Source organism: Glycine soja, chromosome 5 (assembly GCF_004193775.1).
Source record: "Glycine soja cultivar W05 chromosome 5, ASM419377v2, whole genome shotgun sequence".
Classification (NCBI taxonomy): domain Eukaryota; kingdom Viridiplantae; phylum Streptophyta; class Magnoliopsida; order Fabales; family Fabaceae; genus Glycine; species Glycine soja.
This window is the reverse complement of record NC_041006.1, coordinates 3,550,283-3,613,825: the sequence shown is the minus strand read 5'-3', so window position 1 is coordinate 3,613,825 and position 63,543 is coordinate 3,550,283. Positions and strand designations below refer to the sequence as shown.

General features: G+C 29.8%; 3 protein-coding genes across 5 annotated transcripts; 2 read left to right on the top strand and 1 right to left on the bottom strand.

Moving 5' to 3' along the window:
- The first annotated feature begins 21,889 nt into the window (after positions 1–21,889).
- LOC114411989 (histone deacetylase 6-like) lies at positions 21,890–26,113 on the top strand. The gene is made up of 6 exons (XM_028375749.1): positions 21,890–22,598; positions 23,976–24,416; positions 24,508–24,650; positions 25,115–25,205; positions 25,282–25,403; positions 25,677–26,113. The coding sequence occupies exons 1-6, from the start codon at positions 22,026–22,028 to the stop codon at positions 25,735–25,737; spliced, it is 1,431 nt and encodes a 476-aa protein (XP_028231550.1). The 5' UTR covers positions 21,890–22,025; the 3' UTR covers positions 25,738–26,113.
- A 14,992-nt stretch (positions 26,114–41,105) lies between these two features.
- Positions 41,106–43,593, top strand: LOC114411988 (protein LATERAL ORGAN BOUNDARIES-like). 2 transcript variants are annotated; one of them, XM_028375747.1, is made up of 2 exons: positions 41,106–41,597; positions 42,635–43,593. In XM_028375747.1, exon 2 carries the CDS (start codon positions 42,646–42,648, stop codon positions 43,210–43,212), a length of 567 nt encoding a protein of 188 aa, XP_028231548.1. In that variant the 5' UTR covers positions 41,106–41,597; positions 42,635–42,645; the 3' UTR covers positions 43,213–43,593. The 2 variants fall into 2 exon arrangements, with proteins under 2 accessions (XP_028231548.1, XP_028231547.1); XM_028375746.1 differs by having other exon boundaries at positions 41,107–41,597; positions 42,640–43,593.
- Positions 43,594–51,911: 8,318 nt separating this feature from the next.
- LOC114411987 (tryptophan aminotransferase-related protein 2-like) lies at positions 51,912–59,055 on the bottom strand. 2 transcript variants are annotated; one of them, XM_028375744.1, is made up of 6 exons: positions 58,365–59,055; positions 57,925–58,236; positions 54,604–54,907; positions 53,160–53,440; positions 52,315–52,616; positions 51,914–52,220 (listed from the first exon to the last, which is right to left on the bottom strand). In XM_028375744.1, exons 2-6 carry the CDS (start codon positions 58,203–58,205, stop codon positions 52,030–52,032), a joined length of 1,359 nt encoding a protein of 452 aa, XP_028231545.1. In that variant the 5' UTR covers positions 58,206–58,236; positions 58,365–59,055; the 3' UTR covers positions 51,914–52,029. The 2 variants fall into 2 exon arrangements, with proteins under 2 accessions (XP_028231546.1, XP_028231545.1); XM_028375745.1 differs by lacking the exon at positions 58,365–59,055 and having other exon boundaries at positions 51,912–52,220; positions 57,925–58,273.
- Positions 59,056–63,543: the final 4,488 nt, after the last annotated feature.

The window sequence follows — 63,543 nt, the reverse complement described above, 5'->3', positions numbered from 1 at the left end:
AGCTTATAATTGATCTTAGTTTTTCCCTTTGACAATAGTGCCTATATGTCATTTAAGAAGGTTGCGTCTTAGTATGATTAAAATTAATTAAAGACGCAAGGAGGTTTCAGGTACTTATGTATAGTGTGGGACAAGTTCAGAGTGACAGAGATGTCATGTAGATAAATGTTACCTGTAATTTCTTTTTAACTAGGGATAGTTCTTGTCTTTATTTAGTTTTACTTTATTATTAAAATTTGACCTTTCAAATTATTATTATTATTATTATTAGTGTGTACTAACATGTTTAAAACTTTATTTTTACAATAAATCAAAATTATTTTTCTATAAAAAATACTCAAAATAGTAACACGATAAAAAAAATTACAAAAATCTAGTTATTTTCTGTTCCATTTCATTTCTACTTTATTTTCTCTATATCTATTTCCTCTCTTTTTATCACAATATTACTTATTATATCTATATCAATTTTTTATTTTCTTTTTTCTTTCTATTTCTCTTATCTTTCCACACCAATTCACCCCATTTTTTTGTACTTTAATAAATACTTTAAAGTTTAAACAAATGACAGAATTGTGCTTCGCTTGCCAGCTACTTTTACGCAGGGCAAATTGCAATAAATTTAAGTTTTTTTATATGTGAAAAATAATGAAAACAAAATATCTTATGCTTGTAGTAGTTTTTAATTTCTTCATATTTGTTGGCCATATCTGCTTTTAGTTCTGTGAATGTTAAGAATACTATAAAATCAACCGACAGTGGTTCATGGAAAGATGTGTGGGCTCCAAGGATATCTTGACTCAAAATTAAAAGAAACTCAAATGGTACTTTCTTAATTTGAGAGTCCAATAAAAACAGCAAACCTAGCTATGCAATTTCAACCAACATTTCTCCCCTTCCTCTGGAATTCTCGGTCCCAATATCTTTCTATCTTGCCACTTAAACCATTTTCTGCAATTGCCATGCTAACTTCTTTCTCAGCAAGTTTGGCCAATCGTGGCAATTATATTTATAGATAAGTTCTTCTCGAAGCAATAATAGATCATGGATGACAATGCTGCCTAGCAAAAAGTTTTTGTATAATATGCATTTTCCTGATTATGTTAGCTTATAATACAAGTTGTTGATCATTCAATTTTTAAATAAAGGCTCTTCATCTTGTAGAGAAGATCGATTTTTGTCGCTATGCATGGAACAAACCTTAAGCAATGAATTGAACATTTTTTCCTCTGAATATTAGCCTTGACAATTGACATAGATAATAGGAAAAGATTCTTGTCAATGTCAAAATGTCTCATGCATGTTGAACGTTTAACTAGTATTATACAAAAAAATCATTTATTAATAGATAAAAGAATGTTAATCATTAAAAAATTGTTAATATAATTTTTCTTTAACAAATTAAAATATTAATATAAAGATTATAAGTTTATACGCTTATAGTTTAAGTATTATATATTTATAGTATATACATAGGCCTCTAACCATTTTTATTATAAGAAACAAATTATTAATTCATCAACATCAATAAAAAAATAGTTAAATTAGTTAATTTTAATAAATAATATTATAAATTTAAATTTTATTTTAATAATATTTATAGACTTAAATGGTTAAGTGTTGCATCTTATATATCTAATGACACTAACTTGATGTCTTCTAATTTTAAGACATGGTTTGTTTTCTCACCAATGACTAATCTTCATGTAAAAAATTAATTGATCCAAAATAACTAGTCGTTTCATATAAGGTTGAATATATATAAAGAATATGTGAGTGAGTGCCTCGTTAACATGGACCACACAATAAAATAAAGATATAAAAGAAATTTAATAATTAATAATTTAATATATAAAAAAATATGCTTATATTTCTTATAATAATTAGAACTGAAAAATATATTCATTATTTTTTTTTATAAAAGAGGACCAATGGAAGTTTTTTTTTACTAATACGATTATCTGTTCATATAATAATCATATTAATTATTTGTATAGACTCACAATATTTATACTAATGGTTTAGTTTTTTTTTTAATGTGATTTCATGTGTGTACCGGACCATGCCATCCACATTTCCTAATTTTAGCAGTGACCCTTTCTTTAGAGAAGAGAAGCTAACTCTAATAACTTCAAAACATAAACAGGAACTTGGTAATTGGAAGAATAATAACATAATTACAAGATATTGATATATACTGAGTAATGAGATGCATACGAACTTTTTTTCTCTCATATGTTTAAAAACTTAATCTCCAACAAATATATATATATATATATATATATATATATATATATATATATATATATATATATATATATATATATATATATATATATATATATATCCTGTTTGATTTACGTTTCATTTTTTTTGTTAAAATATCAGTTGAATTAGTATTTTGGTCTTTTAATTTATTATTTAGGTTCAATTTAATCTTTTAATTTTTTTTTGTTTAATTTGGTCATCTAATTTTTTAAATCATTTCAATTTGTTTCAGTCTAAATGGTATAAAATCATATTTTTTTTTATAGTTTTCACTAAATAATTTTAAATCGTCCCAAAATGTATATTTTTTTAAAAAAAAGAATTAATTTTAAAAGTTAGATAACTAAATTGAACCAAAAAAAAAATTAGAGAACCAAATTAAACCTAAATAATAAATTAGAGGACTAAAATACTAGTTTAACCTAAAATATCAAACACAATATGTTCTCAAGGGCAGAAGAAAAAGAAGCTAAAACTTCAAAAAGATAAAAAAAAAAAAAAAAAAAGCATTAACAGCAAGGAAGGTTAAGGAGTGATGCCAACTTAAATAACTTATTTCACCAGTCAAACGAGTTTTTTATTTTGTAGTTTTGAGAACTAAAATCAGTTTTTAAAAATTGTAATTAAACACACCCTTAATCTCCACTTTTTATTTTGCTTTTATCTTTTACTTTTCTTTTAAAAATGGTAATTAAACACACCCTTAAGCTCACATAGATGGCTGACTTGAGAAAGGATTATTAATTAAATGGAAAAAAGAAAAAAAATCTACCACTATATTGCTTATTGAATAAACATATTTCGCTCTACTTGCATTGTTTTACAGCCCTGCTTTGATTTCTTTTATTCTTCTTTTTTTCCTACAAATATCCTCCTTCAGAAGTAAACCTAATCGAAATACATTCCAATATTAAATATGGACACATCTTTTGGCCAGGATTTGCAGCAATACAAAGTGAATAATTTATTAATAGTGAAAATACACTAGCAAAATTTTGCAACGAGCCTTCCATGCTTTACCTTACATCTGCAAGTTTTGCAAAGTCAACCCAACGAGATTAGTAGAACGTGGTCGGGAAATTAAACTCAACTCAAATCCCCGTATTGTTGATCATAGTATTGATTAGTATTTAACAATGTAGTTAAAATATGATGAAACAATTAATTGGTGAATCTTCTTATTCATACTCGAGTATTCAACTAATTTAACTGTTTAAGCTGATTAGTCGAATGAATGAAGTTATAATACGATATTATAAACTTTTTTGTGGAGTTCATTAAAATAATAGAAATGGCTTAGTTAATTCAACTTAATTTTAATTATTCTAATCGGTTTAAAGATGCCTTTCAATTATAATTAGACAATGTTCTGTAATCAATGAAGGATTGTTAAGCTATACTTATTACAATCCAATCATCCAATCCGATTCATTCGAAGCAAGACAACACCGATACTCAAGCAATAGCAAGAGGTCTAATAAAAGATCGTATTAAATGATATATTGTACTTATTTAATCATCCTTACAATTATGTGTTTGACGTAAACATCATATAGTTAGTGTGAATAAATGTGATTTTAAGAGTGTGTTTGGTTTGTTAAAAAGATAAGATAAACGGAATAATATTGAACAAGTAATTGAATTATAGATAATTTTTTGTATGTAGGTAGATTGTTTGGTGATCGATACATAGTACAAATAATTTTGTATTGTATTTTTTTATATATATTTATGTACGAGATAAAATAATATAAATTTTACTATATCACCCTTTGTTATAGAATAAGATTTTGAAATTTTTTTAATTTTTTTATTATTTAACATAAATTTTATTATCATGCTTTATTAATATTTATAATTTATTAATATTGTGATAAATTTTAAAGCATTATTTTAGATTTATTGTTATAAAAAAATTATAATTTATTAATTATGTTGATTTATTCAAACTAGGTCCGCCTCTCTTGCCCATTTCAATTCTTCTTTTTATTCATTTTTTTTCTAGGGTTGGAACTGGATAAGAACAACGTAGCCTAACTCACAAGTAAAGAAATGGGTTGGAAAATCCTAGGTGCACTAGCAACACATTTTGATGACGCAACAAATGAGAGACACCTCCAAGGAGGAGGTGCAACCCCTGATGCCATAGCGCGCAGGGCCTGACGGTGTGAGGCCGCCACAAGGTCACGGCGGCGTGACGTGGCCTTGTCGGAGTTGGCCAAAAGAAAAAAATATAGCCAGAAGGAAGAAGATGACAATGAGAACATTTAAATAAATTAACAATAAAAAAAATAATGAACAAAAAAGGAATAACAGCACTCCATATGGCCCTTGCCGATGGGAAGGAAGAATGAAGAGAGCAACACACATCATGAGTAATGGCAAAAAGTAATAAACAATGACAAAAAGTATATGAAAAAAGAAAAAAGGTGTGAGATAATGAAAAGTCATAAAATATGAATAATATTGTATTTTTATTTTTGTTGGACACTGACTAAAAAGTTATACTTGAATTTAATGAATTACAAGTTTTTGAATATTTATCTCATCTTTTATTCTTTATTTTTTACTATCCTTCAAGTTATTTTTTTAAATTAAACGTTGAAGAAATATTTTTGTATTATTTAATCCTTTTTTTTTTAACAAATCAAACATACCTAAAGCTCACTAATTTTTAATTATAAGAAAGTTATTATGAATTTTCCATCACAAGTAATATATATGGAATCGCGAACCCATTGACCAATATACTATATTAATAATTAAGTCACTTTCTACAGATTTGAAACATATTGAAGAATGTCAATTCATGGAAAGGAACTACTAATTTTTTTCCTATATATATTTAACTAAATTTTAACATTTAGGCGTGCAATACGTGACTTTAAATTTACATTTCTTGCAATTTTGAAGATAAATAATAAATCTATACTTATATATTATTCAGAAGGAACTTTTATATTTCAGTTATCCAAATTTACCCTTAACTCTATTATTATTATTATTATTTTAAAATCAACTGTATATAAATGGTGTGTAAATTTTAATTTACAATTATCATTTTTTTAATGTTTGGATTGAAGATAGAGAATGAAACAAAATAAATCCAAATATAATAAAGTGGGACGAAATGGAATGAAAAGAATTAAAAATGCCATTCTATATTATTTGGATATTTTATAATAAATAAAATAAAAATTCCATACCATCAGTTGAGAAGAAAAAAACACGAACAGAATGAGTTATAGCTTCTTAATTCTCACATTATCCTTACTATAAGAATATTTTATAATTTATTTATTTTATGTTTATGCATTATTTTATTAGAACCATAAAATTAAATAAAAATATAAATAGAAAATGACTTAATAAAATACTTGTATCATGTTTTAATTTCTTTTTATATTTTTATAGTAATCTACTCCTAAACAAATTTTATTTTAATATATCATATATATCTCTAATAAAATAATTTACTTTTTTATTTTATTTCCTTTTCAATATATATTTTTTATTAATTATCTTTTTATTATTTATTCTTTGTTCTATTTTCCTTTTTCTTTTTAATTTTTTCAAACCAAAAAAATATAAACTATACGCTAAAATAAAATTGCATGCCATTTGGACGGATTCAAGCACCAATAGGAGCAACTCCCATCAATTTATGGGGTTGCTTTACCCCGTAGTTTTGTAGTGTAGGTTTTTTGTAATCTTCCTTTTGATCGAAAAAAAAAAAGTAGTTGCTAATTTCAAGTTTTTGAGAAACCTTGTGAGTATTTATTATCATTTCTATGTGTAATCGCACTGTTATTTAAGAAACTTTTGTTTAAAAAAATTATTGTCAATCTGATTGATAAATTTTTTATAAAAACCATTTAAATGAAAATGACGGCAAGCATGTTAAAATAACAGTATCTAATCCTAATTAGAACAAGTTAAGAGTCCGGCTTTACTTCATTCCATTTTGTTTGAGAACATCTTTTGGCAATAGATTTCATTTTAAAATCTTAAATTATTATTGTGTACCTTCCACGGTGTCATATATTATTTAAAATTTCTCTCATTCTTTATTGATAAATCTCATTTTGGATCATTATGTTACTTTTTTAAGTCTAATAATATACCCTACTTTTTAAATTTTTATTTTAAAATAAATTCTAGTAATTAATTATATAAATTTTAATTATGAAACAATTAATATTAAAAAATAAAAAAATGTTAAATAATTTAAATTTTTATTTATTACCAAAAGTTAAACTAACAATTAATATATAACATTGACTGGTAAAAAAATACGAACATTGATATTAAGAAATAAAAATTAAAATAAAGTTACAACATTAGACTAATTAAAATAAAATTACAAAATTGGACGAATTACCTAATTTATTTCTAATCTACAATCTATCCATAATAATAAATAAAAAAATTTCAATAGAAATGTTTATACATGACATTATTAAGAATTTTAAGCAATAAATTCATTTGTTATTTTTTAAAAACAATTCATTTTACATTATATAATAACTATAATGTAATTATAATAATTGATTGCAATCATATTTTTTATAATTATAATTATAATAATGAAAATGATTTATGATATACGTATTATACTTCTTTACTGCATACGTATTATTGTTTATATTATTATTATAATAATTAAATTAATTGTTTATTAACAGATGTAAGTAATAAAAAAATTGCAGAGTAATGAATATGAAATTGCTAAAAACATTTTATGTACAATTTTGAATAAACTTTAACGCAAGTTTGGTTTTCTTATTTTGCTTAATTTGTATTTTTGTTCTTTTCAGTTAAAAATACAGGCATTTGATCCCTTTATTATTTACAAAATCATCATTTTAGTGTCAATATTTTAAAATAGAGACATTTGATTTTTCTGTTTTAAAAAATTCACAATTTTGACCCTCATAATTTTAAAAATATGCAATTTTTGTTCAATCTTCAATTTTATCTACATTTTATTTCTCACATTATAACTAATTAAATCATTTTTTGATGATACCTTAAATGAATATGTTAGATATAAAGTTTAAGTGTATCAAAATAAAAGAAATAAACCTTAAGAAAAATTGAGGATTTGACTAAACTTATAAATTTTATAAAATAAGAGGATCAAATGTCTCTATTTTAAAATAGAGGACTAAAATCATGGATTTTTTAAAACATAGGGACCAAATGTCTCTATTTTAAAATGGAGAAACTCAAATTGCAAATTGAGCAAAATAGAAAAACCAAAATTATATTTAAGCCTTTTGAATAAATATCTTTATCAATTCTTTGGTGTCTTTCACTATTTTTTTCTTATGTGTTAGTCTCATACTTATTTATACACATAATAATTTATGCAAAACTATATCATACATAATAATTTTAAGACAATTATACATTCAAAAATAAAAAATTTAATCTTTATACTATCTTCTAATTGAGAACAATTTCACAATGGATATACCTAATCATAGAAACTACTAGTATATAATATTTCTATTTTTAATTCAAACAGGAGAATAAAAAGGCAGGAAACAAAAAATGGAATAAGAATGTATTTTTAAAGATAATTTAATATGGGGTAATTATATTTATCAACAATTAAATAAGTTGATATGCAAATTGTGTAAAAAAAAAAGTTGATATTTATAGAAGAAATTTTAAAATTTAGAAACAAATAGAAATATTTTTTATTTGCATAATAAATTAATAAAAAAATTTAATTTTGATTTCATTGATTTATATGTTAAAATACATAATTCTATTTTTTTTTATGGAGAAACACATAATTGTATTAAATGCGGTAAAATATCCATTTATATTTTTTCTTGGATCGGTAATCACACGGTGTGCCCCAACTAATTGTAATTTAGTAAATAAAAAAATATTTAAAATATAAAATAAAAATATTCACCATGAGATACTCAATCATTTTTTAAATATTTAATTTAAAATAATTATGAGTAATATATATATATATATATATATATATATATATATATATATATTAATTCAGATTAATTAATAACATTATCATATTTTGATTCAAAATTACAACATATTCAACTTAAGATAAAAATATAAATAATTTATTGAGTGACCATAAATTTAATTCCTTTTTTTTATTATTTCTATGTTTTTTTAAAGATAGAATAAATAATTAGATTTTCAATTGACTATTTACATTACACGATAATAATTAATAACTTAAAAATTGCTATACTTATGATGCATTATTGATATCTAGCACAAAAATATTAATTTTGGTTTATAATTTCTAATTCAAAATTTTAAAAATTCTTATATGTTAAAATTTTAAATTGTTTTATATCATTTTTCAGAAATCAACATATATGTTATGAATGAAACATGTCTCATGAATTTAAGTTTTAATTTAAAAATACATAATTAAAAATTTTATTTTATAGGCATTTTATTTTAATTTTTTATTATAGCCAGTAACTTTAAGTTTGGATTGTCTGTAATATTATTTTTCAACAATTATATAAATTAGTAACCTACTTAACATATAATTAATTATTATTTCTTTGACTGTATTTTTGTAAGTCTACTGTATATATAACAACCATTAATAATAGACCACAATAACTAATAACTAAATGGATAGAGTAAAAAAGTAAAAATTATAAGTAAATCTTACTAGAAAAGTTGAAAATATATATTTAAAATTTATTTTAAAAAAATATTTAGAAAAAACATTTTATCCTTGCATGATAGGAGTCACAACACTCTAGTATAATTACAATATAATTTATGGTCTCGATATTGACTCTTAGACATGATAGATGCGTATTTCCTTAGGATGTCATAGAACATCACCATATTTTCATTCTCTTTTGCCTGTATTATTTTTTTAATAAACAACATATTTTTCCTTTATAGCATTTTTCATGACAAACAAATTGATATTGCTAGAAGACGCTGCAAGATTTTTTTTCCTTGCTATTCAATTGACGAGGGTGTGAACTAAATTGACGAGAATCCATTTAGCAAGAAAGCAATAAAAGTACACTTGAATTGGAATTCGAAAATGAGAATGAGAAATCGTGTAAAAAATGTGATGATCAATGAGACAATTTGTAAGATTTTCTTTGATAATTTTTTATTATATTTTAATATCACAAAAATTCAGATCAGTTGACAAATGGAATCTCACATGTACTTTACTAAAATAAAAAAAGGATCCCTAAAATCATACTTTATAAGAAAGGCTAGCTTCTCAAACCTACAAGCAATGACACTTCCACTTCCTCTTGAACTTTGTTTTTTTTTTTTTCCTTTAATTCTATATGGAGCCTCCATTTTCTTTCATTTTTTTATTTCAATTTTCCCACAATTTCATGTTCCTGTCCCCAATTCCTGTCGTTGGGAATTTTTTTCCCTGTTCCCATCCTCGTGGGATCCCGAAATTTTAAAATATTTTTAAATTCTAATACAAGTAAATTTAAAAAAAGCTTTAAAAAATCTCATCAACATAATATTCAAACTCAAATAATCCATATATTGTTAAACACAAAAAAACAAACACGGACAACCTTTAATATTTTAATATTTAAAATATAAAATAACAATTAATATAAGGATAATTATAAAATTTTCTCGAAACAAGGACCCCGTGGGGCAAGGGGTGTGATCCCTGTCCCCTGTCCCTACCATGCCCACGGGGGAATATTTATCCTTGTCCCCATCCCCGAGGGAAAAAAATCCTCGTCTACGGGACCCCACACAGGGGCAGTCCCTGCGAGGATCCTCGTTTGCGGGTCCAAATTGACACCCCGACTAATTCCCTGCATTTCCATTTCCTTATTTTTTTCCCCAATTCCCAATTCCCAATTCCTACACGAAAACCCAAATCGAGACCATCCTTCTATGTTGGACCTTCGTTGTCGTCTATCCTCCTTCTTGACTTCCCCTCTCTTCTCCTTCCTTGGCTTCCCCATCTTTACCTGCCTCACCCTCCTCCAGGCCTCTCCACCCCACTCTACTCTTAGCCTTGTTGCACGACCTCCGTGCCTACCCTTCACCTTTGTGGCCCCCCTTCCTCTCCGTCTCACTCTTCTTTGGCCCACCATCATCTCACCTCCATTAATAAGGATCCCGCAAATCTGGTTGATCTTCAACTAGGAGCACATTATCTAGGCTCCATGGTTGTCGTTCTCGCAAAAATCGAACAAATCAAATATCTTCATGCTCAAACTTGAATCCCTTTTCTTGTTGTTTGAAGATTGTCGATCCACTTGTGTATTTTTTATTCATTATTTTTGTTGATGTTGTTTTTGGTTTGATTTGTCTGGTGTTGTGTTTTTACTTTCTTCCTTCCCTTCTTCATCTTCATTGGTTCCCTCACAAAGTTGTTATGGAAGGAGATTTTAAAAATAAATTTGAAAACGTTGCAAATCTTGAGGGTTCTTGAAAAAACCATTCCTATATGTTGAAAATCTGGGTTGTGTCTCTACTGTTGGATCTTGAAAAAAAAACATTTCTTGAGCTTAAGATCCCTTTGAAATATCCTACATTAAAGATGCTCTTAGGACCTAACACTCATCTCTTTGCGTGATCCAACAATCATCTCTTGTGGGCAAGAAAAAGTGCTTTTAAATAGTGGAAAAAACACTAGAGATTGAAGTTTACTCAATCCATTCACCACTATGAGGGAGTAGGTGGTTTTTCATTTTTGACAAAAATGGGAAAACCTTCTTCTCTCAGTCCGTTTTCATCATAGGAGAAAAAAATTAAGAAAATAAGTCAATACATTACATGATATAAAGTTGATCTAATTATTATTTTCCTCTAATTTATCTTTTAGGTTCAATTTAATCTTTTTATTATTTTTTATGACCATAGTATTAGTATTGAGTATTCATCGATACAAATCGTTACCACTTGTGTCAATCAACACTAATATCCTCTTATTATTTAAACGGTCAATTGGATCCTATATTTTTTAAGAAATGGTTCAATTAGATCTTTTACTTTTAAAATATTCAATTATGTCATTTAATTTTTAAAATTAAAACGTGTTCAATTTAGACATAGCTTTCTTCCATTTTCATAAAAAAAACTTTAAAAATAAGTCTAAAATTGATTTTGAATGGGGCCAAATAGAACTCATTTTAAGAAATAAGGAACCTAATTGAAACTTTTAAATGTAAAGGACCTAATTAAACTATTTTTAAAAATTGCTGGACCTAATTGAACCTTTAAATAGTATGAGGACCAAATTAAATCTAAAAGATAAAGTTGAAGACCAAAATAGTAATTAAACCTATAAATTTTAAATTTTCTCTTACTTTGTTGTATAATCAAATGGATGAATTCATCAATTTCTTTTGGCTTAAATATGAAGACTGTTATTGTAAGTTGGCCCTTTTTTATTTATAATCCTTGTAAGTTTGTTTTTCTAGTTTTAATTCTTGTAAGTTCATGAATTTTTCATTTTTAATTCCTATCATCAATCATCATTACAAAAAATATGTTAATGGTGACACAAGATTGACATCATTTGTGTGTCATATCAACAAAAAATGACATCATGATGATATAATCACATGCCACATCAACTATAGTGTCACATTAGTAGTAACATCATAGGAACTAAAAATAAATAAATAAACTTACATAGACTAAAAATGAAAAAAAATACAAGAATGGAAAGTAAAAACAAAAAATTCGAACTAAAAGAAAGAAAAAAAGGTGTTATATTTGTAGACACAAACAAATATTTTATCCTTAAAGTCGTGCATAATCTCCATAGTAGTTTCAAACATCATTTAAAGGATTGTCAATGTTTAGTTTGATTTTTGGATTGACTTGTTATTGGCCTAATTAGCAATAGGGTGTCGTATGTGTATATTTGTGATTCCCAGCTCAAGGTGGTTGACCTTTGTCCAAATGGAGGTTAAATATTGACTAGTATATGTTCCCTTACTCACCCATATCAAAGATCTCATTCTTAGCCTTAATGTCTCCCATAGTTAATATCTCTTATCTCTTCACCTAACCTTTTTCCAACCCCTTGCCTTGACCTAGTGGGCATGGAGGTGGAAATACAACAATATTTTTGAAACCCAACCTAGGTTCATTAGTCATGTTTATCATATGAGCTATCTATCTACAACAAAATTATGCTTATTACATGCACAAATATGCATATAATATTCTAGAAATTATAGTGCTAGTGAGAAGTAGTTGGACTTTGACACTTGTATGTATGGTACGTGATTCTAATCGTGAGACGAATACACTTTGACTAATTAGGATTCGCGTTCAAGTATTTTGGAGAAAAGATGGAATCCTCTTCTTGACGCCCATCACAAAGAGACTTATGGAAGGCTCTCTCATGGTGTCTTAGGCTTTCTTGCTCCTTGCTTTTTGTATTTATACTTCACCAAAAAAAAACCATAAAATTTAATTTGCTAGATTTTTTATGACATCATATTTTGCATTAGTTGTTTTTAATATGACACTTATCATATTATTTTTTTTGTAACACATAAATATATGAAAACAAGAACAAGCATAACTTTAAGGATATTTTATCCTAAGTAAATTTTAATTAACTCCTTATTTTTTTATTTTATATTAAATTTATACATGATATTAAAGGCTTAAATATTTGTTTGGGTTTACAAATATGTCACTTTTTTCTTTTAGTCTATGTTTTTATGTGGCACTGTAAAAGAAAATTCATTTTTAATTTTTGTAAATTTTTTTCATTTTTGGTTCCTATGACATCATTATTGACATGACACTCATGATGTGATATTGATGATATAGCAATTTATTTACATGACATGTAATAACATTTTCTTTTATGGATGTGACACACAATGATATCAATATAATGTTATAATGACACCATTAACATTTTTATAGCAATACATGATGAAAAGACTAAAAAAAACAAATACTTTCATGGAGTAAAATTTAAAAAAGAATACAAAAGATCAAAAATGAAAAAGTACAAACTTACATGATCATTTTTCTAATTAAGTGATTAAACATAAATAATTAATATGCTAAAATTAATATTAAATTGTTTGAATAGTATTTGAATTTGATATTTGACGGACATGATTATTGGTTTAACTTTACTTATTTCTTAGTTAAACTCTGGATTAATTAAGATCCTTATTCCTTGATGAACCGAAAGGTTAAAACAAAAAAATATATAATCATTTTTGTATTTAAGTCATTTTTTTATTTTCGCTTGATTCTCCACCAAAACAATTAAAGCATAAATGAACTCTCTCATGTGAATTTCAATGATTATTAGATTTGGAGGCTGTTTACAAGACATTTCCATCCACCACCATGACCGACATCTATGTTTGTGTGAAAAATATGATTGATTTAGATAATTAGGTATTAAAAAATTGGAATAACTCCTTCGATCTTATGAGAAAAAAATTATTTTAATTTTTAAATATAACATTAATTATTTTTTCTAATTATATTTCTTATATATTAATCATAAACTATAAAGTTCATAAATAAATTAATAATATAAGATTAATTTTGTAAAATTATTACTCTCTTATTTATTTATTATTATTATTTTATTTATATAAAATAATTTAAAATGACTATTATTCTTAGAAGGTGGTAGTAAAAAAATGCAATAATAATCGACAATTGATGCCTATATTGCATAAATGCCTCCTTCCGAAAAATGGACATCCTTCATTTGAAAAAATATATCACTTTTCAGCATATTAAATGATAGTCTATTTCACTAATTGATAAAAAAATCCAATAATAAATTAGTAAGGTCTCTTCTTAATAATTACAAATTTTATGAGTAATTTTTTCTCCTCAAAATTATTAACCTTACGGTGTTTCTCTCATTTTTTAAAAATTGGTAAGCTTTTTCTCCATGTATTAACACAACTACTTATTTAAAACTTTGAATTCAAGATTTTTGCTTATGTTGAAATAACCTCGCATCAATTGATTCACAATTTAATGGTAAAAAATAATATGATTTAATTAACTTTAGTTATTATATGAGATTCTTTTACTATTTGTCCTAATTAGATTTATTTTTCTTTATTTTTGTCCTGGTAATATATTTTAGAGCAAATTACACGTAAATAATAAGTAATGATTCAATTATTATCATTTTAGTTATTGACTGGAATGTCACATGTACATTATGTGCTGCAATGTATGTTTTGGATTGTCACTTATATCATTTACATGTGAAACAATAATAACCACTTAGGTAGATAGATTGTCATATAGGCATGGAAGTTAACTTCAATAAAAGTCTTTTAAAAGTAGGATTAAAGCCATTGATAAATTGTAATTTCAGATTTTTTTTTAAATTTTAATACTTTCATCAGCCTAAATAACATTACATTACATTTTTAAAGACCAAAATGATTATTTATTTTTAAAAATTAATCATTTTTTATTTTGTATGTTAAAACTGTTTAAAAGATAACTTCCATTAAAAAAACTAGAATACTTATTTCACAGTCAACAAGAATTTTAAGTAATTTTTTTTTTATCTTTTATCAATACTTAAAAAAACTAAAATAATTAAGTATAAAAGGTAATGTACTTTAAAATTTATATAAAAATATTTGAAGGATAAAGAGATTTTTTTAATTTATTAATTTTTTTTATCATAATTTACTCTTATATTATAAATTAGAATACATAATTTTTATTCAAATTTTCTTTAAGACATTTTCGATATATATATATTTTTCTTTTCTGAAGTTGCATTTCACATACTATCTTTACAATGGATCAAGAAAAAATATTGTAATTTTAGCTTTATCCGTATTTGATATTCTCAGCCAATTATTCTTTTTAATTTATCCTTTTTTAAAGCATAACTTATCGTCTTTTTATTTATTTTTAAATTAAATTTCAATAGTATTTTTAAATGTTAATAGTAAAAATAACCTTATATTATAGTTTATATTGTTCATTGCAAATCCAAATATAATTTATATATTTAAAAAATAATAATTTTAATTATTTAAAATAAAAAATTTATTTTGCATATTGCCTAGATTAAAATACTAGTTTAAAATAACATAAAAAGTTGTGTTAATAGTATTAGAAAAGAATAAATTTAAGCTTTTTTGCCGCTAAGAATTTTATTATTATTATTTTAATATATTATAAATAAGTTAAAAGTGACATGATTAACACCAAATAAGGATAAATTATTATATTTTTTAATTTAAATTTTATAATTTAAAATTAAATTAAAATTGAAAAGAAAAATAATGATAAAGAGAGATAAAAATTTTATACTTTCAATAATTATGAGTGAGAAAGACACTTAAAAAGAGAAGAAAAAAAATACATAATTTCCCAATGCCTTAAATAACAATTTTAATCCTTATAAAATATCTTATTTTTTTTATAATCCTTGTTTATTTTTTGTTATAGGTTCATATTATTAAGTAATAACATTAATTGATAACATAACAATGATATCAACAATTAATTGATTTGTCATGTCATAAAGAAATATAACAGAATAATCATGTGTATCTTTTTTTTTTTGATAAATTATATATTTTAATCCTCATTCATTTAAAATAGTTGATACTTGATTACATTTAACCAGTTAATGAGGAATTAAAACTCAAATTATAAAAAAATATACATGGTTATGAAGGTAAACCCCTTGATAACGTAATAAGTAAGAACTAAAATAAATAAAAAATTAAAATTTACGGGAATTAAAACTAAAAAAACTTTAAAAGACCAAAAACCAAAAATAAAATATTTTACAGGATCAAATTATTATTTGTTGTTAACAAAAAAGGACCAAATTGCTATTTAATCCTTTACTAATTGAAAAAGTGAAGAAAAAAAATGTTACTCTCAACCTGGATATATTCTAATTTATATATAACTGATAGATGTTCCATTCTGAAAGTTAACATAGAACATAAACTGCCCATTAAGTTTCTTAATTATCGTTATATAATATGAAATAACCTTTGAATAATTTTGACTAAAAAATACATGATAAATATCTTTTAAAATTAATATAATTTTGAGGATTAAATTTCCATATATAAATTCAAGACCATTTTAGCCATTAACTAAAAAAAAACATTTCTCACACTTTTCCATGGACATAAGATAGACATGAAAATAAAATAAAATAAAAATAATGAATGATGTAATTAAAAATATAAAAAGGTATAAAATAATTAATTATATTTGTAACTTGTAAAATACATGTGTAATTCAAATTATTTATAAAAATTAAATATGATATGGAATGTTGTTCAACAATTTAGACAGGAATATGTAAAAAAAAAATTGTAAATATAAATTTATACAAATGGCACATTTCTTTTAATACTGTATATATGTATCAATTGTGTATTGGCACTGGAGCTTGTATGTTAGATAACATGAGTATTGAAATTTTACATGACTTTTCCTTGAGCTTGGGACATCTTTGATTGAGAAGTAAAGACTGATTTTTTGAAGTATTAATATTATTTTAAAAAAACCAACCTTTTCTTAATAGATGCTATTTTACATATACTGATATGAGGATTAAAATCTTGACTATTATATATTTAAGAGACATCATTATTTGTCAATTATACTATATCGATCGTGTTAATAAATTTTACATGACTTTATTATAATGAAATAATTATTTTTACCATTCATAAATATTAGATAATATCAAAATTTATGAATATTTATAAAATTCAGAAAAAGGGTTAGGTAAGACAATTGAATAGAGGAATAATGGAAGAGGCATCAACGTGTTTAAAAAACATTGCCCTTTCATCCACATATTTCTCCTACATTCATGATTCTTTAAATTGATGGTAATTTCAGTGATGCAAGATTGGATCAAGTTCACTTTCATTCTAAATACGAATGCTATTCATCACGCTCCAAGGGGATTGAAACACGAGATTTTTAATTAGGGTATTTAAATGCGTGCCCAATGCTCCAAACTAGGGAACAAATAAATCAATTTGTGTATTAAATCCAAATTAAGATATTGATTAATGATTAGTGATTTAAACATCCTCTCTAGGTGGTTTAGGTAAAGTATTTCATCATATATAATTAGGAGGAGTTATTTTTTTTTTTTAATATCAACCCCCAACCTCTCCTTATTTCCTTTATTTCCCGTCTAATAAACCAATTTAGTGACTTTAGTCCCTTCTTTATATTATATATTTCTTCCATAATTTTCCTTGCTGGCTCTGGTAACCCATTCTTTTGTAAGTGCTACTTTTGCAAGTGGTGCCAATAAGTCCTCGTTAGGCAACATCAGCACAATGTACCTTGGCATAGACTTTCGTCCCCCTTATCCCTTGTCTTTCAGTGTTAACAAAAGTAGACAATAAGAAGACGACGCAAAATTTCCTTAACTCCATTTAGATACCATTTTCCATTCTTTTTTCAAAAGCAAAAGAAACAAGGACAAGTACAATAACAATGGGGCATTCTTTCTCTCGAGAAGTTGACTATTCCATATTAATTTCGTTTACTTCTAGCTGTACTATTTAGTTGATTTAAAGTGTTTATAAATGAGAAAATGACAACGCTGCCATGGCAGTACATTTCAATGTATCTATCAACAATATCCAGCCTGCATTTTTGACAATCAAATCCAGAGACATGTATGTGATTTAACACCATCTCGTTTGTCCTAATGAACGATGCGACACTATGTAGGACATATTGATGAACTTTTATGTTTATTGATCATAACTTTGCTAAAATGTGAAAACAAATTAAATTCATGTACATATGAACCGACGTGTCTTTCATGTACTCCTTGCATGTTATCAAATACTTTAACTAATTAAATGATAAAATTGCGTTCATGTGACTAGGTTGATTCACAAAACGCCCTTCTCTTTGTATAAAATGACATGTATTTATAGTGAGATTTGTTAACATATACATACGTATTTTTTTTATAGTATAACAAGTAACACCAGTAATATACATACATATATATGGACATGTCACAGTGATAGTACCCTAAAACAAAAGTATGAGGGGTCGATGAGGATTGGAATTAAATTCCTATAAAAGCATTGTCATTTTCAAACAGTCCCAAGCAAGACCAACTATAAAGCTTCCTTTTCAAGTGATGATGATCACAAAATGATAGTGAAAGTAAAGGGTTGGAAAACCATATTTCTTTCCCTTCATCCTTCCCCCAAATGATTAGGCCCTTTGCCTGACCTTTAAACTTTTGCCCCTCTTCATTTAAATACAACAGGGTAACAAAGAAAAGCTGGACTATAATATATTTTTTGTCATTCCTAAAATGACCATCAAGGACACATTAGTTCGCCAAAATTGAATTCCCGTGGTGCTGTGTGTCAATGAATTTTGGACACAAATATAGGTTGTCAAATCCAACTCAAACTTTAAAATGTACACTATATGTCTAAAAAAATTCACTTCTTCTCGATGAAAAGGTAATAAATAAAAGATTAAATTACTCTATCCATCATTATATTATTTAAATTTTTTTAATGTTGTTCCTTAAAATATTCAATGTTATCCTACCGTCTAAATTGACACTAAGTACATTAATGAAATTAGACCAAAGGACACATTGGATTTTTTTAAAAAAAATAGAAATTTAAACCGAACATTTTAAAAATAGAGGAATTCAATTAAATAATATAAATAAAAAAGAGACCAAAGAGTTATTTAACTTTAGATTTTTGTTTAAATATTTGCTCTAGTGTGATTGAAATGTCTATATGTGATCTATGAGGTGCTAAATAATAATCAAATCCAGTTTTTAATTGCACATATCCAGTTTTTTTTTTTTTAAAAGAAACATATCCAGTTTCTAAAACCACCTTAGTACGAGTTCACTAATAATTAATTTCCAACTGAAAGAAAATGGGTAAGATGGCAGACTTGGCAGTAATATGAAAAAAAAAAAAAAAACTAAAAACTGGCAACTCCATTTAGGGTCCACTTTATCTCCTCTCATGTACTGGATCTAAAACTTGGGCTAAAGTGCATATAGCCTTTGGGTTTGGGTTAAGCATGATTAAAGTCTCGCTAAACCTTCCTATGCTGCTTAGACCAAAAACCAACAAGGACACTCAAACCCACCACCTCCAGGTTTCCAATTAAAGAGATAAAATGGTAGATTCTCAAATAGTTAAACCTAGTTAACCAATGTATGTTGGAGTGAACTCAATTCCATTGTTGCTATTAGGAGTGTTTGTGAAATTTGCTATATTCTTCTGATTGTAAATTTTGAGTGGGTCAATTTTTAGACTCAAAGAGAAAATCCAATTATATACTTGATTAAATTAAGGTGTAATTAGACGAGTGTAAATTAGTCTAAATTAAGGAACTTAGTTAATAAGATAATAAACCTGGTTGTTTCACTTAAGTTTTAAAAGACTTAAATATGTTTATTATTTTTTTTAAATATCATGATTTTTTTTCATTTAATCCCCTATTTATAATATAAAATGTTATGATTTAGTTGTCAATTTTTTCCTTTTCCATACACTCTCCTTGTTAGTTTTTCATTTATTTAGTCCTTTAAGTGTATACATGTCTCTTAAACGTATGATACGAATTTCATAAATTTTATTACAATTAAGTATTTGTAAATTCTGTAATACAAATTTAATCACTTAAATAATCAATTTCAAAATTATTGTATAAATTAGAGCTTAATTTATATCTCCATTGATAATATTTGATGATAGTAAAAAATAAACTCACAAATACTAACAATATAATTATGCTTACGAAAAAAAAAATATAGTTATGATATCAACAACGAATTAAAATAAGTATTTTTCTTAAAAAAGAAAGAAGAATAAAAGTATTGAATCATTTGAATAATATCAAGTTCAATCTTTTATAAAAATAATTATTAATTAAATTCTATTTATTTTTTAGTCGAACTCTGTATTAGTCAGAATCATTTCTCCCAAATCAACTTAAGGTTACTTCCTTTAAAATATATATAACAACTTATATATCAAACTTGACTTCCGCGTCTTTCATTATCGTCATTATATCTCCTGTTAAGATTTTGAGAACATGAAAGGTGCGCAGTCGGAACTTGCAATCTTGCATCAGTTAAAAATGGATGCCTAAGGGAGTCTTAAACTAGTTAAAAGAAATAAGCTCATTTACATCATTATAAGATTAAAAATAAAACTGATAAATTTGAGATTTTATAGAATGTGCAAGTCAAATTCAGTTGGTAAAGTTGGTTTATAAAATTGTAATGATCAATGATCAAATGTCATTTTCACATATCAAATTATCTATAAAAAAACACCTGAAATTTAACAATTTTAAATAAAACATCTAAAATAAACGAACAAAATTAATACAATGGAGCATAATGATAACGCCTTTCCTCTCAATATATATATATATATATATATATATATATATATATATATAACGCCTTTATAAATTTTGGATTTTACTTAACATCCAACGAGATTTTCAGTTTTAAATTAATACATGAAAATGATATTCAACAACCATGTATCGAATAGTAATTATCGCCAAAAGCTTATGTTATTCTTTATGGAATTATTACTATAAAGATTAACATGTTACCTAGCTTTTGGTCAAAACAAAATTTAATATGTTACCTACCCGTATATCTCTTTTATGTTTAATGTTTATGGTATTTTCTCATGCTTTTGTAGTGTTTTAGTTTCTTCTTTCTGGGCTGTTTCTTTAATTTGAGGTTGTCCATGTGTTAAAAAAGGATTTAACTTGTTGGTCAATTCATTAAATTATTTATTTAGTGGATAAGTTAAAGTTTCTAATCTATCTATTTTTTAAGGTATTTATAACCCATCTTGTCCAATTGATCAAGTCGATTCAAAAAAACTTTTGAGTATTAATAGTTTGAATTTAAGAAAATTAGATCTAGTACATATTAGAAATTCGAGTTATATTTTAAGTAGACTCAACCTATTTTAAAAGTATAATTTTTTAAAGTTCAATTTTTATAATTTAATTATTACTATATTTTTAAGTGATATGGAGGTGGGATTGACTTAAGAATGTATATTTATATTTCCAAACCCATCCCCTTAATCAAGAAAAACTTAACCTCACCCTCAAATTTTACTGAATTAACTTTTATTTTTTAAAGTCACAACTCACTCACAGTCAGAAGAGACAATTTTCCACAGGTGTTACATTTACATGTATTCTTTAGTATTACTTTTCCAATTAAAATCATCGTTTGTTTTTAACAGCGTGTGCATTAAAAACTCACATTAAAAAACAGCATGGATCATCAAAATAAAATTCTAATTTTACTCAACAACGGCAAAAAAAAAACATTTATTATTTTGTTCTAATAGTTATCCTTAAAAACCCTTTTCTTAGTACTGCTCACGAAACGAGTAGTAAGTAAATCCTAGTGAAATTATTATATTAAAAATGTGCATATGAAATGAAATCCTTGAATAATGAATGCATCAAATCTAGACAAAAAAACTAGCAACACATAAATATGTAAAATATTATTATTTTTTGATTCCTATAATATATATTGTTTCTAAGTATGAAATAACATATTGCAGGTTCATATAACATTTTAAAGTAGATAAGCCTTCCCCGCCCACTAGAAATAGAGAGAAGGTAAGGAGGGTTTGGTTTTGGGTACTTTACAAATTACAATAATTAGCGAAAGAGAGAAGACATAGCACATAGAGTCATAGAGACATCATCATCGTATGGGAATGGAAGAGGAGAGTAGCAACAACAGCAGCATCATAGAAGGTGGTGCTTCGCTGCCATCAACGGGTTCAGACGCCAAGAAGCGAAGAGTGACGTACTTCTACGAGCCCACGATCGGCGATTACTACTACGGTCAGGGGCACCCAATGAAGCCGCACCGAATCCGCATGGCGCACAACCTCATCGTCCACTACTCCCTCCACCGCCGCATGGAGATCAACCGTCCCTTCCCGGCCTCCCCCGCCGACATCCGCCGCTTCCACTCCGACGACTACGTCGACTTTCTCTCCTCCGTCTCCCCCGAGACCCTCGCCGATTCCGCCTTCTCCCGCCACCTCAAGCGCTTCAACGTCGGCGAGGACTGCCCCGTCTTCGACGGCCTCTTCCCCTTCTGCCAGGCCTCCGCCGGCGGCTCCCTCGGCGCCGCCGTCAAACTCAACCGCGCCGACGCCGACATCGCCATCAATTGGGCCGGCGGCCTCCACCACGCCAAGAAGTCCGAGGCCTCTGGATTCTGCTACGTCAACGACATTGTCCTCGGTATCCTCGAACTCCTCAAAGTTCACAGGGTAACACTTTTCTTCGCGTATTTCTTCATCCCTTTTTTTGTTGTGTGTTAATTTGTTCCTTTTTAAAATAGGCAAATGCAAGCCTTGGGTCATTGGTTAAGGAAAAGAAAGTTTTTTATTGGGATGCACAAAATTCATTGTCCGTGACTTTTTTGATGCTCTTCTATGATCTTCATCATAAATATTTTTTTCCTTTTAGTTCCTTGAGCATGCCTTGAAGGCCACCCTTTAAAATTTAGTAAACATAGAGTACGACTTATATGTGCTGTCTTATCCTAATACATCTTCCAGAAGTTATCTAAAAAAACTATGTGAGAATAACATTTTGTTTTGTGCCTTTGTCATGTGGGAATGGTGATTGATTGCTATGTTTGTAGTGTGTTTCTTTTTTCATACTCTTGGTCTTGGACAGTGTTGGCCAAAATAGCCTTGGCGCTCCCCAAACGTGATTCCGTTTTTGGTTTCATATGCCAACAGAACAAACAGGAATTCAATGGAATTTCATTTCATTCCCAATCAAACAGTAGAATTTATGTTTTCATTCTGATTTTGATTCCACAGCTACTGTGCCAAGTGCCACCAGTGCATAATACACAAAAATTCAGATGGCTTAATTTATTGTTAAGCTGCAATCTCATGCCTGTTAGACATGTTAAGAGTTAAGAGTGGATTGTTCCTTGTTTCAAGTTCTTCAACAGTGCACGTCTTTACAATTTTTAATGGTTCTTCTTTGTGTAAAAATCAAATATATGTTTTTTCTTGTACCTGCAAAAATCTGTGGTACTCTTCCGCTGAGGTGCGGTGGTGTGTATGGTGTTGTCCCTCCTGCTCTGGTTGCTCAATTAAAATCTGGTGGCGGGGTGGTACTTGTAGTGAAACTTTGACACTCAAGTCAGCAGGGAAAGTTAGGGTTTTAGATTAGGAATTGAATTAGGTTTTACTTGTGCAGTGTACCCCTTTATATAATGTATATTGTCATTAATTGCTATTTAAATCCCATTAATAGCTTAATTGCATTGGTTGCGTTATTTGGGACGAGGTACAAGTACATGCTCGGCCAAACCAATTATATCCTTGGCTGTTTTTATGATCTTGTGTATTTACCTCGTTTATTAAGCTTGGGTTGTGCTGACCTTAATTTCTCAGATAGTACAGTACTTATACAGAAACTCTATTGCTTGTAATATAAGTTACTGTTTTATGTTTCTTCATAGCCAGTCCTAAGCCTGGGTTAAGGTGGAGGGTTGTGTTAGACCTTCGGTAGCCAACATAAAACTCGCTGTTATACCAAACATGGATAGAACTTGCTGAATTTATTGATAGTTTCTTCCTTTGCTGAATTGATTTTCTCACTATCTGTTGTATGTTACTGGGCAGCGCGTGCTGTATGTTGACATTGATGTTCACCACGGTGATGGTGTTGAGGAGGCCTTTTACACCACTGATAGAGTGATGACAGTGTCTTTCCATAAGTTTGGGGACTTTTTCCCTGGCACAGGACACGTCAAGGACATTGGGGTGGGATCAGGAAAGAATTATGCAGTCAATGTCCCATTAAATGACGGAATGGATGATGAGAGTTTCCGTAGTCTGTTTCGAACCATCATTCAAAAAGTCATGGAGGTCTATCAACCAGAGGCAGTTGTTCTACAATGTGGAGCTGATTCATTGTCTGGGGACAGGTTGGGTTGCTTCAACTTGTCTGTGAGAGGTCATGCAGATTGCCTTCGTTTTCTTAGATCGTTCAATGTTCCTTTAATGGTCTTGGGTGGGGGTGGATATACAATTCGGAATGTTGCCCGTTGTTGGTGTTATGAGGTCTGCTTCTTTCTCTTTTAGTCTGGATTATAATGTGACTTGGTACTTGTTTAATTTACTTATTTGGTTACATGCTTTTTCTTTGTTTTAGACAGCAGTGGCAGTAGGAGTGGAGCCTGATAATAAGTTGCCTTATAATGAATATTATGAATATTTTGGCCCAGATTATACTCTCTATGTCGATCCAAGCAACATGGAGAACCTAAACACACCCAAGGATATGGAAAAAATAAGGTGTTTATACTATTAATTTCATCTGGTTGAGTTAAATCGATGATTCTCATTTCAATTTTATTATTTCTCTTAATTATATGGAAAAATAATGGTCATAAATTGTTATGACAGTAATTCCTTAAATGCATTACATTTTGCTGCATCCATGTCACATCCTTTCTACAAATGATGACGTTTTCAGAAACTTACTAGTAGTTGCATAGACAAGCTATATTTCATAATAACTGAATTGTTATTTTCATATTGGTTGTGAAGACATATTGTATTGTCTAGATATAAAATATTTCCTATGGGTTTCTGGAAATTGTACCTCTGTCTGTGGCAGAAGCCAGGAGGCCCAAGACTGAACCTTAGTCAGAATTTATATTTCCCTTGTCTCATGTGTAAAATATTCAGAGATTTCCTATCATTTCTCTGGATTAAGCAGTGACTTACATGGGTTTTCCCCCCCATTAAATTTCAAGGAACACACTACTAGAACAGATTTCTCAACTTCCCCATGCTCCCGGTGTACCTTTTCAGACAACACCACCTACCTTACAACTTCCGGAAGAGGTCAGTACTTAATAACAGTTGCAGTTATTGTTCCTTTGCAATTCTCTTCTTTTTGTTGATTTTATTATGTATTCAGGCAGAAGAGGACATGGATAGAAGACCTAAACTTCGCAAATGGGATGGTGAAGATTATGATTCTGATCCAGATGAAGGTGGAAAGGCTAATTCCAAGTTTCCAAACGTCACTGACCATATGAGGTAATGATTATATATTGTTTTGAAGCTGAATATAAACCCATTTGGTTTGTAAGTTCCTTTTTCAGTGGATAAATGTGGGTTGTTCCTTGAGACCGATACCTATGTGACACCATCTAGCTTGATAGATATTCTAGAGTCAGTTTGAATGGAAGTTTTTTCTGGATAATGGAGCTCACTATGCTATAACACAAGTTTCTTCTTAGCCGTTTGAAGTGAATTTAATAATCATTTGGCTCCTTTTTTTAAAGCAGAAATGTACTCTCTTTGCTGCAGGGACATTACAGATGAAATGGAAGAAGAGAAACCAGAAGTGCATCCATCATCTTGTTGTTGATAGAACAGAGCAAGTTCTTGCACAGCATGTTTGTATTGTTATCTTTATTCCGTTTATGGGGGAGATCATTACTAAACAGTACCACATGCAGCTGTTGAGAATGCAAATATAATCAATACATTGTGCAAATGTAATATAGTGTAAAACATTGTTTTGGTCTCCCTCGTAAACTATTTTTGTTTAAGTCATTTTCTTTTATTTGGTCCCTGGCTTACACTTAGTTTCGTTTTAGTCTGTCATGGTCAATTTAGTTGATTTTGAATATTCTCATTTGTGCATACTTTCATTTGGTCAAATGGATACATCACTTTAATTTGGTTCTTGTATCTTTTGCCTGTATGATGAGGATATTAAAGAAAGTGAGGAAGGTGCGAAATGTTGTTGTTTTCTTGTTACTATTTCATTTTTGAAAAATTATGTAGTATAATCCAAATATTTTAATTAAATTCTTAGTTATTATTAATAATTATGTTATCCATGCAAGTGGAAGAATGAAAGGATGAAGACTCAATGATAAAAAATTAACTTCGAGGCACCAAAGTTTACATGGAGGGGATCAACATGTGTATATTTTGCTCTCTCTCTCTCTCTCTCTCTCTCTCTCTATATATATATATATATATATATAACCGAGTGACCAAAATACAATATACAAGTGTACGTGACCAGGATAAAGCACTATAGATAATTCTGTGAAGTCACAATGTGGTAAAAAGAACATAAAATTGTTGGTGTAACTTGATCTCATTGGATTGGTCATCATTTTTTCCCTCATTAATTTTCTTTTATCTCTATCAATAGTATTTTTTTTATCTAAACCAAAAATATTAATATTTTTTATGAATAGTAAAATTTTTCTTTCAAATATTTAATATAATTATATATTTAAGACTTGAATTTGAGACATAGAGAATAATTTTATGTCAGTTAATTTTTATATATTATGAAAAAAAAAAGAACTAACTAACTTTGGGGAAGAAGGTTCCTAGGGCATGAGCAAGAAACCGTGTATTGAGATCTGGCGGACATTGATCAAGGATACAAAGATGATGGTCTTCTAAAGCTCCTTTTTTTGCTAGCCAATCAGCATCTCGGAGAGAATGTTGAAAACGAAGGTGCCAATCGAACTGTAAGTAACTCCGAATCTTGTGGACAATAAGATAATAAGGGTGGGAAGAAGAAACCTCCTTCTTGGATGAGTTTGAGATTGCAGCCAGGCCACACTAATTCCGTGATAAATAATAGCTTGAAGTTCGGCATTGGTGTTCTTGGAGACGCCACACGATCCGTAAATGCCCTTGTTTGTCCCTGACCAAGCCACCAAAACCAGATTTCCCTCGACATTAAGTTTGTGATCGTCAATGAGAGAATGATGCCACAAATAAGTTGATCCCTCAACTATCTGGCTATTAAAATTGATGGAGAAGCAACTTCTTAACTTAACAATCTTCATACAACCTCTTTCCCTCATCGAAAACTTGTCTAGCCCATCAACTCAACCTCTCCTAATGCCACCAAAGAGATTAATCTTAAAAGTACCAAAGTGTTTCAAGTGCCAAGAATTTTGCCACGTAACTTCTAATTGTGCAAATCGTACAACTATCACTATCGTTGAAGAAGTTCGTGAGATATCTTTTGAAGAAGATAAAGAGCCAATATTTGATGAAGAATAGCCTATGCATGGTTAAGAGTTCACTCTTGCTAATATGGTGAATCATTGGTATTTAAGTGAAGCTCACACACAACACAACACTAACTAAAGGCAAAGTATGCTATTCACAACTTTTTTGCTACCAAAGGCAAAGTATGCTATTTCATCATAGACAACGAAAGTTGTGAGAATGTAGTATCAAACTACATGGAGGACAAGTTGATGTTGCCAACATAAAAACTTCCACATTCATACAAGTTGCAATGGTTCAACAAGGAAAGTGAAGTAAAAGTTTGTGATGTTGTCTTGTGTCTTTTTCAATGGGCAGGAAATATCAAGACCATGTACGGTGTGATGTTGTTCCAACGGATACATGTTATCTTCTTGGAAGACCTTGACTATATAACTATCGCGCCTTGTATGATGTTTATACAAATACTTAGTCCTTTGGTAAAGATAGAGTGAATATCAAGTTAGCACCCTTGTGGCCCAATAAATTCAAACATTGTCATGCCCTACTTTCTACTCCCCAATTGAAAGTAGTCAAATTTAATATCAAGAACTTATACCAAGAATATGCAAATCTTGACTCAGCAAGTCTTGTTCAACCCGGCAGAGATGATAAAGGATGATGAAGGGTCATAAACTATTACATTATTACTAAGTGGGAACAGGGCATGAAAGCCATGAATCACCATCAACAGTTATAAAAGTTACATACAATTCTTTTATTTTTTATGAACAAATATTAATCGTTAATTTTTGTTAAAAAAAATAGAACCTATACTTTTTTCTTCCTTTTCTTCTTCTTTTATTACCAAACCAATCTTATATATCTCTAATTACAAACAAGTAATTGATGCACTATAATAGAATTGTCTTGTAACCTCTATTTTTGTCATAATTTTTTTACTTCTCTTTGGACGAAAATAATCCTGTAAAATTACGTCAAATAGGGCATTTCTTATTCTGATTTGCATCCTAGAATTGAATGAATTTTTTTAGTGCTGTCTCTCTGAATTATCTTGAATTTTGAGCCAATTATCCTGCTATTGGTATCTATTCATTGGGACACCCGGAACAGAAAACGACAACAACAAAGGTGGGAAGGTTTCATAAATGGTTTAATTATTGTATTTGCTGGGACGAATGAAGACTACGCATGATAGGGTGCCCAGCTTCGACATGTCGGAGATTCCAGGAACACTTCTTCCACAATACTGTCAATATTACTACTCTTTGTTCTTTCATTCTTCTACACCAAGCATCCACTGCATTTTTGTCTTTTTTCTTTAAAATATTTCTCCTCCTTTCCATTTTTCTTAGATGAAAATTACATATACAATTTTGGTTCATGATGAATTATATGAAATAAAAAATTCAGATCAAATAATGAGCCATTAGATGCTCTCTCTCTCTTCCCCCTACCTGTAAATTGCACACAGGGTGTGCCATATAATTGTTGCCCTGTTTTTCTGGAGTCCTATCTTGTGACAAAAATAGAGGATGGCGGAGGAGTTTGTTTGTTTCAACTTGTTTGCTTTTGCGAGTCCTTGTCATTTTGTGCCCATCAAGTCTCAACTTTAACGTGCAATTGTTTTCTATTAACTATAACTATTCTTACTTAATGTCAGGTTGAACTTCTCCCAAAGCAAAAGAGAAGGGTATTTTTTAGCATGGTATTGTATGGTTGATCCCCAAGTCCATATCTATCGTGAAAGATTAGTCTTTTAAATAAATACTAGTATTTCAAGGAATTAATCTCTAACTCTCAACTAGGAGATTATTTGGATTCATCCAAAAAAAATGTTTTTTTTTTCTTTTCTTTTTATCAACAGATAACCACATGAATAGTACAGCAGTTTTCTTTACTACCAAGATTAATTGATAGGAGTGTGCACTATGTTGTTCAATTCGCATTTTTTATACTAAGACTTGTGTGCATGTGGTTACTGCATATTTAGCTATTTTCTCAATTGAAAGATAGCCCCCATGTCCAATCACAAGAGAGAGTATTCAGTGTCCTTTACATGATTAGATCTTGTAAGTTCTACTACGGTATCCCTCAAACATGTCGTGTCTTCTAGCTATTCTGCTGGCCTCACGTGTCCTGTATCGCAAAATGCCCTCGATCAGGTTGTCGCGCTCTGTTTGCAAGCTACAGAAAGATTCTGTGGGCCTGGTAAGCTTCTTAACGTTAACTATTTAGTGCATGTTTGATTTTTCTTCCAACTTTGCTGCCACATGAATTCTGAGTCCAGCGGTCCAACGCAAATTGAATGCAAAAGGAAAGGTGTTGATACTTTTGCTAATCAATGTTCGTTTGAAACGGATACACAAACATGCTCTAATCATTTTACTCTAGCTTTTATAGTTTTTCATTTTACTAGAAGTGATTACTTATTACAATTTATATCAACATGAATTACCCTTGCTCTCATGAGCTATATATAAATAATTCAGGGCTATTGGCAGTGAGTTGAGTGACTTTCCATTTTTAATTTATTGGGCTTGGCAGCTAGAAGCCACACATTAGCTAGTACTATTACTATATGATAGAGACTTTATCAGCTAAGAGAAATAAATGCTGCTGTTATCCCGTTTTAGTTGTGTACGGATTTAATGTTCCTGCTTCTGAGTTCTGAGCTTTGTGACCATAAACATGAAATCTTGATATCAAAAGACAATGGTTCCTACTTCCCAGTAATTTGGGAAAAATGTCTCAGACGTTACCTACTTACCTTTCCAGGCTCGCACAACTTGCTTTCTGATTTCCCAATATATATATATACTAATCCGAGATTACTTAATAATTTCCGATTCTAAATGTAGTCTTTGACGAACCAGCAATCAAAATTTTCAAAATATTCTATCCACAAGTATTTGCCTATGGATAAAATAAGAAACATATATATTGGAATTATCACTGAATCAACACCAAGCATATGGTATTAATCTGGATTTTAACTACTCGAGGGTGGCACATGGGTGGGTCGGGAGGGACTAATCTCTCGCGCTTAGATTCCACATGTAGGGTAGGACATGCTCCAACCATCTGATGAATGTTCAGATACACTTATACTTTTCATGCAAATCTATGTAATTATATGATTCAATAAGTTTTTTTTTTTGTGTGTGTAGATTATTAAACTCCTTTTAGTTTATTTTAATAAGTTTCCTTCTCAAATTTATAACAATTCCTCACGTGATAGGGTGTTATTAAATGAATTCTTAACTAGTTAAATTGTTTACGTAAATACACCTCTAATTTCAGAGTTCACATATACTGGAGTCAAGGGCAAAAGTATAACTCAGCTGTTGCTAAATTGTGATTGGAGTGGCTGGAGTTGTTGACAATTTGCACGGCAGTGAATTAATGGGACGCATGGGATTCTTCTCTGAAAACAGGAATCAGAATCATGTTCAATTGAAAACTTCGCAGCCTAGCTATGGGAAACTTCACACGTTCTGGTTGGCTTAGCTAGCCTAAGCTAGAAATATAGAAGCTATCTAGCTAGCACTAATCATTCTTCCAAATTAATTAGTATAATACATTCTCACAAGATTAATCTATGGCATAAATGGCATTAAAATGGAAATTGTTCCAAGTTAAAGACAATAACTAAAGGTCCCATTAGTGGGGTGCAAGGGTAGAGATTAGAGAAATCAGACAATTTACACTACATCAAATCCAGGTTGGCTGATCTCATGCACACGCAAGCCCATTACTGTTTGAAGAGTAATGCTATATGGTGCGAAAGTTAATTAGCATTTCCCCTGTTTTAAACTTGTTTTAACTCTATTAAAGCATGTTAGTATCTCTATCCTTGAACATATGTTAAACCATCCAATATGAGACTTGAAATCTTTTGAAATATTCAGAATTTACAACAACTTCAAGTTGCAGGCTGAGGCTTCACACCAATATCTCACTCTTTCCAAAAGAGAAATACCTTTTGGTTTTATTTTTCCAACTACAATATGATAGTTTGAACGAGGGGGAACATTTACTATTTCCCATGAAGATATGTTGAAAAAAGAGTTGAAGTTGTTTTACTCAATTTGTGAAACCATTCTTTTGTTTGACTTTTTCATCGGTGAATATTATTTTATAAAAACTGGGCTGAATTAATAATATTACATTTTCCTCGAAAATCTAATAATTATATGATTCTAATGAGTTTAGTAATCGTCACACACACACACACATATATATATATATATTTGTTAATTTGTGTTAAAGTTTAATTGACAAATATGAGTTGAGTAGTTTTTTTATATCAATTGGACTTTTCTGAAAGGTAATTTTATTACGATTGATATATTTTTTTTAAATTAGTTTCGCTACATTACTTGTATGTTACTCTAGCCAAGTATCTTGTCTTTTTTAGTGTGGTTTGTTTGTTATGTATTTGTTATGTAATTATGTGAACTCGAATACGCCAGATTGAGATAAATAATTTAATTATAGTAATAGAAAAAAAATTATACATTATCTAATTATTGTATAATGCTTTAGTGGCCTATAAGGATCATTGTTTTCTTCATATTATATTAATTAGAGTTTTGTAATTTCCGTATTTTATTTTTATATACAACTCTTTCTTTTGAAAACAATATAACTTTGACGCAAAGTACTAGATTCCATTCACTTTGATTTTCACATGTTTCCATGTGCTCTAGTTGTATGCATACATTTATTTTCTAATTAGTAGATCCTTTATTTTACAAGTTTTAGGAAAATATTATAATATTTTTTTTTCATCATACAATTTATTTATTGTGTTAGAAAAATTACCTAATATCTAATAAAAAATTATAAATTATATATTTAAAATTATAAATTTTAAAATATCAAAAAATGACATTTGATTATATTTTAAAAGAAACTAATGAGTAATATTTGTTGAATGTTACAAAAGATATATATCAACAACATTTTTAGAATGTTGTCTTTGTTTTGAATAAATGTTACTAAAAGCCTTTAACAACATTTTTATAAATGTTATTAGTATAAAAAAAAGTTAATAAATATATTTAGTGATATTTTTATAAATGTTGTTATTATTATGAAAAAATATTATTGAAAGTCTTTAACAACATAAAGTATACACAATATTTAGTAAAATATTTATTTATGTTTTGACAACATTTTTCGAATGTTGCAAAAAATATATTTTGTTGTAGTGATTATTAGTTGAAGTGTATTCTTCCTTTTTCTCAATCAAAATCTTTTTCTCAAACAGATAGATAGATAGATAAATAAATTTATTATAATTCTTGGGATGATCTACTTTAACGTATACATCTAATTAATTCTTAAAGTCAATCAATTTTGTTTAATTACAATAACCTGACGATTTGGATCTATTGAATGATTTAATATGAGCCTTTTGTTTTTTCTTATTCCCGTTCGTTAACTTGAAAATGGAATAACAAGAATAATGCAAACCACAAGGAGTGGGATATGAAAACGTTACAGCGTACGTACCTATTAATTATCCGTGGGATGCATGGTTGCCTGGGCTCAATGTTTGTCCTCAGTCTCACATGCTTGTATAGTGAGGAGATAACAGTGTGTTGGTGAAAAAGAGGAATATCAATACTATTCCGAAGATATAAAGATAACGTGTTCCTATTCTTACGTGTACACACAAACCCTGTTTTTGTTACATCGAAAATGTTCATCTAAAGTCATAATCTCTCCCAGGAATATATGAAAAGGAAGGAACAGTGGTGATATGTCGTGTCGTGCAATCCCATAATTCCTCTGAACTTTCATTGCAACACATTCAAGAGGATCAAATTAAATTGCTATACAGGTGCAGGGTTTCCCATACAAAATTACATAGTACTTCTCTCATATTCATATGTTGCTAAATGATAAACATAATATAGCCATGCAACTTTTGTACGGGTAAAAAGCATAATAGGGCACGTCTCCGAAGATTAACATAGATATTGTGTGCATGTTAGCATGTAAGAGATCGGGTAACGTATACTTGATTGTTCTGTTTGGTTTGAATGAAATGGAAAGAGAGGGTTAAATAATGTTATAAACATACTATTATGTCCATATTGTTGTAGATAAGCTTTCTTTTGCACAAATTTAACAAGTTTACAAATAAAAACAAATCAAGTAATTGAATACAAATGAATAATATGTTGAAGTTAAGGTTGAATTGTTTGAGTTTTATCTGAGTTCGATTCTTAATAAAAATAATTCTTAATCAGATTTTACTTATCTTTCGACTAACTCCACAGGTTAAGAAAAAATTCTGATGCTCACATGAACTATAATAATTAGGACACAAAGATGGGATTTTTTTTAGTGTGAAACTCACATACACTAAAATTAGATCTCTTACGAATGATCTCCACCAAAAGATCAGATAAGTTTTCATCCTTGTTCAGCTAAGCATTCTCATCACTTCCAAAAAGGCTGGAAAACACATAGAAACAGAGAAAAAAATAATTAAGTATTGTATTCCATTAATATCCTATTTGGTATAAATTTTTACTTGCCAAAATTAACAAAAAAAAAAAGTTATCAACATTTCCTTTTAATTTTTTTAATGGAACATTTTTTTATTTATTAAAAACCTTAAAAAAATCATCTTATTTTCTATTCTTTCTTTTTATTCCTCAAATCATGAGTAACTGTTCATACCAAATAGCCAACAATTATAATAAATGAGAGAGAAATGACATATTACAAAAGTACAAAAAATGGCAGAGGAAAAGTACAAATAAATGAGAAAAATAATTATGTTTTTTAATCTATGTATTATAAGTATAACCTTATTAAATGATAAATAAAAGGAAAAAGATGAAGTTCTATTATTGATTTTGAGATGAAAAATAATGCCTGTTATGGGACAAGCGCATCACAAGTAGTGGCAGTGCATGCAGTCTTCCAAATCAAGCCGTGGTAGCAGAAGAAAATGAGTGTCGTCCCATGGTTAGCCTCTGCAACTGCAACACATGGGTCCAAATCGTCGGGGAAGGACTCTTCGAAGATGTGGCTAGGGGAGCATGGGAGCTGAAAGCGATAACAGCAAAGGGTTGGGAAAGTGATAAGGACTAAGTGCAGATACAACACTACTGGACCACTTCCTACAATCTCTTTCTTCTTTTAGTGTGTTTGGATTAGAATTATAATGAAAAATAATTAATTATATTTTTATAGTGAAGATAAAATATAATAAATAATTGTTTTTATTTTTTTATGGTATCACGATCATTTTAAGGAGTAAATTAATTCTTGATATTATCCAAACACACTATTAGTCGGCTTCAGGTGTAATTGTCTATTATAAAAAATACATGATTAAATATATAATAAATAAATATTTTAAATATATAAATTACTCTCTCACATTCTTAATATAAGCCACCCTTTAGAAATAATTAATGTTTCCTTTTAATAGGAAGACATTTTACAATTTCCATGAAGTAATTAGTAATTTTTTTTACTAGTTGTCATTATTAAGTACTTTAATTATTAGTTTTTTTATTGATATTGATGCATAGTATTTTTAGAATTAAATATTTTTACATTATTTATAATAATTTAATAAGTAAATGATTATTAATAAGAATGAAAATGGTACATAGTTTTAAAAAAATCAATAGAATCAACTGAATTAATTATTATATTTGTCTGTGTGAATTTGACCGAATTGCCTCATTAAGGATCATCAGGAGTGAGTGTATTTTATATGTATAATGAATAATTTAATCTGTGTCATATAAGTTTACTTTTAAATTAAAATAGATAGATAGTTAAGAAAAATGTTACCAACATTTTTTTACCATACTTTTTTATTATTGCCCAAAGTTAAATTTGTCAGAAAATTATAAAATAGTATAAGACTTGTTCTTTTTTTTTTTTTTAATAAATCTCACCTATGATTTTATACTTTTTAAATGAATTTTAATTAATAAGAGAAAAATGTTAAAAGAGACTTGTTAAAGAATGTAGTTCCGTCGACACTTCTTATAAGATTAAAGATGAAAGAAGATGATTAAAAGAAATAAATTTTTACTTGCAAGAGTAGTGTGTGAAATATGTCTTTCAAGGAGACAATAGAGAGTCTAAATTGAGAATATCTACACCAGAGTGAGCACGGTAAAAAAAAGTCTTCTATAAATATTAAAGAAAAAATCTATTTATAATCAATATTTTTTTTATATACCCTTAACAACAGATCTAACTTTATATCTCAACCATTTGGTCTGACGAGTGACTTCGTAACAACACATATTCTGCTTCCATGTTGATCAAGTAGTTGTAAGTGTCTCAATGACACTTCTCCATAAAACAACACCCTACGCCAACATTAAAAACATATCCTGATGTGAATTTAGGGTCATATGGACAATCACCATAATCATAATTAAAATAGTCTGTCACCTCAAGGTAATCAGACTTGTAAGTGAGCAAAAATGCTCCTTGGTGTCCTACAAATACCTTATAACTCATTTAATATCATGCACACTTTCTAATTAAGTTGAAGATTTTTCTTTATGAAAAGAATAAATTTCTTTAATAAGTCAGTCTAACTCAATTGATTAAATAAGATGTATAAATTGTTATAAACTCTCAATATCAGTCTTTAATTCATATGGATAAAAAAATAAGAATAAATATCTTTAGTCACTAAACTTTTACAATGTTATATTGTGCACTTGCCTTTTAATAAAAATAAATAAAAATAAAAATTGGCCTTGCCTTTATGTAATGTAACGTTTTTCTGTTATTCCTTTTTTTAATATTTTGTTCGGCTTATGATGAATTAGTGATTAATGGTCAATCTTTCGGCTATATGAGGTATGAAAAAAAAACAGTATTAGGAAACAAAAGCTTCACGCAAAGATTAATATGCTCATAGCTAGGAGCAATGAATTAAGAATGGTAGGGAGTTCTATATTGAAGGAAGCATAATCACTAATTCATATTGAATTTATTTGTTGGGGCATTTTCTTCACTTTATGATACTTATTACTAGCTACTAGTAGTGTTTTTATCAGGAAATAGTAAAAATTTAAAATTAATTTAATTTAAATTAAAACTAAAAGCAATATACTTGACTATAAATGTAATCCAATCATATTTTGTAACAAATCAAAATATACTTGAATATAAAACAGGTGTTTTCTCTTGTGCTTTTTTTATCAAAAGCAAAGGAAATTCATCAAAAAAATTGTATAAGGGGTACTCAAACCCATATACATCAACCTGAAAGTTTCAAGTACATGCAGATACATGCCAATGAATTAAAAACCATTTTTTTATATAAAAAGAATTCATAAACCATTGGTTGCTCTTTTACATTAATAGCTTAAGAAATTCAAGACTCTACGAATCGTACGTACCAAGGTAGGTGTAATATCAAAATGTAACAGAAGGAATTATCTTGAATAATTTTCAACATAAAATATAGCCAACAAAACGAGTTTTTTTTTTTTGGCATCTCCAAATGGTTGATATAAACAACTCAATTTATGTTACTTTAATCTTAAACAACTCAATTAATTTATTTTCCAATGGGTATCAATTTCTATTAACAAGTTGTTTAAGTCATAAATATGATATTTTTCTCTCTTGTATTTAATAAAAAGTTAAATAATTCATGAACAATAATGGCTTAGAGCATCTTCAATATGAGTGCTTCATGAATCACTTAAAATTAAATAACATTACTTAATAAGTTTTTATCATTAGAATAAATAACTTGATAATATATTGCTTAAGTAATTCATTCTTACTAATTAAAAAATCCTTTTTCAGTTGTAAAATTTAATGTGACTCAAGTTAAACACTTATTTTAACAACTTTAGCATTAAAATAAATTTTTGTGTAAAGTTTTTAAATTTATACGAAAGTGTAGGACTCGCAAATTTAAAATACACCCCTCATTTAAGAAATCATATATTATAAATGCTATTAATTAGCTTCTCATTTCGCGGCAATATACCTATCACCCTAGCTAATTAATTAATTACAGCACGGGTATTATATTGAGTTTTTCCATATAATAATGAATTATCAAAGATTTTATTTATGGGGCTTTAAGTAGCCAGTGGAAGGAATGGGAAAGTGGCCATATGAAAAAGGAAAAGGCTCCTTTGAACTTGAGTACGATGCTTAGAATTAGCATAGGTTGTTTAGTGCCTAATTTTTAATTTATCCAAACATAACCAAGTGGTTCTCTGGCTTTCATGCTGTTGATTGGCCAAGTCAAGGAAATTTTGAACTACCGGCCCATTGGGAATAGGAGGGCATATTTTTTGAGAAATACTAATATATTTTCCACATTAAAAATTTTTACACTGCTCTTATTCGGTTATACCTATATTTTATGATAAAAAAGAATGAGAAAGAAATTTTATTAACTTTCCTCCCATTTTTTTGCTATGAAAGGAATGAGTGTAGGGTCATGTAAAAATTGAAGGGTATGAGTTGAACATTTTTCATTTTTTTGGCACGTGGAATAAGAAACAAGAATAGGCGGGCATGCGATACTACAATACCTATTAAATATAAAATTTTCGGATATATAACCGATTTTTCTTTTAATCTTAATTTACGTATCAAATGATCACGCGGAAAACAAGATTTTCACTTTTATCTATTGTTCAGTTTGAGTTTAAGTAGGTCCTTTTTTTTTTCTCTTTTAACTGAGTCTCTGAATTTTTATTTTATTTCAATTAGGTCCTCCCGTCTTTTTTTAATCAGTCGAAAAGATTTAGGTCCTCCCATCTAATTAGGTCCTAACTGAATATTAGGGTTAAATTTCATTTTCATTTATAAAAAATTAACTAGAGCTACCTAATTAGAGGTGTAAATAGTGGATTATATTTTTTTGAATGTGTTATAAGAAAAAACGAATTAATTATAAGAAATTTATGTAAAGTTTCAATCTGTACAGGTCAATTTAATTTAAATATTTTTTCACAACTCTCACAATTATTTGACTCTGTAGAAAGTTATTAATTAAAGGTTAATGATCAATTCTAAAATAAAAATTAATATAGTGAAAAAATACAATTGACTGAATAACAAAAGGAATTATTCAATTATAAGTAGAGCTGCGATACTATACACAGGTAATGTTATATCACAATCTTAGCTCTAAGAAATCAGCCAACAACTATGGTTACAGGAAAGCAGAAATTTAACCCTGATGGTGTCCCTTACATTCTACTTAGGCCAAAAGTTCCTTACATAGATACTCTTTCATTTAGCACTCCCTATTTCAGAACAACACAAAAGATAACCTAAATTGAGGCTTATGATTTTCCATTTATAACAAAATGTCAAGACCATGCTATTTGGGCGACCAAATTTAAAATTCAAATTCATATCTTTGCTCCCTTGACCAGGACGACTGTACTGATAAACAATACGGTTGTGTTCGGAAAAGAGACATTGATACTTCTCTTGGGAGATTTGCATCACAACTATGATGTCCTTGAGGATTCACCTGGGGCATCAATAAGGCTGTGCTGGATCCAACATGACCTTGCTCTTCATGGGTTGACAGTTTGGCTTCATAATTAATATTTGAGCTTTTCAACTTTTTTTCACATCAAACTTCCTCAGTACCTGCCTAACATAAACTTATAATAAAGTGCGATTTTTGTCAATAAAAGTAAACAAAACAGTACAAAATATAGGGCAAAAACTGATTTCTTAGACATTCTAAACCCAATTTATCAATACACCACGTATATAAAGAGATATCAAATTCTATACTGGCATAATATCCTGGCATCATATCATTCAGTAATTTATAGTTGGATAATTTTATCTTTGAATCCACCGTTGGTGTCATCATAAAGATTATATTCATAAAGTTTTACATTAATATAATATTAGTATTTGATATTTCATTCATATAAAATAAAATGGATCTAATATATATTTTTAAAATATGAATAACTTAATTACTTTTTTATTATTATTTAATTTCGATAAAATTTAATACAAACAATTAATTAAACTAACATGTAATTTGATGATTAAATTGATAAATATTATATTTTTCATAAAGTTATCGATGATGTATTAATTTATATTCTCATATCCCATAACAATTATTATATAAGAAAAAATAAGCCATAAATAAGTGATATTTTAATTTTTTAATGTTATACTCCCTCCGTATCAAGAAAATAATAAATAAAAAAATGATAATTCTATAAAATTAATCTCATTATTATTATAGATTCAATCATCCACCACTAATATCATAAATGATAGAAGTAAAAGAAGTAATTAATTTTATATTAAAAATTAAAAAATAATTATTTTAGAATTTTTTTTCTTGCATGATAATTATTATAAGATGAGGAAAAGTATTAATTTCTTTTTTTCATTTATACTCTTAATAATGTTAATAATAGAAAATTAAAATTAATAATAATAAAATTAATTTTGTAAAATTATTTTTCTTATTAATTTTTTTAGTCTAAGGACAAATTATGATGACACTTGTTATAAGACAGAAAAAGTATAAGTGATATAATACGGGTGTAATTTAATCCTATATACGAAATCGTGATTCGTGACCCTAACATCTGTAACAACTAGCTAGGACATGAAGCTGAAACGAGTAGCCGCAGTCAATGAAATTTGACTTAGAGCTTCAACTCTGGCTTCACTATGCCTACAGACAACAGCGCCTTAAATAGACAGGAGCAGCTTCTTTAGTGTCATGTTTTCTCCATATTCGACCACCAACGTAAATGAGGTTCCTTAGTTACGGACTTCTTTCATTTTTGGAATGATGATGAAACATGCACATCCATAATTTTTTATACACATATTCGCTGGCTCCAAGTATATAGATACTAAAATTAATTTAAACGCTTTATTAATTGAGTTATCACATGAATAAAAAAATTAAGTTATCACATATTACTGTATAGAAACCAATTATATATATGGTTACTTTAAAATGATTATAAATTCTTTAGAAAAATATCCAATTTTAGTTAGCTTCTTTAAGGTTTGAAAAATAAATAAACTCCTGATTGTTTCTGTTTCTCTCTATCCGATATGTTTTTATCATACTTAACATAACACATATATAGTCAAAACCTACATATAATAATAATATAAGTAAAAGTAGAAATGAACGTAACTCTCTACTATATATTCTGAAACTTTATCCTCGGTCAAAATCTACCCAGCTACTGTAGTAAATGTGGAAATAAGCTACTTTCTGTCATTGTGTAATTAGATACTGAGGGCAGTTGGGGTGCAGTGTACTTAAAATTTTACCATATGTATATATCATGCTGATTTTGCAAATATAATAACAACTGCATCATATCATTGTTTAGAGTATAGCGAAGATTATGATCTATTGATACACAAAAGTTCAACCATCTCTTCTCCCTGCTCCGAAAATGATTGTACGTACACACACGCATCGTTGTTACCCTTTGTGGCCTTGTACAACAAGATAGTAAAGCAAACCACTAAACAATTTTCTACAGGCTTGAAAATTTGTTGGTCACGGTGTTAATAATTATCAATTTGATCTTCCTCAATAATATGTGACACCACTCCTCCCTTTTATTTTACTCTTTTTTAGGGAGTAATCTATATTAACCCTTCCTATTCATTTGATTTTCAAATACCATTTAGGGTCTTTTAGTGAATGCCCTTTACCTGTGTTAAAAAAAAAAAGAGGTTTGATGTTTTCCCAAAATTACAAATCCGTTTCAGTGCATGAATTGGAGTAGGATGGAGAATGTAAGAGTAAGACATCCCCACCCACATTCCTGATAGATATTATTATTGGATGCAAGGTCATAGTTATTCTTTCTAGTCTAACTCCATTTATTACCTTTGTCTTTTGCATCCATTCCTTCTCCATCCACTCAAGCTATTTGCCTTCCCCCCTCTACTACTATCACCTTTTACCACTTAATTATCAGCTTTTCATCAGTCTCTCTCTCTCTCTCTCTCTCTCTCTCTGTTTGTCACTCTCCCCTTGTGACTCACTTTCAATTAGGGTTTCCTCTTTAGGAGTGCTCCATCCTTTAACAAATCTGAGGCTTATACCTCTCGTTGGCTTAGGCTACTTTGTCGAGAGAGAGAAAAAGAGAACAGCTTCTCAAGGACCTCCAACAAGGGAAAAAGGTACTTCCCTTTTAGTTCATCTTATACCAAAGAAACCTACATCAAAAACAGGTAACAATCATGTTTGTTTGTTGCTTTCTTCTCTACTCTCCTTTTCTTTATGCATATATAGTTCTTTCTCTGTTTCTGTTTCTTTCAAGTAAAAGTAAAACGATGCTTTTTTAGGGCTTTTCCATTTTTATGGTTTTTTGATATGCAGTCATGAAATATTATCATGGCTTGTTGCAGAAACCAGATCCCTAGCTTTCTCGACTTATTTAATATTTTCAGGAGGAAATTATGACTTCCTACCACGTCATGCAGCTCAATTAATTCTTCAGCAGTAGAAATTAAGATTTATACAGATGAAGTGTTCTTTTCTCCGCAGTGTGTTTAAACATTAAACATGATGTTTCCTGAGATAAAGAAAAAATGTAGCAGAAAAAGAAAACAAATCCATAAACTTAAGGAGAAATTCAGAGCAACACTTTGTAGATAACATGCTTAAAATTAAGAATTCTTTACTGATTTTTTTGTCATGAACAGAAAAAGAAAAGGAAAAAGAGGAAAGAAGGAAAACACATCTTTTTCAGAAAAGGAAATAATAAGCAAGGATAAAGATAATCATATATAATATTATACTTGAAAGCCACAACGAATCCTTGAATTTATGCTAGCCAGCATATATAATCTAGTTGCATGTATGTATGTATGTAAAGGAAGAGCGTGGGAGTTAAGGGTTGGTTGTCTTGGGAGATTTAGGAGAGATGAATAAAAGGTATCACTAATGATATATAGGGCTAATACTATTCCAATTGTAAGTCCCCAGGAAAGCTTTTTCTGACTACTATAGTATCACTGATATATGCATTATTCTGCAGCCATAATAATGAAGATCCGAGAACAAAGAATAGTTAAATATATTAAGGCCTAATTAGAAAATAAAAAATAAAAAAGTGGAATATATATTAAGAGGTGCAACTGAACTTGCATCAGATCCAGTTTCATCTTTGATAATTAAGAAGTTTGAATCTAGAACTGCTTACAGAAGAACTTGTGGGATAGATATGAAGTTTGTTTAATTGGTTTCATCATGCCAATCTTTCTAGTGCAGGGAAAAATGGCATCATCCAGCTCTTACAACTCTCCATGTGCTGCCTGCAAGTTCTTGAGGAGGAAATGCATGCCAGGATGCATCTTTGCACCTTACTTTCCACCAGAAGAGCCTCAAAAGTTCGCAAACGTCCACAAAATCTTTGGAGCCAGCAACGTGACGAAGCTCCTCAACGAGCTTCTCCCTCACCAGAGGGAGGATGCAGTGAACTCCCTCGCCTATGAGGCAGAGGCACGCGTGAGGGACCCAGTTTATGGCTGTGTAGGAGCCATCTCATTCCTGCAGAGACAAGTCCAAAGGCTCCAAAAGGAGCTTGATGCTGCAAACGCTGATCTGCTACGCTATTCTTACACTGACATCACTCCAACCTCTCTTTCTGTGCCACCAGGACTTGCTTCATTTCACCAAGTACCCCAAAGGCAGTTTAGTGCAAGATTTGGTAACGAAGCAAGTGGGTTTTATCGCCACCAATCTGCTGCTACTGCTTTTTCCTTTCCTTATGCTCTTCCTTGGACTGATACCTCCTCGGAGGATATCAGTGAGGGAGCAGGAGCAGGAGGAGGTAATTTGTGAATTAAGTTTGCAGTATTAACCCTTCTAGGGTTTATGCTTTTGGAGGCGTGGCCTGCAATATTCTGATGGCGTGGTGTTATTATATGTATCTATTATGGACTATTGGCTAGCTGTGTAGCCTTAGTTGGACTCTTCTAGTTCTAGCTATGTGCATGACTCTAGCTCTCTACCGTGTCTCTTTAATTTTATTTGTTGCCTTTGATGACTTTGTATTGTTTAAAACTGTAGCCAGGGAGTTAGGTAGTCTTTTTCTTTAGACCCTAAAATAAGTTGGTAGAACATGCATAGTAATGTATGTGGCTACTAGACCTCTTATTGTGTATTGATGCAACTCTAGGCAGCATGTGCAATGTGAAGTTGAATTGACATGTTTCTCTCGGTCATAATGTTTATTTATGATTAAAAATAAGTAAGCAGTAACATTAGTTAGTTGTAAAGCCTAATAACTCTATGGTTTAGACTCTTGGTCCAACTCAGGCTATATATTCCTGCCTGTTTTTTCTAGTCTTATTTGTGGACCACCATTTTAATTATTTGTGTTTTTACATCTAATTAATAATTACCCGGTTTAATAGGTGATTCTAACCTAGATTCGAATTCTTAAACAACTATCGGTTGTGAGTTTACTTCACCAACCTCTAGGCCGTTGAATAGTTCACTTAAAATTATAATTTTCCTTGCCTTAGTAATTTCCCTAAGTATTAATAAAGTCAAGACTTTTGAGGGAATCGAGTTAATTACTTGCAATATATATATAATAAATGTTACAGCCACAGACACAAAGACAAGATATTAAGCTTCAGTTCAGCTATCATGTCGTGTTGTATGTAGTTTTCATGTAAAAAGTATGTCTTCCTGATCATAATCCAACACATCATCATGTTGCTAGCCAGCCATATATATCTTTTAGAATTTTGGAGAGATACATTGAGCATCGGGTATGGTGTTCGATGAACTCAACTAACAGGAAAAACGAGCAGTGTTTTTCTGAACTTGTGTCTCTGCTGTAATCTAAGCTAGTTTGAATTGTAGTTTTCATCATGTACTGAAAAAAAGGTGAGATGATGAATATCTCGGTCTAAAACATTTTCTTCCCGTGAGACTGAGGCTTAGCTCCATCCCCACTTTTCTTTAGTCATAAAATATCTGAAATAGTGAGCCACAGTCGCTGTCCTTGTTGGATCCAATACATAAAGTAACAGTAGTAGTTCATTCATCCTTAGGGTTTTCAGCTTTTCTTTCTCTCTCTCGCTCTCTATATCCTTCGAAGATATATGTACCCTGCAGGCTTGCCCTTCGAAACTGTTGCTATCAACAACCAACACCACCTCCAGACAATACTGTGAAACAGTATGAATGCGACCCCCTCTCCCTCTCTCTCATATACTGCAGCTACATTGACAACAACTTGCATGCATTCGAATTAATATAAATTATTTTATATGGTAACTGTATATATAGATATAAAAATGTTATGTAGATATAAAAATTGGAAAACATTAATAGCCTTCATACATCTTCATTGGATTGTTTTTATCTAGGCAAATGTTAGTTTGCAATTTGGCAGGTAAAATTCTGATCCGATCCTGGTAAGATCAGAATCCCAGAAGTTGCAGCATTAAAAAAATAAAATAAACTTAATCCGAGCAAAAAAAAATAGTTAGGCATATATAGGGTTAGGGTTTTTTATTTCCACTATCGATTCAGTTCCCTGAAGAAAAGCAACGAAACCTTTCATCCTACCAAGAAAGCTAGCGGGTCATTCATTTTATCCTATATACGTGTAATTATAAATATTCAAGTTGAAAGTAAGCCTAATTGTATAGTTTTTTCAAAGATAAGAAAAAAGAAAGAAAGAGTAGAACTTCAATTGAAATCATGAGAATTGAAACAACCCTTTGGATTATTTATTTCTCTCTCTCTAAATTATGAATAATATTCATGTGTTTTTGCAGTCTCAGTGGTAAGTACAGAGCTAAATGCTGAAAACATCTTCTGTTTCTCCCTTCAGTTATGTCAGTCACTTTATTTACACCCTCTCTCAGCACACAGCACACAGACACTGTTACACTCATTAAAATCAAGAAAAGTCAGAAGCCACCCTCCTCCTCCCCCCACCCTCTCTTGTGCTTGAAAGAAGAATATGAGGGACACAAGCGAGAGAGTCACATCCATATTAAGACCTCCAATTCATAACCTTCTCTTTCTTTTCTCACTCTATAATATATGACTATGACTGTAAGAGTCACCCTGACCCCGCTTTCCTCCTCGAGATCACCAAGGCCTTAACCTTTTCTTTCTTGGAATTTTTGATGAACCAAATCTAATCACTGATCAACTTTCACTCAGAATATCTCCCCCTTACACCGTCAAGTCCCTTTTAATGGGTATAAATAAGATTAGATTAATTATAGCATATTGGCGTTGGAACTAACAAAACTAAATAATAATTTCTGTGGCGAATAAATAACCAAAGGAAAATTAAGGGGTGTGATATATACACTGTTGTGGCTCAGAGAAAAAAGTGAGTATGGCTTTCTGAACTCGTTGTTTCTCTGAATGAATGCAATAGTTATAATTTCAGAATCCATCAAGCCCATCAATCTTCTTCACTCTCTGCACTAAGACGTGGAAAAGAAGCAAAGAGCAGGTGAAAATTGGCAGGGTGAGGTTATTAGAAAGGACAAGCATGTGGGAGGGGTCCTATCCCTATTTAAGCCCCCACAACAAATTCTTTATGTCCTCGTGCACCTAAGAAATGCCCACAATGGGTCCAGGGACTTGTATCTTTCGCGTTATGTGGTTTCTCTCTCTCACTCTCTCACTCTCTCACAGACCCAAACATGTACTAATGTACTTTCGTCATTCGTCACATTATGGTCAAGAGAGACAAACGAGTCTATTGTCACCCTAATAGTATCTACAGACAGTCGTTGAGACAAGTATACGTGCACATATGATGTGTCCATTTCAATTGTGTGTACCAAAAATATTCCAAGGTCTGAAAAGCATAACTCAAAACTGCTAATGAAATTGGTCATCATTCATAAGGTGACTGTGAGTCTTGATAGTAACTTATCATGACTGAGTTTTATTACACTTGTCATGTTCATTTTACCATCAATATTTGTCATTGCCAAGTTCTTCATGCCCTTGTAATTCATTTCAAATATATGTATGTGAAATCTATATGCGGCTTGATTAATGTCTACCTTCAAAGTAAAACTCCATTTCATTGAGAAGGCCTCCTTCACTTTTGCCCTGCTCTGTCTAAATTGTCAAGTGCAACATGTGTTATGCGTAAAACATATATAATTGTCCAAGTCATTGAAGCATCTATATATATATGAACATAAGTGTAAACAAATAAATCATCCTGGCAAAATGCATAATTAAGCTATGCAGATGTAAAGATCAAATAATATGAATCCTCTGCATATCGCCTTGTTTATATAAGAGGGCTGTTCATCATTGAAGTTTAACTTACCTCAATAATGTCGAAGATGGACAAAGTCCAACGGACATAATTAAAGTTATAAAATCCGGTCTCATTATTGATTCGGTTGAGATAATGAGTCAGTGGATCAATAGGTGGATCAGTAGTTGATCCGGTTTGACCCGATATATATATTAAAAAATTTAAAATAATACATGTATCTATTATATATAAATGTATAACTAACATTATTTGATTAAGAAAAATTCATTTATACTCAAAAATCTAAAATAATAATTGAAGTATTAAAGTTAATAACACAAGTTCACAAATAATAATTCAGTAACACAATTACACAAGTCCCAGATTTTTTTTTGGAATGTTTTAGAATTTTTTTTTTTTTACATGAAACGGGTTTTATAAACCGGTCTGAATCATCAGATTTATCTCAAATTAATTAGGTTTGGTCGGGTCATCCTGAAGTAAATATATGATCAATCCAATAATCAAACCAGTTAGATTATGTTATCGGATCCCAATTGAACTAATCCGACTAACTAGGTCGAACCAGATTTTTAAACTATCAACATAATATATTAGGTCATTCAAAAATAGAAAATCTTCTCAATCAGGAATAAATCTAGACTAAAATCAGGAATAAATCTAGACTAAAAAAAAAAAAAGGAGGTCTATATAAGGAAATTGAGTAATTCTATCTACTAGCACATGGTATACACATTTAAATGACATGATAGTTGCTACTTGCTACTTGCTATTGCAATTATGAAACTTTTCCATCCTTAGGTTAATTGGAGCAATTATAAAGCTTTCTATAATGTTATGATTGCTAATGAAATTTATTAATTTAATTTACACAAACGTATCTAAGTTTTTTTGATTATTTTTATTTTAAAATGGCTGAAACTTGATTTAAGGAAATTCATATATGCCAATTATAATACCCGTTTGGTTACACTTTTTTGTTTGTTTGTAAAAATCACTTTTTTTTAATAAAAAAAAAATCTCTTTTAGAAGTTTTTCATACAATTGTTTCAATTTTTAAAAATAATCAGAAGTATAAAGAAATCCAAAAATGATTAAAGTCAGAAACTATTTTGAATAGTTTTTCATAAAAATCAATTGTTTTTAAAAAATGGCTTTTACGTGCTAAATAAACAAATTAGTTTATGTTTTTTTAATAAAACAAATCTCTAAAGCATAACTACTAGATTATTTTAAATCAAAATCATTTTTTAATTTGTAAGAAACTGGTGCTTAATTTCTGATTTACTATAAATGAAAATGGAATACATTTATATTGTAGGAGGAGGGGGGACGCCGAGAGCATTCATATGGTACAGTTCTTATCAGTCACTTATTTAGTCAAACTATTTTTTTTCTTTTTCTCTGCCTCTAAGAATCAAACAGTCCTGCTTATATCATCAATGCAACCAGTCTTCCAATAATTTATAACAGAGCAATTAATCAGCATCTCTGTATGATGCACTTTTTCCCACTTTTGTATCAAGTCTTTATTAACCGGGAGGGTTTGTGCGGCTGAAATGGGAGAGTAGTTTGATAATAGTTGAAAGTGAAGGAAGGATTTGTGTGTGCAAAGAGAAGCTGTTGTTCAATCAAGGCATGACAACGGGGCAGTTAGGATATCTCTACTCCCCTTCACTAAGGTAAGGCACGTTCATATTAAAAGGGGTAGGTTTAAAATTTTTAAAACTCAATTTCATATCTATCAGACTTTATGATGAGGTCAGAAGAAACTCAACCGCCACAATTTTTTTTTGAAATTTTGATTTATTTATACATTTTAAAATAAATTATATATTAAGATATAATTATATTTTAATTTAAATGATATATAAAAATTAATAATAAAAAAATTAAGAATTATATTATAAGTTAACTCTATAATTTTAGCTTTATTATTTAATTATTATTATAATTTAAACTGTTTAACTTTTATAATGATAATGATTCATATTTACCATACTTGTTCTAGTTTTATGTTACATTTCACAAAACTACTTAAAAAACTAACTACTAACTGGAAGCTAAGAAATTAACTATTAACTTAGTTAAAAAGTTATCTTATTAAAAAATGATAAAAACTATTAAAAATTGTTTATTTAAACGTCAAATAAATTTTTTAACTAATAAAAAAAACAGACAAAATTATAAATTTGGTCCCTCAATTTGTCTCTAATTTCGATTTTGATCTCCCTTTAAAATTATTGACAAATTTTATCCTCCTATTTTATTCATTCATGCAATTTTAGTCCCCAGTCCAAAATTGAATGTTGTTGACTGTTACAAAGGAATGTTGACTGTCACGTGTCATGTTCTAATTGGATGATGACTGCCACATGTCATGATCTGATTGGCCATTGACAACAACAATGCATTTCATCTTTCATGGAGTTGACATCCAATTAGATCATGACATGTGACAGTCATCATCCAATTAGAACATGACACGTGACAGTTAACATTCATTTGTAACAGTCAACGTTTAATTCTCGACTGGAGGACCAAGATTGCGTGATTGGATAAAATAGGAGGACAAAATTAGTCAACAATTTTAAAGGGGACCAAAATCAAAATTGAAGATAACTAGCGAAATTAAAAATGCAATTTTGCCAAAATAAAAAATAAAAAATAACTGAAATATGTTATCAAACTCACTCTTATATTCCACATTCTTGTGAGTGGTGTGATCACTGATTAATACACTTTTCCTGCCTTTTATAATTCTTGAGAGATTGATATTTAATATTTTTTTCATCTTGTTTTGGTGTTTCATGTGTGCATCGCCTTGATGCTTTATTAATGGGCTAATATGCTCTAATAAATTTTGGGCCGTTTGAAATATAAAAGCTATAACTATTAATTTCTAAATATTTTATCTGAAATGTAAAAAATTACATTCGTGAAACCAAACATCCATTATATTCTGACATAAGAAAAGGGTCATTTCAACGTGGCTTGCACTTGTTAAGGAAAACTTGGTTTGGACATATAGGTTCAAAATTATGAGCTTAAATTTTGCATCTGGGCTGGTACCAATAACTAAAGAATTAAGTGGATCAAAACACTCGACATTTATTATTCAAAAGTTGGGCCTACAGTCTCTTTATTTCTTATATAGTTTCCTCTCTGAACTTTTTTATACACGTGAATGCAGAAAAGAATATTCTCAGACTAAAAAAATAAATAGTTATAGCTTTTATATTAACATGTAAGTTTTCTAAAAAAATAAATATTAAATTTTAATTTATGTAATTAGAATAAAAATAATTTATATATAAATTTACGTAATTTGTATCATTTACATATTAATTGATGTAATTGTATTGAGTCATATAATTAGAGTAAAGATAATATGTATATTAAATCAATTTAAAAATAATTTATATATTAATTAATGAAATTTAATTTTAAATTGGTAAAATAAAAATAAAAATATATAAATTATTCAAAATAAAAACATATAAAATAAATACTAAAAATATTTATATATTAAATATTTTTTTTAATTTATAAATTTTTATAATTGGAAAAAAATTAATAATTCTTTACTAACATACATAAAAAATAATATTTATAAAGTTAACTAAACAAAACAAATATTTTAGTGGTTTATTACTTTATTTTAAATAAAATGTTTTGAGTTCAATAATTATCAAGATTTTTTATTTTTTATTTTATTTATCTTTTTATCACATAAACATTATATCAATGGTCTACATTATTATTATGTCAACACTACTGCGTATCAAAGTCAAAGTCAATGTTTGATTTTAGATGATCAAATGGTGAAATATCCTAAAAATAAAAAAGATTAAATATCTCGATTTAAAAATAAGAAAACTAAAATTATGAATTTAAAATTATAAAAAAATCAAAATTAAAATTTAACCTATTATTTATTAATTATTAATTTTTATTAATGAAAGATTTGAGTCTAAGAGACATTTGTTTCATGGCATAATTTTGTATTCCCAAAAATCACATTCCTGCTAATATTTCGCCTAAGAATGTTATTCCCACATAAAGGTTTGGTTAGTATCCAGTAATTATATAAAAAAAATTGAAATTTAATTAATTAAAAAAGTATAAAAAAGAATATAGTAATATAGTGAGAATAATAGTTTTTATATCACGTACTCATTCTTTCACACGAGAATAGAATTTACTTGAAAATGAAAAAATAATATTCCTGCAAATATAACATATTCGAAAATAAATTCTCACCTTCGAATTCAGGAATATTGGAAGGAATTCCTAAAAAAAGGGGGGGAATATTAGAACAATATGACGTGAATCGAACACTAAGTCTTGGGTAAAAATACGGAAAGGCGAAACCACAAGCAGCACAAATTACTAACTAGTAACTACATAGTATATGTTTTAACCTCTGATTTGAAATGGATGAGGATGCATTGCATATACTTTTTTCATCAAAGGACGGTATAATGCGCTGAATTTGCATGCACCGATGGATGAGCAAAGTAGAATAACATTGTATCCATTAGTTCACTGTTCACACAACTTTCCCCCCACTATCAAACGACATCTACCTCTTCCCATGCAACCCTCCTCCCAAGTGTTGATCACCCTCTCCACGTGTCACCACCTTCCTCTTCTTTAAGTTCTCATCACCACCCCTCTCTCTCTCTCTCTCTCTCTTTTCATAATCCTTCCAATTCCAACGTTCTAGTCCACCCTAATAGTATTGTGGATTGTGATGCCAAGTGTTAGCCTTGTTGGTACGTAGTAAAACCAGTGTGTGTTATGCAATAGAGTTTAAATTCAATGCAATGCATTTGCTTTCCAATTTCTATTACTTTATATGTCAAGTGTACTACACTTCAATTTCAATTTTAGTTGAGATCAAGTTTTCACAAAATTATCAAAAACCTAAAATAATAGAGCTTGCATATATTTTATATGATAAACTTTATATCAAAGAGCAATTTATTACGGTTAAAGAATACACAACAAACTCATCATTGTTCACTTAAAATATTTGGTCGAATAACCAGACTAAAGTTTTATATATCTTCGAACTTCAAAATAAGTTTTAAATTATCCAATCAGCTGCCTCACCCATCATTGATTTTAAATCCATAGCGTGACACAGAAAATGTAGTCTTCTGTTGTGCTGATAACTACCATATGTTGTTAGGATGGTTTTGATTCTTTAGAACCGGTTAAGCATCCCATTTTTTAACCCCAAGGCCCGTATATATGTTAAGGAGAAAACAATATTCTTATATATGAATGGATCAGAGAATATTGCACGGCCGAATATTATATATGAACTATGACCTTTTATTTGTTATACATATACATCAGGGATAAATTTTTCATTTTCCTTGTTGTATGGCTGATAGTCTATCTATTAACTGTATAAAAGTTTCATCAGTATCCAGCATGCTAATTCTTACGTATTTTGGGCTAGCCCCAAAGTGTCTCCCACTTCTTGCTACAATTTTGTGTTCTCGAAGCAAGTTTTCGCAGTCCTCTATATCTCCTTCACACTTCAACCATATGAAAGCTGCAAGGTAGGTACAATATGATTAACAAAGGAATAAAAAATCACATCCATACATGGAGATGAGACAGTTTCTGAATCAAATTTGTTAATTTACCTGGTTGAGGCTCCGTCTCCTGACCAAAGAAGGTGCAGAATGCAGGAGAAAATTGTGGCAAAGTGAACAAATCACCGGCCTCAACTACTGCTCTCAGTTGCTTCCATCTTTGGGCCATTATGTTATAGCTGTGCGTGAAAAATGATTCCCCATCTTGGGAGTTTTCTTGTTCGCAGCTGTCTGACACTGCCTTTAAAACCTTGGCAGCTCTGAGTTGAGAATCCTTCGAGACACCGATTGTACTTATCTCTATGAATTTAGTCATTTTCTTTGCTACCTCTTTATCTTTGACAATAGCCCACCTACAAAGTATATGCAAAAACTTATAAGAAATTTATTATGCAATCAATCTATCACGTTTCAGCTAAGTTTTGATAAAATCTTATGCACTATGGTAAATTCAAGCATGTATCATGTTTTACTTCGTCATTAAATTGTTCAATTTCTAAGATGAGCATTATTGGATTAATGTTATCATAGTCAAAAGGCTTTAAATGAAACATATTTTAATGATGCAATAACACACAAGATTGAAAAATGAGAGACATAAGATGGGTTGGATGGTTAAGGGAGAAGGGAAAGGTCATGGATTTGAATCCCTTTCTAACACACTAACATTTGCCATAAAAACAAAAAACATGATTGAAAAATTATGTAAAACTATATCAGATCTTTACATCTTAAATGAGTGGTGGAACTTATCATTGTCACCCTAATTTCCACCAGATCCTAATCATGCCCAAATGGCTATTCTTAATTATCTTCTTTTATGTTATTGAGTTAACTTATAAAAGGACTACTCCAGATGAACAATTGAGGCCGAAAAAGTATTGTTATTAACTTACCCTATGCGCATTCCTGCATGACCAGTGGTTTTTGAGACAGTGAAAAGAGTGAGATCATGATCTGAAGGGGATGATATTGGAGTGTATTGAGGCCAATAATAGGCAAGGTCATGAATGAATTGTCCCTGGCTTCGGTTGACCATTGCTTTCCTTCTATGTCCATCAGGGTTATTGGGAGAAGTAACAAGCTCAATATAAGGACCCTCTTTGTCAAAATTCTCTGCATCACCAGCCCATTTATAAAGTCCTGATTTCTGGTAATCTGCCATTGATGGGTAAGACTGCAAGTAATTCAATTCAGCATTAAACCATGAAGTGATCAAACTAAAAACAAGGTAAAAAAATTTCTTTTAATATAGAAGTAGTACACTCTTAGGATTCTCCGAGGAGTTTTGCTGTATCTTCCTAGCTGATAATTATCCTTATATTTAATAAAAGAAGTATAAACAAAAACAAAATGGAAGTATTTAAGTGAGATGTTAAAAACATGAAAATATTTAATATACTACCTTTATTGAATGTTTATAAAGATTGGTTAGGAAAATTTAGTTACTCTTCTGCAAGTGCATGTACAAAATCAGAAAGAATAATTTTGAATGGTGATAATCAATACATAATCATTCCCCTAATTATAAGTAAAAGAAATATTGAACGCTTTTATGTTGTCCCCAAATATTAAACGCATCTAAATTTGCCACTTGCCAGTCATATAAACCTTTTTTTATTAAAAATTCAGGGGGTGCAAAATTTTTAGGTACTTTATAGTTTATAGATTGCAAGAATGACCGTCATAGTTTGGATTCAAAATATCTTTGACAGTCTGGTAGCTAAATTTTACTCTCTTTCAGTTCAGCACATTTGACTGTTTACCACAAGTCTTCATGTGATCAGGTTCAGGCTCATGCGAGAGAGGGAAAGACATTGATGAAGACAAACAACGAGAAGGACCAAAAGTGGAGGCAGATTCGGTAATGAGCACATGAGAGAATTCCTTTAAAAGAAAACAACTTCAATAATGAAATACTAGTAAATTCTAAATCAAACACTTTTTCTTTTGTAAGACGCAAAATATCTCTTAGCCGAAAGTAAAAGATTGATTTCAGAAACTATTACGGAAATCTATTTAAGAAATTGATCTCTCTTATTTTATTCAATACAGACTGGCCTAGATATTAAATCTTTAAACACATATTTAAGCAACATAATTATTTACTTTTCTACTAACCAGTTGTAACCATACAATGTTAGTAATTCTCTCAAACCCTATATACTACCTATTCAAACAAAAGAAATACTTTTTAACCTTTTAAAAATATTAAATGCCGAGTCCTTTTTTATTACATATTATTACTTTGGTTAGTGAGCACATTAGAGAATTCCTTTAAAACAAAATAAAAAAGTTCAAGTGTAGAAATAGCATACTTTTGGATCATGCATGACTCACCGAATAATAGGGTGCGGCAGATACCACGCTGATTGGTTCAGCAGCATCAGGCGAGGACAGAGCATAAAGGGCAGCCAGAATTAGCTGAGAGGAACCTGTCCCAACAACAATATGGCGACCTTCTGTCACAGCGTTACCCACCACTTTGTGTAACCTCACTACTTCCCTTGCAAATTCGGTCTCTAAAAACCAGCAAATGTTTGAGCCATCAGAAAAATAACTCAAGGATTGCCATCCTGGAATTATGATTGTGGTCTTGTCACCCACTTGTCTCCAAAATCTTTCATATATTGTTGGGTCTCCACTGCATACCATCAACATTTAAATTCAATTAACATCTCTAATCTAGCTAAACAAAATGTCCAAATAGGAAACAGGTTCATCATTAATTATATTTAAAATTCATGGCTGTGAAGGGAAAAGAATAAAAAATATAAGAATTACTAACATTTTTCATTATTATATTATGCTCATCATCATTTTCTATTATTACAAATAAAGTTGGCATATGATTGCACCGTGTTTTGTTTTATTCCATCCAGCATGTAGCATGCTGTATCTGTGTCATTTCGTTCTTGTAAAGTGCCAAATATAATATAATCGACCCATGTAGATGTAGGGCATGATCTGATATCCGGAATCTGAAACAACGTGGTGCTATGAATGAATGGCCTAGAACAATCTTTACTTGGCCCTAGAAAAGTATATGTGGAAAATAAGCTGGGTAGATTGCGAAACGGTGAAAGTGAAAGCACAGTGGGGCAGGTAAGAAAAGAAAGGAGGAGTGATCGATGAACTCGTAGAAGAAACATCGTTGAGTTAATGGCTGCATGGATTATGGATGAGGTAAGGTATTGGAAAGGAAAAGAAAAGATAAGAGAAAAAAATGCTGGGTCCAAGGATCTATTGGATTAGAAAGAAGGATAGAAGATGGTAGATTATAGATTATAAATAGATAGATAGATAGATAGGTAGATGATTGCAATTTACATTTAACATCAGATCAATGGGCTGTGACATGGTATGCTAAGGTAAGGAAAGAAAAAATACGTTAGACATGGACTTCCATTTACATAGGGCCCACGAAGTAGTTGATCCAGACGACCCATATGGACACAGACACAGGGAAAAGAAAAAAGAAACACAGAAAAGAAGACACATATAAAAAGCATATAAACATTAACATTTGAGTGTTTCACAATTGGGGCGGCCAAAAGTTGTAAAGATCTCTCTCATCACAATTCACAACCCAAGGCGCACTTTCACTCATAGCAAAGGCCACCAAAAGGGTTTGCTGTGTGCGCATCAGGCACATGGCCCCCACCAACTGAATTCTTCTTCCAAGAACTATTATGTTATGCCAGTCCATAATATATTGCTATTCTATACCCTTCTTGTGCTCTTAAAAGCCTCGGTTACGATGCGTAGGCTTTTAGTAGTTTGAGGTCCACGACTACCTTGACCAACGTAATAATAATCATAATGTTGTTGGTCAAACAAAAATACTACTAGAACCTCCCATGGTGCTACGTTAGACTCCATATAGCACAGCACTAGTGTTGTGTCTAGTGCTGCAAAGACATTATCCGCACGAGGCTGTTTCTAGTATATTTAATTTGCTACAATTGTCAAAAACTGATTAATTATTATTTCCAAATCCTAGTCAAATTTGAGCAGTACTATAATCAATAAATAAATATTCTATAACAAATTAACTAGTTAAGATAAATAAAAAAAAAGGAAATGAGTGTGGTTTGTGTTTTACCTTATTTTAATTAATATATTTATCAGTGTTATAAAAAAATGTGTTATTTTGTTATTTATTTCTTGTTATTAACAGAAAACAATCAAAATATCATTTTTAATAAAAATAAATCCCCCCAACAAACTTCCGACCCTCCAACTCGGGAACAGAGAGATGACAAAACACAAACAATGGGTGCTATGCTCTGATCAGGGTCAATCTTCATAGCTGATCAAATCCCAACAAGTAGAGCAAATATGTTTTTTTTTTTAATAAAAAAAAGGCAAGTAGAGCAAACATGGGTGTTTATGAGTTAGAATAGTCTAAATTTAGAATAAAACTATTTTTTAAAAATCTAGAATAAAACTAAATTTGAATCAATCGTATTTAATGAGATTGATTTAGTTTAGATTTTGAAAATTATGACTAATTCAAATTACATCAATCTGATTAAAATTATATTGATTTAGCTCAGATTATCAAATTATAATAAAAATAATTTTTTTATATTTTTATCTCTATTTATTAGTAGTATATGTTTATAATATTTTAACTTTATATCAATGGTTTAATACATGTGAGAGACTGACCTTTTACTAGCCTCGATTCCCCTTGTGCAATATTGTTTTTATTATAAAATTCAAATCTTGAAATTAAAATTAAAAATTTAAAAATTGTTGTGTTAGAAATATAAAATATTTATACTTTTAAATAATAAAAAGTAAAAAATGTATTAAATATAAAATATATTCAAATATTTTTTATTAATTAAATAACAATATATTTATAGTTAAATTTAATGACTGTACTGCATTTATGATACATTCTAATTCAAACTAAACTGAATATACAAACATTCTTATTTATTTATTTTTGTAATAAATTCATTGGACCGGAGCATTGTTCTTAAATGCAACTTAAATGGAAAGGTGTTTCCTTAATAAAATATTTTCTTTAGTTATTTATATATATGTCACTGACATTTTTATAAAAATAAAAAAATCATTTAGAGTAAAGACTATGACTAGTCCCTGTCTTTCCCAGGAACTAGAGCAGGAAGCAAAGCACAGACTCACGACGTAAGCAATCGGGCACTGTGAGAAACAGAAACAGAATCGGAAAATCTCTCTCTCACACCCACAAAAGAAGACGAAAACCAAGACTTTTAAATTTTAATCATAAAATAAAATAAAATGGAAGACTATTTATCTCTATTTAGAGTATTAAGAAATATTTTTAAGTTTTCAATACTGAACTTAATATTTTTTAGCCGAAGATTTTGCTGAAGAAGAACAAAAGAAAAAGGAAAAACCAGTGACATCACCCTAATCTTAATTCTCAATGCTTTTGTTTTGTCACCGGGAAATTAACTCATCCTCTCCCTCCAAAAAGAAAAGATGTTTACTGTGAATGTGAAGATCAAAAGGAATTCTCAAAAGGGTATTAATGCAAAAAAATCTTAAAAAGTTGCTTTGCGCACCCAAACAACACTTAAATTAGCTACCTTAATGCAGACATTTCGACATGACCAAGGAAACAAAAAAAAAAAAACAACATTAATCATAGGTTGCACTTACTGGTCCAAGTTGATCACTGTTTCCCTTCCTCCTGGATGATCTGCACGAGTAGAATTAACGAGAGACGAAGTAGAGGACATGGCCAAACGTGATTTGTGGATAAGATGCCCCTCTCTATCAGAATCTGCATCTGCCATCATTTTTTTGTTCAAACAAAACCCTTTGCTTCCTTTTTCACTCTCATAATACACAGTCCTCAGAATCAAACTCACATTCAAAGCAATTGATAGCACCAGGAAGTGCCTCAGAGAAAGCAAAGGTGGAACTGCAAGTTTAGCCATCTTCCAACAAAAACACAAAAGCACTAGAAATCTGAAATCAAAACAAGACAGAACACACAAGTTGTGAGATAAAGATAACACCTTGGAGTGAACAGGGTCTGGTCTATATTTATATTGTTTCTGAAACAACTCACTCTCTGATAAACTATGGTTACTCACCCTCTGATAAACTATGGTTGCAATAAAGAGCTCTTGCGACAAGTGTTCGGTAGAGATGTTAAAAGATAACGGTTCGGGGCGGTGATGCTGATGAAATCCCGAACCAAAACCGTTATTCCTCTGAATGGTAATTTAAAGGAATCGGTTGTGAAACGGAAAAAGTTTGAATTAATTAGAAAGCCTGAAATTCAGAACAAGTGTGAAAGAGGGAGCCTTAGAATTTGAATCCAGTCTTCAAAATCTTCTGAAACTTTTTGCGGAATTTGGTGGACATAAGTGGCAATGGACAAAGAAGATAATATTAAAGAAAGCATGGCGGAATCAAAGTAAGGAATAAAAGTCACTTCATAATAATACATTTCCTAAAAATTAAATGAGGAGGGTTGTGGTACGAGGGAAGGGGAATGGTTGTGAAGTGAGAATGAATGGTAGAAGAGAGTTTATGAGACAGTAGTGTAGTATTATTTATCACAGTAATAAAAAAATCCTGAGTTGGATTTACCAGGAAATTCACAGCTTTCCGATGCTGGTTCTTGAAAACAGTAAATCTATACTTGCCATGAATTGACTGTGTGGTACTACTGCTATCACAGGAAAAAAATATTATTTGACTTGAGTAGTAGTGAGAAGGTATATAAAAAAGGATCCTCCTTCGAAACTTCTCTTACTTAGGCTTCTCCATCAGTTTTTTTGGACCCTTGGATGGATCTCGAGGTTGAGAAAAAAATACTTCTCTCTCTTAATAAACTCATCATTGTAAAACAGATGCATTGTTAGTTTGCTTACGATGAATTCTTATTTTTTTTATATAAAAATGTTGATTTGTTTTTCTAAGATTGTGAAAGTCTTGTTTTATTGTTTTTGGAAGAGAAAAAGCTTGATTACGTGCCAAACTCAACGAAGAAGATGGGGGCTTTTGGGGGATAATTTTTTTTTTCCCAAAATCACATGATAATCATGTGATCACAAAAACAAACGGAACTAACTATGGTTGGGGAAGAGGGGGTGAAAAAGTTAGGAGATTTTGTGTAAGATGAAAAAAATAATAAAAAATCGGATGTATGTGTAATTAGAGTAAACAATTAACAAAATTAAATATACATATAAATATAAATGAAGGCAATATGATTAAGATTTTTTTGGTTAGTGACAAGAATAGTGTGTAAAGTGAACCATAAAGAAAAGAAGAAATTGAGTAATGTTAAGAATGTCATATTGAAATACATAGTGAGAAAAGTAAGATGCTCATGATTGTATATTTTAATTTATAATTTATAATATGTGAGTAAATAAGTTTGGAAAAACTTATAAAAATAATAAGACAATTTCTAAAGTTTATTTGATCTTTTTTAAATATATCATTATTTATCATCTATTTTAATCCCTCCATCCCAAAATAACTATAGTTTTAGCATTTGAAAAAAATTTCAAATTAACTTAGTTATCACGTTGAAATATTTAAATATCTATTTCAATTTTGTCCTATAACAAATAATGGTATCTTGAAATACTTAATAATATATTTATTGAAAGAAAGAGAGAAAATAATGATATTTTAATAAAATTATTTTATAATAATTCTCTTGGAATATTTTTTTTGTGTGAAAAAATCTTAAACATCAATCATTTTAAGACGAAAGAAATAATATAAAATAAATTTGACTGTAGTCAAGTATCATTGTTTTTTGTATGGTGTGAGCTCACCATTTTTTTTTTCCATCTACTCTCTTGCTTTCTTTTTTCTTCACTAGCCCAACACCTAGATTATAAAAGAGAGCTTATGTGTATTTTTTTATTTTTTTTTTGGTGAATGGACGGGGCAAAACACCCATCAACGACCAATTAAACTCACAAGGGAAAAAAATTGCATTTACATTAGCCATAAATGCTACAAGAATTAAAGGAACAACACGATCAAAAACTTGTGAAGGCTAAGAGATAGACATCCCATAGCTAGCTAGTTTATCTGCAACTTGATTCGATTCTCTCAAGATATGAGCCCACTCCAATTGTCCTCCTACTTAATTAAAGGAAAGAATACTTTGCACCAAGCTAAAACATGTGTGGGACAAAGCACAACCATTAATCAGTAATGTAATCACAATTTGAGAATCAGACTCGATCAAGAACCTCTCGTGCCCACGATTCCACGCTATACCAATCCCAATATAGATTGCCCATAACTAAGCATGTAACACCGAGCAAAAGCCAATATTTGCAGCAAAGGCAAAAATGACAGCACCACTAAAGCAACAACTTTTTTCGCATATTGAGGCATCACAGTTCAGTTTGACTTAGCCATGAGGGGGCGAATTCCAACGAACCCCACCTTTATGCTTCACTATCCTTCCAGGACTATTGAACTTCATAGACTGCTTCAAGATTTCGTGAACAACCTCTACTTTAGCCAAAATATGTTTGACCCTATCAGAAGGATGGGAAATAAGCCCTTCAAAAATGGATTGGTTCCTATTTTGCCAAATGATATCAATAGAAATACCGAAAATAAGACACCAGCTTCTCCCTTTTACTAAATTTGTACCCTTGATATTCTGCAACATCCACGCGTTGGTATCTTTGTGAAAAAATTCCTTATGCTTGGACGCCGGAAAAAGAAAATACCAAACAACCTTGCTAGTTAGGCAAAATCGAAAAATATGATCAATATTTTCATAAATCCCCTTACACCTCAAGCAAGTTGCATCCATGTTCAAGTGCCTAGCAAGCCTCTGATCATTCGTTAAAAGTGCATTAGAGGCCATTTTCCACCGTAAAACCTGAGTTCTCTTCGGACCTTCCCAATGCTAGATAGCCAAAAACAACAAACTAGGCAAGACAAGAATGTTATAATTAATATTGTCATAAGCAAAACCAATAGAGAAATTGCCATAAGTATACCCTAGCTAGGACAACGTGTCAGCCCCCCTTTGCTCATTAGGGGGAGGGACAACTGTGATAGTATTCAGAACATCTCTGTGGAAAAAAGGAATTCAACAATTGGAAATTTCAATCTCCATCATCATTGTGTAAATTTGAAACAATTTTAAGAGCTAACTTACCGGGATAACACTTTGAAGAACATTAGTGAGCTTACCAATAGCAAACATTCTTATAACTATTAATTATGAGTATATTTTAGGGTTAAATTATATGAGAATTTGTATTTTTTTTTTCTTCATGATTCTTCTTCTTTGAGCAAATAATTATTAATTTACATCATTTAAGTTTTTGTGCAGAGAATATTGAAACTGATGAAATTATGATGTTTTGTGAGTAAAATAAAGAAAAAAAAAACAGGATAATTACAAAAAGCATGACTAATTCAGAAAATCAGGATAATTAAGAAAAAATAGAACTAATTAAGGAAAACATGTTAATTAAGAAAAATAGGACTAATTAAGAAAATTAGACTAATTAAAAAAAACATACTAATTCAGGAAACTAAAAGCGAGCTTAGCAAGAGAAGCTCGGTTAGCACTAAGCTAATATGCATCTATAAAAGAAGAAGAAAGGAGAAGAAAAACACACACAAGAATTTCAAGAAAATACAATTCCTTATAGAAGACAAAGAGTACTAGAAGAAGAAGAAACAAGCATTGAGAGTCATTCTTTCCCTCTATTTCCTTTCTTATCTTTTCCCCCTTTACTAAATATTTCTCTCTTGCAATTGTAAAGCCTTTATGACAATGAGAGACTAAATACCCTTTGTTAGGAACTTGACACCAACTACTCTTGATATAATTTATCTTCCTACCTATTTAATAATATTACTTTTGCATTATCATTTCTTGTGCTTAATATTATTGTTTGTGACTTGATCACCCATTTGCATGGTAAGTTTTAGGGATAACATTGACAAACGTTATTTTCTAATAGAACTGAGAAAGAGTATTTAAATAAAGTCATAACTAGAGATAGGTTGATTTTTGTCTAGCATGTTATACATCTCTATTCTTAATGCAATTTACTATTTTAGCTCTGCAAAGGGATTTGGGAGAGAAAATAGATAAATTAGACTCTTTCATGCGGGAGACCAAAGTTAGAGTATACTAGTAGATGTAGATATAAATTGGAATAATTATAAATATAGAAAAATTATTAACATTATTATCAAAGAGTAGTTCTGGTAGGCTAAGTTCCCAACATTCTAATCTTCTGAATTTACTTCTACAATATTATTGGGTTCTCTAATATTTTATTTTTTAATTTGAATTCTTGTTTAATTTTTTCTCTTGTTTGATTTAATTTTCTATCAATTTAAATTACTGTTTTTCTACAACCTTTCCAAATCTATTTTTTAATCAAACATTCATCTACATAAGTTCAAACAAAGTCCATGTGGATACAATACTTAAACTTCTATTTTAACTTTACTACTTGGGACAAATTGGTGCACTTGTCAATCCATCAACACACCCAAGCACTCTCCGAAAAGCTGGCAATCTCACAATTCCCTATATTCCAAGATAGAAAATTTTGCAATCAATTGTTGCATATACCTTTCCATAAATTAGACCTTGTCCTATTTTGATCTATGTGAGGAAAAATAGATTCACCATAGTCGTACTTGGAACAAATAATTTGCACCCACAAGAAATCTCTTTTGGTACAAAGCTCCCACCCACACTTCATTATAAATGCACGGTTCACATCTTTAGCCATCCTCAACCCTAACTCTCCAACATTCTTAGGTTTGAACAAATTCCTCCAAGCCATAGTGTGAATTCTCCTTTGATTCTCTGTATCACCCCAAAGAAATCTCTTGCATTTTTTATCTACTTCATCATAGATAGATACATAAAGATGAGCAGATTGCATAACATATGTTGGGAAAACCTGTAATGCTGACTTAATCAAAGTAAGGCGACCCACAAAGGATAATTATCTAGCTTTCCAATTGGACAACTTTTGACTTACTTTATCCAAGATAAATTGAAAGGAATTCCTAGTGACTCTTGAATGCAGAATGAGAATTCCTAAGTATTTTCCCAAATCTTCAATACATTGTAGCACAATTTTTGACTAATTAGGTCAACCAACATTATTAGAGAAAAAAATCAGTCTTGTCATTACTAACCTTTTGACGTGAACTTCTACAGAATAAATCAATGGCTTGGGAAATAATATCAGCTTACTCCTTCGTTGCTTTAGCAAAAATAAGTAAGTCATCTGCAAAAGC

Excerpts from the sequence above, each read along its gene's own strand:
- LOC114411989 (XM_028375749.1), top strand. The coding sequence starts at position 22,026 with ATGGGAATGGAAGAGGAGAGTAGCAACAACAGCAGCATCATAGAAGGT. Across the intron at positions 22,599-23,975 it reads AACTCCTCAAAGTTCACAGG|CGCGTGCTGTATGTTGACAT; the intron begins GTAACACTTTTC and ends GTTACTGGGCAG. Across the intron at positions 24,651-25,114 it reads AAGGATATGGAAAAAATAAG|GAACACACTACTAGAACAGA; the intron begins GTGTTTATACTA and ends TTAAATTTCAAG.
- LOC114411988 (XM_028375747.1), top strand. The coding sequence starts at position 42,646 with ATGGCATCATCCAGCTCTTACAACTCTCCATGTGCTGCCTGCAAGTTC.
- LOC114411987 (XM_028375744.1), bottom strand. The coding sequence starts at position 58,205 with ATGGCTAAACTTGCAGTTCCACCTTTGCTTTCTCTGAGGCACTTCCTG. Across the intron at positions 54,908-57,924 it reads ACAGTGATCAACTTGGACCA|TGGAGACCCAACAATATATG; the intron begins GTAAGTGCAACC and ends GATGGTATGCAG. Across the intron at positions 52,221-52,314 it reads GGAGACGGAGCCTCAACCAG|CTTTCATATGGTTGAAGTGT; the intron begins GTAAATTAACAA and ends CCTACCTTGCAG.